Raw genomic sequence first — 71,320 nt, 5'->3', positions numbered from 1 at the left:
ACCAGACTTCCAGGTACTGAGTTTTTTGGAAGGTGCTTTGTGTTGGGTAGTTAGTCCAGAAGTCCATCCTGCCTGAAGTCAGCAAGCATGGGCTGTTATGTTGCTGTGTTGTTTTGGTGTAAGCAGGACATGAGTTTGAAAGCTTGTCTGGTGCCACACAGAAACTCTGAAGATTTATTCTCACTCTCAGTCTGTTCTCTGCCACCTTCCTCAGGCTTGAAAGATACGATGGTTAAACCTGGGGGTTGTGTCTCTATAGATTATTGTGGCTGTTTAGGAGTGGCTGGAAATATCAGGGGAAAGTTTTAATTGGTATAGGTTATTTTTTCAACTATTTATCCTTTGTAATACATAGAACAGCTTGGTCAGCAGGTGGAAAACTCCCTGACTCTTGTGCCAACACCATTAAATGAGGAGAAGTAGTGAATTTCATGTACTTTACTTCTTGCCAGGGCTTGCTTGTTACAGGAGAGTTTAAGCATGTGTTTGTTTGGTAGCTGTGCTCCTGTTCACACCCACAGGAATCTCATGTGATATTTTGCATGCTGGCCTGGACCTGGAAAGTCACAAAGCCTGAATGTCACCAACAGCAGCTGTATCTTTGCTGCAAAGGGATTAACTTGAAGTGCTTCCCCTCCATCTCGCATGCAACATTGTTCTACCAAGCAGGAGCTGTGAGATCAAGCTGCTCCTTCTCTCTGTTTAGTTCAGACCACTTCTGAAACAGCTCTGTTTCTCCCAAAGCCATTATAATTACAGGTGTCTGAGGAGCAGTGCTGTGCTCAGCCATTCCCAGGCTTCCTGGGATCCTCTCCATGGTGGCCAGGCCTTGCAGTCATGTGGAACTTTGGAAAATGTGTTGTTACTGAGGTTGGTTCTGTGGGCTCAGACTGCCCAGGTGGCATCTTGCATGCTCTGTAGAGTATGAGATGAGCCAGGCAGCTCACCAGGTGAACTGTCCCATGGTCAAGGGGGGGTTTGGATTCAGACACTGCCCTGCAGGCAGTATGGCTCAGAAGCTATGCCAATGCAAGGCAGTTTCACATTGCTCTATCCCTGTCTGAAGTGGCAGCGTTGTAAGTTCTTGCATAAAATTAAGAAGCCTCAAATGGTGCATTTTGAACTGCAGCATTTGGCAGCTGCAGAAAGATTTGGCCCAGCCTGTCTTGACTCTTCTTTCCTGGCCTTGGGCTCCCTCCTATCCTGTCAGCATAAGCACTGGTGCAGTTGCCGTGAGCCACATCAGAGACACGATATGGTTTAAAATTGCTTACATATGGTGAAGTGTAGTTTGAGCTTGGGTACATTCATCATTCAGTTCAGCAGGCAGCTGCACTGATATTTGTGCTGACAACAGGGGGAGGAGACAGTGTGAAAGTGGAAAGAAGGATCAAAGTACAACAAAGGACTTTCAGCAGTGGGGCTAAAAGTGCCCAGGGCACTCAACTGCCCTGCTCTGCACAGGGATTGGCCTAGACAAACTCCAGAGGAGCTTTCCAGTGCTCTGTGATCCTCTAAAAAAGATACATGTAGCCAAATTCTCTCTGCATTCAAAAAATGGTGATCCTCAGCTGTGGTACTCAAAGCTACAGACTCCTCAGCTTTTGCCACTGGAGTTTCCAGCTACCTCTACCCTCCTCCTATGTGCAGAAACCCTTTATTCTGCATAGGATGGCATGTGCACCCCGTTGCCTGCCACATGTAAGAGCCCTGCTGAGTGTTCACAGGCATGACAGAGTGTTCCCAGGGCACCCTGCTCCGGTCAGTGCCGGGACAGAGCGCGCTGGCAGCAGTTGCCACTTTCTCTTTAAGACTTAAAGGAGATGGTAGTTGATAATGCTGATGTTGTCATCAACTATGAGCTTGCAAAAAAATGTATGCAGTTATTTCATGTGACTCTGAAGTAATCCCGAGTCTCTCCCTAAGGCATCTTGTAGAGCATCCATGTGGGCAAAGCACCTTTGGCTCCAGCAGCCATGCAGGTGGGTGACTGGCACTGCAGTTCCCTCTGCAGGCTGCAGCTCTCCTGTGTTACTGACAAAATCCAGGTGGGTCAAACACAAACAAAGGGAAAGAACTTCAATCTCAAATCCAGGAGCACGTGGAAGGTAAAGGAGGAAATCATTACTTAAAAGGAAGCCACACAATCTTTCTCTGTAACTCAATGCCACATTTGAAGATTGCTTGTTAAAATCTGCAGGCTGGAGACCCAGCTCACTGGGTTTTAACAGCACTGTTAACATAGCATAGCTGCAACTTCAGTGTCATGCATTCCAGTTCATTTCTATTCCTCACATGACTTTCATTGTTGGGATAGATTAAAAATCTCACGTAATTTATTTTGCATGGCTTGCTTTTGCAATACAGTGCAGGCTGCATTAACGCTCAGGAGGCAGCTAGACGTGAGCTGACACTGAATATGCAAAAATATTTACAATGAGCTCTATGTACCATGTTCTTTATGAATAATTTGCCTGCTACAAAGTAAATGACATTAACTACAATTATCACAACATAAGCCATGAAAGTCTGGGCTGGCAAAAACATAATAATGGGATTACTGCTGTTTGCATTAACACTGGGTCACTTCTGCAGTTTACCTTTTCTGAGTATCTAACTTGACAATGTCTTCTCTCTGTCCTCATGACTGAGTCATTATTAATGCAATAAGAATTTGCTGTCCTTACAGAGAAACTGTGTTCCCTTCACAAATGTTTTTCTGACCTTTTTCCTCTTATCAGAAGTCAAACTTTTCCATAAACTCCAATAGTCCTGCTTCTGAGGTTAACAGAAAAGAAGGTGGACATTCTAATAAATCTTACATCATGCACTAACATGGAGATGAACTGCATGGAAGCCTTGCAGGACTCCTCAAAGGAGTGAGTTGCTGAAACTGGGAAAGGGAGCACTAACACACCAAATCCTGTCCTATGACAGACAAAAAAGTTTCACACTTTAAAATCCATAATTCCATAGTTTTTATACATGTTTTTATAATTTAAATCAGGAACTAGGCATTTCTCTATGAAGGGGTGTGCTTAGAAGTAGCTAGGCTAGTTTCAAACCTTAGAGCAAAATTTTAGAAGATTAACTCTCTCTCTTTAACAGTGAGCATTGCCTGTCATAATCCCTGCACATGCAAAGCATTGGTCTGGAGCAGTTTTGCCCTGGATTAGCTTCAAGCAGTCCCAAGCCATGGACACCATGGCTGGCTGCCATCCGGGGTGGTCCTAGTCCCAGGGGTGAACCAGAGCTCAGGGGGGACTTCTGTTCTCTGCCTCTCCCCCCGATCAAAATCTTGGCCTTTTGTGAGAAGTGTGAATTGCCAGTTCCAAGCTCTTGGTCCCTCTCCCTGGACTATGTGCTGCAGGAGGCTGGGGAGGTGGGGGGTTACTTTCCTAGTAACATAGCAAATGTCCTACATTGTCAAATTTCTGGGGATTGAATTTTGGTGGTTTTTTTTTTTTCTTAAAGAAAGAGGAATCATTTATCATCTCTCAGTGCTCTATTTCAGTGACCAGTGCTAGTGTCTGATGGCTGTTTGTCATTCTAGGGCCTCTGCTTTGGCTTCAGTACAACAAGCTAATGGGGATGGATTAAATGAGCTTCGGTAGGCTTTTACTGGGGTCAGTTTGATGTGTGTGTATACAGTTCCTACTATGCCAGCAGAATGATCTGTCAGCAGAAAGGTAGGTAGGTAGGTAGGTAGGTAGGTAAGTAGGTAGGTATAAAATATTTGGAGACATGTAAGAAAGAAATTAGGAGACATCAGAAGGGTGCAGTGGGCTCCTCTTCCACCCACATCCAGGGGACACTGGTGGTATGGGCCAGAAAGGGACCCTGGAGGGTTTTGAATGCCTTGTGACGTCAGAGTTTCCTGCAAAAGTGAGGGTTTTCACCTTTCCCAGACTCCCTGACTACTGCTGTAAATGGACGGAAAACTCATATTTTGCTTTTTTTACCTTGAGTAGCAGGATAATTGCTGACACAGCATGGAGCTTCAGGGGACCAAGGGGAAAATGAGATTCAGAACCACCTTCCCTGCCTCCTAGGAGTCAGAATCCACTCAGGATCAACTCCACTGATCCTTTTAGTTGGAAAGTAAGCCTGACTATTACTTGACCTAAGACAATGCTATTACTTTTCATAAAAGGCATTGTACACAAGTAAATTGTTGTCCTCTTGTATTACACTAAAAAGCCATGTTTTGGCATGTCAGTGAGTTGCCTGGAGGAGGGAAATGTATGGAAGAGGATGAAGGATGTGTCCCACACCGAGAGCAGTGTCAGTCCCTGAATGCTCTGGCTGGGCACTGTGCTTCCATGCGGAAGAATAAGGATTAGGTTTGTCCTGCTGTGAGGTGATTCATGTGTGGGGAATGTGCGTGCTCAGAAACAGAGAGATTTCAAGAGGGCATCACTGAAGAGAGGCTTGTGATAGGAATCAGCAATAAAACAATAGCTGAGCAGGGAAAAATGGATTTAATAAAAGGAATTTACCGTTGAAATCTTAAGCTGTTAGGATTGCTTGTCTGACCATTTCTGCTAAAGTTCCTGTTCTTCATTCTATTTTTGAAATGTCTTTAGATATACTGTTTATTATTGGATTTTAGATGTCATATACATATATTACACATTTTATGTGTATATATTTTTAAATTATGCTCTCTCTGAGATGTTTTCCCAATTTGACTACATGACTTTGCTGTAATACCATGTTAATATTTACATAATACTAAAATAGGGCTGGATACTTAATGTAACAGCAACTAGATGTCAAACTATTATTTCCTTTATCTAGAGTGTGAAGGATGTGAGTTAATATTTAACCAAATAAAAGAGTTTTCAAGTTTTGATATTATTCATGCTTTCCTAGAGATGTTAACATAACCCTGTAATTGGCATGAATTCTATCCAGCAATGAGCACTGTAGGAAATACACTTTATGTTTGTTACTTGTTTTTAAGGCACAGTAGAAATTCATAGGAATGCACAAGCCGTGCATTTGAGTGTGGCTGATTTTTTCTCTGTGCAATTAATGTGTTCTGATGGGAAAAATAATATTAAGCTTAACATATTTCTCAGGAGAGAGCTTTCTCTGAAAGATCTTCATTGGGATATATAAGTGCATAATTTCCAAACAGCATGTTATGTTGAACAGACACTTTCAGAAAATCTGCATTTGAGCTCTCCCCTCCAGAAAAAAAAAAAAGAAAAGAAAAAAGAGGAAAAAATAAAGAAAAAAGAAAGGAACAGTTATTTTGCTTAGATTCCAGTTCTTGTCTTCATAGTGAACAACCGAGGCATGACAACATGGTTCTGGTATACAAGCCTTGAAAAATAAGATTTATAAAGCAAAACCACAACTCAGACTGGGGTTGTCTTTAGCTTGTCAGTTTGACTTCTGTCTGAGCAGAGGAAAGGTTCGTGCCACTGGAGAACTGCTTGGAAACCCTGTGTGAAACTTCTTTATGCCACTCACTTCAGTCCCCCTGGCTGGGTAACCTCAGCATGCACTGCAGACCCAGATGTGGCTGCTGCTCAGGGCTGCTGGGCTGGTGGGAACTGGTCATACTGGAACAGTAAGGCAAAAAGACCTCATCATCCTCACCACAGCCAACTGCTGCATGAGAGACAGCCTCACAAGCCTCATGGACCCTGCTGATGCTTTCCTGCTGGCCACTTTCCCCTCTTTACCTTCCTGCCTTTGTCTTTCTCTATTTTTTTTTTCTATTTTCCCTGTCAAGCAATTTCATTGCTAGAGCCAACATATGCCATAACTTATAGATGCTGCTGCTGAAGCTCTGTGCCTCTAAACTTGTGCAGCAAGAGCCCTTTTGTTTCTTTTTTGTTTCTGCTGGGGCACAATTTGGGTAGGCAGTGAATCTATGGGAGATGGGGCTAGAAAAGCACAGCACTTTTTGCCGAGTTCCATGCTGCTGGTTTGGTTTTCTTTTCTTTCCCCGTTTAATTTGTCTGGAATTGAGAAACAAAGAAAGCCAAATCCAAACCATTGTTGCTCAGGCAACAAGATGTAGCTAAGAATGAAAACTGCAGCTTCATTAAAAGCAATGCAAAGGATGTGCTGTGGTTTTCTGTAGAAATTTCTGTCAATCAAACCTGGGTGCATTATGAAAACATCCATTTCCATCAGATTCACTGCATAAGCAGCTCAACCTGCCATGACAAGTTTGCATTTGTTTATATTCATTGGAACTGTTGCTATTTGGAAGTTAAAATGCTTTTGGCAGGCACCAAAGAGAGAAATGTGGTTAATTACTTCTTGCCAATTATCAGTTCTGCTGGATATATCATACTGCTACCTAAGAAATCTGACAGGCTTCATAAAATCAGCCTCAAGCTAATTAGCAATGTTTTTCAAATGACTGTTGATATTATTGCTGTACCTCATCCAGAGACCATCACCCTGTGTGTTCACAAGATATGGCAAAGTGTCACAGCCATGAATCCAAAACTTTCTGAAATATTAATGTATTTCTGTCCTTTTATCTCCTCTGTATGTCTCTATTCCCACTTTGTTTTATCTTAGGGATTTAGTTAATGTTAACTTAATCTATGTAAGTGAAGAGAAAGAAAACACATGGCAAAACTTCCTACATTAATGACTTGACATTATACATTCATGATAATGAAGTGGCACCTACAACTATGAAGAAAGTGCTAGATTCTGCAGTCTTACTGTATCTCATGATACTTGACTTCATTTCCCTTTAGTCCTGAACTACAGGAATTAATTAATGAAAGGGAAATTTGGGGGTGAAATACTTGATTAAGAATAACAGAACAATCATGCAAAAGTAAAACAATCCCATAGAACCCAAAAAACACCCCACAGTATTTTATATACAAAAACACACCTCACATACATATTAACACATGCATTGCTGTTAACCTTCATGGTATAGTTAGTAAACAGGAATGTAGTAAGGGAAAAATCCAAAAACGTTCTTCTTTCAGGTGTTAACTTTGTTAAAGTATTAAACACACTTACTCTTATCACTAGCAAATAATATTGCTATTTTTGTGGTAGGCTTGAGTCCAATGTTCTGACCCAGACTGGCCTCACTGTGTTAGACACTACAGGCAAACAGTAAGAAACCTGTCCTACCACACAGATCTTGTAAACTAAGTAATAAATACAACTAAATGCTAATGAGAGGTGAGGGAGTGGGCAGATGGTTGTCTTTATTTTACAGAGGGGGAACCAAGTCAGCAATTAGTTCAGAGATATATCACAGATCAACGAGAGGCCCTGCAATAGAAAGAGAATCCCAATCCAGGCTTCCTGTATCAAAGTCCAGAGCATTCACCAGGTCAGAATTCTTCCAGCAACAAGAGTTGTGGGAGCAAAAGAGAAAGCATACCTAGGCATTAGTTGGAGAGGTTGACAGAATTGTGAGTCATTAGGTAGAAAGAGGAAATGGGAAGCTGGAGGATAGGATTATGGAAAAGCTAAAAGCAAAGCTTTTAATCTATGAACCTTCCCTTCACAGATAGTTGAGGTATGAGTGCCAAAATATGATGTTTATTTTAGGTTTATTCCCAGTAGGAGACTTCATAAAAATGTGTGGATCATTTTTTTTTTTTTTTTAGTTTTATTTCATCAGCTGTTGGAACGTCTGTGCTGTCTCTTAGTTTCTGGAGATCAAAGTGTAGGCAGTGAAAAATAATCTGCCACTTTGGAATAATTTGCCACAGCAGGCATTCCTGGTGCAAATCAGAGTACAAATGAGATGGTGAATCAGTGATCTCAAAAGAGGATTACTTTGGATTAGTTGTCCAGTGAAGCAGGCACTTTGTACAATGCAGCAGACAGCTCCAATATGAGCCAATTCATTACTTTTCATTTAGTTTTTTTTTATTTTTTAAAGGAACGTTAGTTTACCAATGGATTCTCATACACTAATTAACAGTATTTTGACAGTGTTTGTGTCTAGAAGACAGATTATGTGACAATACCACTAAGCAAACTTAAGTGCCAGATTTTCAGGAGAGGGAGGAGGCTTGGTAGGAAGCAGCCCAAGCTGCATTTTGGTTGACAGCAGGTGCAGATTTAAACACTGGTCTAAGGTTCAGTCTTGAATGTCCATTTCAGCTTAGAGCTTGATTTGTGAGACAGGGAGGAGACAATTCTGTCTGGCCATGGTTCAGTTCTTCTGCTTCTCTAGTTTAAGGATGTGATGTTTTAGTGATGCTTGAATTATAGAATCATAGAATGGCCTGAGTTGGAAGAGACCTTAAAGATCATCTGGTTCCAACCCCCTGCCAAGGGCAGGGACACCTTACACTAGACCAGGTTGCTCAGAGCCCCATTCAGCCTGGCCTTGAACACTCCCAGGGATGGGGCAGTCACAGCTTCTCTGGGCAACCTGTGCCAGGGCCTCACCACCCTCAGAGTAAATAATTTCATCCTAATCTCATCTAAACCTACTCTGTCTCAGTTTGAAGCCATTTCCTCTTGACCTGTCACTCCAGGCCCTTGTAAATAGTCTCTCTCCATCTTTCTTATGGGCTCCTTCAGGCTCTGGAAGGCCCCAATTAGGTCATCCCAAGGCCTTCTCTTTTCCATGCTGAACAATCCCAGTTCTCCCAGCCTTTCCTCCCAGCAGAGCTGCTCCATCCCTGTGATCCCCTTGGTGCCTGCTCTGGCCTGGCTCCAGCAGGTCCCTGTCCTTGCTGTGCTGGAGCCCAGAGCTGATGCAGCCCTGCAGGTGGGGTCTCAGCAGAGGGGGCAGAGGGGCAGAATCCCCTCCCTGCCCTGCTGCCCACGGGGTCTGGATGAGCCCAGCACACGGGGGGCTCTGGGCTCCCAATGGCCAGGGCATGGCCAGCCTCTCACCCACCAGCACCCCCAGCTCCTCCTCCCAGGGCTGCTCTTGAAGAAAAGCTTTAATACCATTTTACTGATGGTATACATTGCTAAATTAATCTGATTTTCAGTTTCACAGGACTGGTATAAGGTGAATATATACACCACTTAAGCATTTACAAACACAATGCCCCGTTTCCTCAGGCTAATGTTTAACTCCATCATGCTGTAACTGTGAGTTTGCTGTTAATCAACCATTAATCAACCAGTAATCAAACATTTTGCTGCCTCCCTATTTACCCAGGTTCTGGTCATTTATTAATAAAGATAAAGCCATTCTTGGCTGCATTTCCCATGTCACAAAGCTGGCTTGTTGGCTTAAGAAGCACCATCTATCCAGAACCAGTCTCTGGGGTGGCTCTAAAGGGCTTGGAAGAGAAGTGAAGGACAAGAACTCACTTAGATATCATGCACAAAAAAGAGGGAAATTGTGCATATTCTGTGTGTGAAATGGTATCTGTTTCTGTATGCATGGAAAGCAGTCTTTGATGAAAAGCTCAAATTTCCTGGACAACATAAAACCCCTGTTGTGGGGGGATAGAATGTAAGAAAATAAAGACAGTGCAGAAGGTAGTCTCACACCTGAGGAGTTGCAGCTGTACTAATCACCAAAGATGGGGAACAGGCCTGCCCTTAACAGGCCACAGCTGTGTCCAATAAGAAGAAGAGTGCTACAAAAGAGTGGGTTAGCTGGGTGAGGAGAGAGATGGAGTTTGTTGGTTGTGCTGTGAAGAAGAAGGAGTCAGTGCTGCGAGGAGCTGCCCATGAGAAATCACCAAGAAGATATGGGACTTTTGCAATAAGATGACAATACCCTGTGGAAGAAGAGCAGAAGTAGCCCACTCTTACTGTGATGGCAGCAAAAAACACATGCTAAAGCTTGAGATCCAGGCAGCTTTACTTAAGCCTTTATGAAGATCCAGCAGTACTATTTTCTCCTGTATTTAGACAGTAACAGCTCCAGACCCAGTTCTGTGCCCGCTCCTTGACACACTGGGGAGAAGTGTGAGCTAAAATTTCAGGAGTCACCGGTGAGCAGTGACTTTGCACCACTGTTTCTGTGTTCAGGTCAAGCCTGAACAAGTGCTGGGGAGCTTGGTGTCTGCTCCAGACAAAGGTCAGCACATTGCTTCTGATTCAGTGCCAGACTGGTTATTCTGCCAGAGGAGAGGTTTCCTTCCCTGTATCATCACCTTACTCTCTCCTCTGGACTCTGCAGCAGGCTAGAAGTAAGCCAGAAGAAGAAAATATTGCAATTACTCTTGAATCTTCTTTGGAATGGATGAAAATGTTGTTTCCCCGGTGCCCGCTGTCCTAGGTGCGACACCAGCTTCAGCAATGAACAAAGTACTATGAAAAGTGACAGGGAGATTTAGACCTCTAAACTGCTGGGATGGAATGAGGTCAAGTTTGGCACAGTGCATTACATCAGCTGGAGGAATCTTCATTTAAAAAACAGCCCTTGCCAGCCATGCCAGACACATGTTCTAGCCTGCCAGTGTAAAACCACCACTGAAAGCCTCTTTGTCCACCAGGGCTGTGACAAAGACGTTCAGGTATGTTTCTGCAAGAAGCAGTATAAATGCCTACTGTCTTTTATGTATCCTTGTAACACAGCTCTGTGTGCTCAGTCATCTGCAGTGTGCTGCCCCTGGAGCACACAAATGATCCTCTGCCATAAAGCAAACATCATAACCTATCCTTTAAATAAAGAAAGAATTCTTCAAACACATGAAAATTCAGGCTTGCAGGAATTGTTAGGACAATGATACAGGACACGAGTTTCTTGGTTGATTTAGGGTGTTTTAAGTCCACCTGTGTGGACCATTGTTATTTAACAGGAATGTCAAACTTTAGAAGGATAACAAATAAGACTGGATGAGTTTTCCTCATGTGGCAGACTGGAAACCTGTCTATGTGTCTATGACAGAGACAGAATCAACACCAGATTCTTATCAAATATCTTTGTTTGTCTTCAAATTCTTCCAAAACATGACAAAGTGCTAAAGGCTCTTTAATCTTGGCATGTTCAACTATTTCTTATGAAATAAAAAGTTTTCTTATGAAATAAAAGGTTTTCTTATGAAATCTTCCTGTCCCTGCACACCATTCCAAGTTGCCTAGGTGCCAGTATAAACCTAACCTTAAGCTTAGCCAAGTACCTCAGCAAATGTTTCATTTTTACCTATGAGCAGTTCTACTGAAGTCACAGGTCTGAAATTCTGCATGTGATTTTCCAAGTCACATGTTAGTTCATGATACAGAAAGCAAAAATCCAATCTACATACACACATTATATGTACATACATGTACATAAATATGTATCTCCCTGTACAAAAGACAATGATGTATACAGCAGCCTACTAGCAATCAGATGAATTTTTGAGCATTACCCAGTTGTTTTTGACTCCAGGCTCCCCTGACTTCCTTTGATGTGTGTGCCAAAAGGTACAAATAGGTCATTGGAATTGGAAGGCAATCCATTGAAATCCATCATTCACACAATATGGTGAATAGCAAACCTGTGCTGAATACACACAAATGCCTGATAAGGAGACAGCCATAATATGACTGTCTGTGTGACATCTGATTTTTTCCAGTGTTCAAATGTAAGTGGGCTGTTGTTGACAGATGTGAATATTATATGCATGTAAAGAAACAACACGTCTTGGCCTTAGCTTTTGACTTGGAGACTGAAGGATTCCTTGGTATCAAGCATTTTTGATCTTGTAGAAGTTATTTTTTCATTTAGGACACATTCCCCCCCAAATGTGCCTAATGACATTATGTGAAAGGATAGGAAGGCATATTGCCTTATAATTTATTGCTAGCTGCACTAACATTATCCATATTAAACATAAATCTTCTACTTTTGTGAACTGTAGTCAGAGAAATCAGCAGCAAATTATATAAGCAATGGCTATTCTACCTCTGTTCATTCTCAGAGCATTAACTTGTTATGTTTCCATCTTAGAAGAGGCAAGAGAATTTAGAGTGATAGCTGCTCAGCAGTCAGTGCTATGCACAGAAATTGTATTTGAATGTAAGCGTATCTGCTGCTCCAAGCTCTCTCCTGGGACTAAAAAGGCAGACAGATTATATTTTGCTCTGGTAAGAAATTGTACCTGTAAAAATAAAAATAACAATAAAATCATTAGAGCCTCAGGTACATTGTTTCCTGAGCTCCTGGATGTGTTTGGACATGTATGAAGGACTCATAAATGCCAATACATGGGAATTTTCTGACCTCACAGCTTTAGATATAGTTTCCAGCTCACCCTCTGTACAGTCTTGTCTAATCCCAGGCGTGTTCAGCTCTGTGCAAGCAGGACAATGTCCGAGTCCCTGTGTGCTCCAGTGCCGTCACTAATCCTGGTACAGCTTGGCGTGGGCTCGTCAGGAAAGGGAGGGACAGCACCGAGCTGCTGGGCCTGCTTGGCATGGAAGGGAAAGGAACCTGCACCGACTGAAATGCACCACCAGAGAGAGCTTTTGTCTTGCTGACTTTATCAGGGATGCTGCACAGGCCTGCACTGCAGCTCTCAGCTTGCAATGGAAGGTTTTGTAACTAAGTGTGGAATTACCAGGCGGAGAGTAAGAATCGAAATTCACAGCACTGATAGCACTTTAACCGCACACTTGATCCTTTTAAGCAATCAGGACAGCTGGTAGAACTGCTGTCAGCCAGGGGAAAGCTGACACAAGATTGATGTCTCCTATCAACAGGGCCCTGGTCTGACACTGGTTCCTCTGATTTTGGCTGGTACAATCTAGACAGCATGGGGGTACTCTGAGAGTGATGGGAGTGCTCCTCAAATTGAGTGGGGACCTGTGCTGCACATCTCTCCTTTGCCATGAAATCATGGATTCATAGCATCAGAGAATCACATTGGTTGAAAAAGAGCTCCAAGACCAGCAAATCCAACATTTGACCAATCAAGCTCAGGCATAATCTTGCTCTGGGAATATCTCTTTTGATTTCCACACCCGACACATTACACAGTTAAAAAATATTCGTTGAATGTATGTGATCACACATTCTTTGAACTTTGAAATACTCTTTTTGATTGCTCTGGATTTCTTAGGTGGAGAAAAACAGCTTCCATGAAATGGATACAACTTCACACAAAGTTTTGTTTCACTCTTCATTCGTCTGTGTGGTAGAGCTTGGAATGTAATTTATCTGGCATTGTTTGTGGCAAAATACCAGTATTGGCTCAGAACAGAATCAGGTAGGTCAAAGCTCTGAAGCTGTTTCTGGGAAGTGTCAGGACATGTTTACAGGTGTCCTGGCTTCTTTCCTGGGCATTCAGTGTTGCAAGGAGGATACCAGGCAAAACAGATGATAACTGGGATCCAGCATCTCCACCAGCCTTGTGGTTTGAGAGGAAGCACCCCTCTCTCTGCTCTCCCCACCTCCAATACCCCTTCTCCACTTTTATTGCAGAAGTGTGTTTGCAGTTTTAAAGGTGAGCAACACCATCATCATGTGAGCCTCCTGAGACCTGAGGGAAAGCACATGGAAACCTTCACTGAGGCAACCATGTCCTCCGTTCTCACAGGAAGATGATTGTTATCATTCAGATCCTTCACTTTACAGGGCCACACCACTCCTTCCCACACTAAAACTTCAGGGACTGCTGGGGAACAGGCACGTTCAGGCCTGTGAGGAAGCAGTTCTCACTGCAGGTAGAATAATTGCAGCTGGCTCTGCTCTCTTCCAGAAACCATCTAGTCCTAGGAATGCCTGACCTAGGAATTTCTTAGTGTCTTAAATGCTCCTGATTGAAATGTCTCAGTGTACTCTCTACATATTTTTTTCTTTTATTTTTTTTTTTTTTTTGGAAAGAGATCGAACAGCATGTTAAATAGCCACCAAAGCAACACATACCCTCTAAGTGAGCCAGACACATGACCAAACTCCACACAATCTAATTGTGTGTAGACATGAAGAGCAAGAAGCCCTGGAGAAAAAGACCATACCACAGGTCATGTGGTTTATTCTGGCATGTTATGTCAAGCCAACTTAATTATAGATTATCTTTAATGCCGTGTTCCAGGCTTTTATTTTGTGTGTGTGTGTGTGTGTGTGTGATTAAATAAATAAAAACACTTACAGCCTAAAACTTTTGTGAAGTCCTAGAAAAGCTAAGTTATTCATGTTGGCTTGGGATTCATATAGACAAGGTTTCAGACTTTGGTGGTTCTGGCTAGGAATGTATCCTGGTACAGAAGCAGGCTCTAGTTTATTTGTGTGCTCAAAAAAACCATTGTGGTAGTAGACATATTCCAATGCAGCTTTCAAAAATTTATTTTAACAGAAATGGACCTCTTAAATTTATTCTACCTTAATTTTCACTCCAGAGTGAGGTCTTTATTTGTGATCATTGCACTAGCTGCTTGCTGAGAATCCTGTGGTATTCCAGGACCAATAAGGACAGACACATTTCTGCAACACTTGCTTGACCAGGCGCAGTCAGAGCTCATCATATTAAAAATTTATCAGCTCCAAGTGAGATTTTAGAGTTGCTGGAGTTTGAGACTGTGCTTGAAAGGAAAGGTGAAAAGTTGTCATAAAGAATAAAGGATTTGACCCTGCAAGACATTGTGCTCTTTGGTAATATGCGAAACTCTCCTCTTAGCCACCTTCATCATTCAGAGTTAATGATGATAAAATAAAGCTTTGGACAGGCTGGACTGATGGGCTGAGGCTCAACAAGGCCAAGTGCTGGGTCCTGCCCTCAGGTCATTGTAAGGGGATAGAACATAAGTAAATAAAGGTAGTATAGAAAGTAATCTTGCCCCCTAAAGAGTTGCAGTTGGGTTCATTATTAAAGAGCAGGAGCAGGCCTGATTTTAACAGGCCACAGCTGTAGCCAATAAGAAGAGTGTTATAAAAGAGTGGATTGGTTGGTTGAGGGGGAACTGGAGTTGGTTGGCTGCTGTGAGGACAAGGAAGAGTCAGTGCCATGAGGAGCTGCCTACAAGAAACATCAAGGAAGTACAAAACTCTGCCAATATGGAACCCTTGGAATGTAATGCCAATAGAACTCTTGCATTATGACAACCAATGGTGACCCAAACATGATTCAGGAAAAAGGACTCAAACACTATATGACCCTGTGGATTTGGGAAAAATGGACTCGAATGCTAAACTATATGACCCTGCAGTGATTTGGAAAAAGGACTTAGGTATTGACCAATGTGATCCTGTGGTGATTCAGGAAAGAAGACTTAAACATTAAGCAATGTAATCCCCTGGTGATCTGGGTAGAGAACTGAAAGAGGAAAAGCAACAAAACTGAAAGAGGAAGGAGAGAATTTGCTAAAGCAACTGTAAGAACGGGAAAAAAATAGTTCTATTATTTGGTATAATGTGTTTATTGATTGGTAAAATATATCAATTGCAGCTATTAAAGTTTGTTAAATATGAGTACAAAAGATTTTGAAGATAAGTACTTTGTAAACTGAGAAAAGCTGCAAAACTGAACCAACACTCAGAAATATATATATGTAGGGGGATAGAACATAAGTAAATAAAGGTAGTATAGAAAGTAATCTTACTCCCTAAAAAGTTGCAGCTGTGTTCATTATTAAAGATTAGGAGCAGGCCTGACTTTAACAGGCCACAGCTGTAACCAATAAGAAGAGTGTTATAAAAGAGTGGATTGGTTGGTTGAGGGGGAACTGGAGTTGGTTGGCTGCCGCGAGAACAAGGAAGAGTCAGTGCCATGAGGAGCTGCCTACAAGAAACATCAAGGAAGTACAAAACTCTGCCAATATGGAACCCTTGTAATATAATGACAATAGAACTCTTGCATTATAATGACAACAGGTCATGGTAGTGCTACAGGCTGGGGCAGAATGGCTGGAAAGCTGCCTGGCAGAAAAGGACCTGGGGGTGCTGGTCAGCAGTGACTGAACATGAGCCAGCTGTGCCCAGGTGGCCAAGAGAGCCAATGGCACCTGGCCTGGATCAGCAGTGGTGTGGCAGCAGGACCAGGGCAGTGACTGTGCCCTGTGCTGAGGTCACACCTCAATCCTGTGCTCAGGTTTAGGCTCATCACTGCAAGCAGGACATTGAAGTGCTGGAGTGTGTCCAGAGAAGGGCAATGGAGCTGGGGAAGGGTCTGGAGCACAAGTGTGATGAGGGGGAGCTGAGGGTGTTTGATCTGAAGGAGGCTCAGGGGGGACATTACCACTCTCTACAACTGCCTGAAAGGAGGGTGCAGCCCGGTGGGGTCAGGCTCCTCTCCCAGGTAATAAGTGACGGGACAAGAGAAGATGGCCTGAGGCTGCGCAAGGAAAAGTCTAGATTGTACATTAGGGAAAAATTCTTTTTAAAGGCATCAGAACAGACTGCCCAGGGAATTGGTTGAGTCACCATCTCTGGAGGTATTTAAAAGTTGTATATATGTGGCACTGAGGGTCATGATTTAGTGATGTGCTTGGCAATGTTGGGTTAATGGTTGGACTAGATGATCTCAAAGGTCTTTTCCATCTGAAATGATTCTGTGATTCTGATTTTAAACCTTGAAACTGAGTGCCTGGCTGTGTCTGTGGATGCAGTTTGGCTCTTTTGCAGCTGCTCTACTATCAATTCCCACACAGGAAGGGTGGAGTGTGATACTGGATCTGGGCATTGCCTGGAGCAGCGGCTCTCCCTCTGCCCAGCAGTGTAAATTCCCAGGACCAGCCCTGCCATGGCCTGTGAAACACACCAACTCAACCATTTCTCAGACCACAGTATGAATCAGCTCAGGGAACTGATTTGGGTGAAAATAAACCAGCAAAACACAGTGCACAGGCACCTGTGCCTGCCCACCTGCAAAAGCAGAGGAGGCTGTATAAGGAAAGGGATATAGAGAAACTTGGGAAGGCACAAAGCCAGCGAGAGCACTCTGACCCTCTGGTTACAATGTGCCTCAGTATGAATGAGGTTATGGTTCTTTTTTCCTCAAAGGGTGGGCAAGGGTGTGAGCTGGCAGCACAAACCTCCTCAGCCTCCCTCATGCCAACCAGCTGCACCAACACACCCACACATCACTGTCCTGCCTGACCTTCATCCCTGCCCAGCTGCGGGTGCTCCTTTGTGAGCCAGTCAGAGCCAGCAAAGACTGCAGCTGGGTTTGTGCCTCTTCAAGGACCAGCTCCCAGAAGGGTCTGGAAAAGTCCAGGGCTGGTTCAGGGGTTGCAGTGGAGAGCCAGAACACCCTGGTGCTGAGGGAGGGGAGATGGGGCAGTGGGGATGCCTTTGCTGGGCTCAGCTGGCTGGGAAAGCACTGCACCAGCACAAGGCAGTCCACTTCAAAAGGTGCTGCACCTGGAGGCTCCTGGTCTGTCCAGAGAGCAGAACTTCCAAGGAGTTCTATCACTGCTGACTGAAGGCTTCTGGACTTGGACAAAAACTGGAGAATGGCCTGCTCCCATGAGACTGTCAGCATCCCATGTGCTCCACTCCTCCAGGGAAAGGCTGAGGTACTGCTGAGTAGGAGGAGCCAGCAGGTCTCAGGTAGCCCTACTCCTGGAGTTTAAGGGCACTGTTTTGTAGCTGAGCACATCTGGGTTGTGCAGCTGTGGCTGGGCAGCTTTGGCAGCACAAACAGGAGGAAAAGCCAGAGTCCAGCACTTGCCTTTCTGTCCAGTTATGAGTGAGCCTTGGGTCTTCAAAGAGAAAGCACTGGAGCACACAAGGCACCATGACTAGCACAACTATTATGATGACTAAAATGTATAGACCCATTTTTAAAAGCTTTTTCACCCATGATGTTACTCTCCATCTATCAAACAGGCCATCTAACCAAGTTCCTTCATCAGCTCTAATCTTTGATACACCTTCCTTGAGCTGTTGTATGCTTTTGTGGATAGACTCTGAGTGATCAAATAGATCAATACAAAATATTCCTTCAAATCTTTGCATCCATGTCCATGTGCTAATAAGAGAAAATCAATTGCAGCCCTGTTTTGCCAAGTTGCATGTCTAACACTGCTGACACCTGTTAGCATATCACTCAATGGAAGGGAGGTAGAAATGAACCCCTTTTGCCAATACCCTAGTCCACCTAATTGCTTTAGTGCCACTGCTGAGCTAAGAGTGGCACTAAAGCATCTAAAAAAGAGATGCTGGGAGCCTTTTTCCAAAACTCCAAGGTTCAAAATCATCTTCTAGTCTGGCTTATATTGATTGATAGGCCTTTTACCTCTATGTTTCATAGACGTTTTACCACTGGGTGTTAGCAAAATAAGTTTCCTGATGCTACATGGTCCACCTATGATGTGTGCTGGGATAGCAGGCCAAACTCCATCTCCACAAATGAAAAACATTGAAAAGAGATATCATTAAATGCAGACTGAGCTAAAGAAGTATGAATACACCAAAAAGGTCTGATTTTTATATGTAGCGTGATAAGGAGAAATATCTTTAACTAAAGCTTCATTTTTCCCTGTATAATCAAATATGGCACAAAAGGCCATTTTTACAGAGCCAAGGATCTCCAATTCTTGAGGTTCCAGAGATGCCTTGGGAAGGTGAGGAACCCACCAATCCCACACATCTACTGAGAACCAAAGATCTCATATGGATGATCCTGTTAATGTACCTTGTATGGCTTTATCAATTTCTTTTGGAATTGGCCAAGCATCCACTGGCCCACCAACCACTCTCTACAACTTCCTGAATGGTGTTTGTAGTGAGGTGGGGGTTGATCCCTTTCACTAGGCAGCTACTGGCAGAACCAGAGGACACGGTCTCAGGATGCATCAAGAGAATAATAGGCTAGATATTAGGTAAAAGTTTTTTACAGAAAGGGTGATAAAGTACTGGAATTGTCTGCCCAGGGAGGTGGTGGAGTCATCATCCCTGGAGGTGTTTAAGAAAAGACTGGATGTGGCACTCGCTGCTGTGGTTTAGTTGAGGTGTTAGGGCATGGGTTGGACTCGATGATCTTTAAGGTCTCTTCCAACCCAGTGGTTCTGTGAATCTGCCAGGTCTCCCCATATTTACATTTGGACCACTGCCCACCATACCATAGGGGCTTCACCCTCTTGGCCTGTTTGATGGCAGCACACGTCTCACAGTCATGGATAACCTGAGAAACACTGTCCATGGTTAAATCCACTCCTCAGTCTCATGCCCGCTTATAGGTGGCATCCCTGTCCTGATGGCCTGAGGCATCATGGGCCCATCGAGCTAGGAATAACTCCCCCTTATGTTGCCAATCTAAGTGTATCTTTGACACCCCTATCTTTGCAGCCTGGTCGACCTGCTTATTGTTTCAGTGAACTTGGGGACATGGGCAACTACATGGCAAACTTTCACAGGTAGCTTCTCCACCCGAGTGGCAATGTCTTTGTAGAGATTATGGAGGCCTTCATATGGCAGGGACTCGGTGCTGGTGGTGATCTCAGCCTCTGAATCCTCTGTGGGCTGTGAGGGCCCTTGTTTCTTATGCTTATTATCTGAGTGCTTTGATGTCATCTTAGACTTCCTTGATTCTACAGGGGCAACTGCTACTCGCTGTGACTGCCCTTGCAGCTCAGCTGGAACCTGGATGGTTGTAACATCTGTGGGTTCAGCGGCTGCACCATCAGGCTCCCCCTCTTCCAGGCAGGGGGGGAAGAGTTTTCCACCAGCTGGGGAGATGTACTCCTTCAGCATCTAGCCCATCTCATGGATTTCCTTTGCCAGAACTCCCACCCAACCTGGGTGGCTCATTTCTGAGGTGGGTTGCCGAGCAGTGTCAGGCTCTAGGGCAGCCTCCCTAGTCTCTGGGACAAGGTCAGGCTGTGTGGCAGCATCCCTAGTTTCTGGGGCACTGTCAGGCTCTGGGGCAGGTATCAGGGTAGTTATCCAAGTCAATCTTCCCTTAGAATAACTCACAGAATGCCAACAGATCAAAAATCCACTTCCAGTGTTGCTCCCCATTGGGACAGCAGCTCTCTTCCCCATATTGTGATGGGTTTCTCCACGATGAAGGGACAAATAGTTGCTGTCTTCCCTTCAGGTCCTTTAACTGCAATCATGCATCTACTTTGTAGACATACAGTGGCTCCCCTGATACTTGTGAGAGGGTCTAAAGGTGTCACTAAAGTCCAGTTCTTCGTCCAGAACATAAATCACTGTAACATCTGCACCGGCGTCCAGAAGACCTGTAATTATGATTGTTTTGTTGTTGTGCATTAAACTGCAGGTCAATTTTGGTCAATTGCAATCTATATGTTGTACCCAAAAGATGTTTGGTGCTACACTTGAGCTCTCAGGTGGTATCTGCTGGCATTCTGTGAGTTATTCTACTATTCTGGCTGGCAAAGCAATAGCTGTGGCTGTTGGAGTTTTTGCTGGAATGACAAGCAGGGGGGGCCCATGCTTTTACTAGAACTGTTAATTCTTCATTGCAATTCACTGAAACAATAGATGAGAAAACTACTAGTCCCAAAATGTGGTTTCTTTCTTTGCCTGTAATCAGAAAATCCTGTCTCTTTTGTGATGTTCCTGTCACACCTGTGGATACCACAGCATGGCAATCATGTAGAAAGTGGAGTAATTTGGAAGTTGCCAGTTCACATTGTGCCCCTGGGGACAGCAGTTTGGGGTCACTTGGCAGGTGGTTGGCAATCTGGTGAATAGGATTTGGCCTGAGCAATTCACACATCTGCCCCTTGAAAGCTCTCTGGCTGCTGGAATGCCACTATGGTGAGGTGGGTTTGTGCCTCCTGCTGGCTCTGGAAAATTCTTTCTGTCCAGGCTTTCCACATTGATGGCATAATCTTTTGGAAGTCTCATTTTGCAATGCCTTATTGTTCTGCTGAAATGTCAAGGTGAGGGCATTGAGGGTTTTTGCAAGTTTCTCAGCCCTCGCTTCTGTCTGATTTGTAAAAGCTTTTCCAAGTCTCTCTCCCAGAGTATTTGCTAGAATGGTCACTATGTGCTGAGGGCTGTCAATTTTACTGCAAGCCTCTATCATTTGGGGCAAGGCAGGTTTGGGATCAGTCAAGCTTCAGATAACCTTTTTGCATCCTTCACTGGCGTTTGCATAAGGCAAAGTTGTGAAGCAGAAGGGATGCTTCACACTGTCTCTCTAGAGCTTGTGTCAATAAATGCTGAATAGGGCTCTACTGGCCCCTGTCTTATTTCTGTGTAAGTCCCTCCTGGATTCCCCACTGGCTGAGTCAGCAGCAGGGCTTTGCAAGCAGTGTTTTTGATATCATTACTCTAGGCAGGTAAGCTGCTTGATCTTCAGACCTGTCACGTGGAGGGTCTCCTGCTCAATCTGCCAGTATCAATCCAGCATAAGTTTCAAGTAATCTATTCAAGAATTTCTCCACTTCAGGTCCCATAAGATGCATTGTGATTCTGTCAATATTATGGAGGAGATAGAGTGACAGCCATAGGGTGTTAAACCTACATTACAATATATTCCTTTCAGCAATTGCTTGAATATGGTGAGCCTAATCCATTTTCCCTTACCGCTTGTGTCAAATCTTTAATATCATCATAATTTAATGGTTCCCATCTTGGATTAGCATCTTCTCTAACTGGCTTGGCTATGAGCAGTTCTTTAGCTAGATCAAAATATTTTTCTTTTATTGCTTTGTGTCTTACTGCTGCCCAGTCCATTATGGAGAATTGTTGAGTCTTTTTCAGAGGATCTCCTGACTTGGGCAGAGGCAGGGGGTGTTCTGAATCGGGGGAAGATAGGACTCTTTCCCAATTTGAGTCTGCTGGGCTTGTGACTGATGAATCTGATTCTTCCTCAGAAACAAAACAATCATCGTCTCCCCCTCTGTCCACAGCAGTCCAGTGGTTGCCTTCTTCAATATCATATTCAGTCACTTGGTCCTGGCCTCTCTCCTGTCCACGAGTGTCTGCAGTGAATTGTACCTGCAGTGCTCTGCAACACAAAGCAGAATTCCCAGTCATACGGGAGCCACTGGGCACACTGCCTCCCCTGAGGTGGCACTCATGGCCAGGAGGGCACTGTAATGCATCCCCAGGGAGAAGGGACATGGGGCAGGATGGGCTCCAGAGCTGAGATCCCAGTGGTCAGCCTTGGCCATTAGCTCTGACCAACTTTCATTCCTCTCCTTGGGACCCCAATCTAAATCCCAGTCTTGCCTCCAACATCAGCACAGAGAGTTCCATCTCTGGAGGGGGTATATGAGGTGGGATATGGTGTCTTCCCTTGAGGAAAGGCTGAGAAAGAGTATGAGATACTTCCCATTTCCCCTCCCAGGATTTCTGCTCAGGTAAAGGCTTTTCCACCGGGATTTGAAGAACTTTTCCAGCTAGGAAAACTGCTCCAGGCAGCATCACCAGAGCAGCCACTGGCACCCTGCCCTTCACACCCAGGACCCTCCTTTGCTCTGAACCCAGGCTCTGGCAAGGATTTCCATCTGGAAGTTTCCCCTTCCACAGGCTGCTGCAGGAAAGCTGCTGGCACCTCACAAAGATGCTGATGTGGGGTGAGGGGGTCACTTTGTGGAGAGGGAAGCTGCAGACAGCAGACCACCCTCTCTCAGAGGTCAGGGGCACCGAGCAGGGGCAGTCGCTTTCCCCAGCACCAGCGGAGGGTCTTACTCTGCAGGAAACCATGGATGAAGGAGATCCTCTCTGGCAGTGGCTGCTCCAGCACAGACTCCCCCTCCTTGCTCCCGTGGCTGGAAGAGTGCAAGGTGTGCATTAACTCCTTCTGGAGGGATTAGACCAACGCTGAGGTTTGTGCAGCAGGGTTTGCTGAGCCAGGGCTGCCTCTGGGGCGCTGCTCTGCCTTCTGCCCTCACACCAGGGCCAGCAGAGCCAGTAGCAACCACACGGAGCGGATCCCTCGGAATCCCCCTGCTGGAGCCAGGCAGCAAACACCCCCCTGGCACTGCTTCCTATTCTGCCTGCCAGCCCCAGCATCCAGCACAGCACAGGGAGCTCGTGGTGGCCCCACTGACTGGAAGCACCACAGGGGCCAGTCCGTGCATGCAGCCTCGGGCTTTTCTTGCTGGATTTTGGGGAGGCTAAGGCTTCCTCTTGCACTTATTTGTGACTACACTCTTCCTGAGCAGCCACTAGTTCATGGAATATCCTGAGTTGGAGGAGACCCACAAAGGTTATTAAACCCAAGTGCTGCTCAGAAATGGCACACCCAAAACCCACACCAATCATGCTTGACCAGCACTGTTTCAGTACTGTCTCTTACTCCCAAGGTGCCAAAAACAAGAACCTGGCCTGGGACAGGGGCTGCCACGAGGATTTGCTCCTCCTCACGGACTTTCTCTTGTGTCACCAGGAGCTCTCAGATCAGCCAGCTGCCGTGGCAGCTGCCCTGCTGCCACCCCACTTTATCAAGCAATGGCCAGGCCTCTTTAGAGAGCACACGCCACCAGGATCCCTACTAATCCCAGCTGGAGCACAGACCCAGGAGATTAACCAGGTCTGACTAAATATATCTGTGGTGCAGGCAGCTCCTTCCTCCCCACCCACTGCAGGCAGATCCCTGCTCCAGGCAGGCTCTCCTTACCCTGTGCAGGAGGTAATTACAGCAGACAGGCTCCCAGTGAGCCTCCCACTGCAAGGGTTTGAAAGCAATGCATGGCAGCCTCACACCCTCTCAATTTGTTTTTGTCAGCTCCTTAGCCACCTGGCTTTGTCCCACCTCTGATGTCCATTATGGCCTGTAGATTTTAGTTGCCCCTTGCTCCCAGGGAACAAACACAATTCCTAAAGGAGGCATTCCTCCCACCCCTGCCCAGCCACCTCAGGTCCCAGGGCAGAGCACACAGGCTCCATCCTGACCACACTACACTCAGCAGCAGCCTGACATCCCCAGGCTGCAGCACCTCATGAGGCAGAAACTGCCATTCTTTACACTGCTTTCCAGATACAAGGCTTCTCCTCAGGATCCCAAGGCAGCCACTCAGGAAAACTTGCTGGGTGTTCCCTCACCAGAGCAGCATCAAGAGAAATGGATAATCACCTATGCAGCTGCAGGAACCCTTGTGCCACTGGCAGCAGCACTCAGGTCTTTTCTACAATGCCAGGAGTGAACCCAGATGTTAAGTGCCAGATGTGAAAACAAGTCTCAAACGACAGGAACTCTGACCAAAACATTCCCTGGGCAGCTCTGTGGGACCCAACAGCTCTGCAGGCAGACCCCAGCTGTGCAGTGCCATAGAGGAGATGGAGATCTCAGTATCTCATAGGCCAGAGGAGGAATAAACACCCCAAGACCCCCACTCCCACCCTGCCCAAGACAGGAGCCTCTTAGCTCCTGGGGGCTGGGGCCACGGCTCCAGGGACAGCACAGACCCAGCTGTGTGGTCTGAAATGTGCACACAGCTCCCCATACTCACATTTTGTGGATAATTCTGATGAAGACACTACAGTCCTGGAGCTGGGACAGATCATTGAGGAGATCAGGACAAACCTTTGTGCTGTTCACCTAGAAATGGGGTGGGACAGTCAGAAGGCAGAAACCAAGACAACACTGTGCTGTGCCACCTCCAGTCCTGGCAGGGGACAGCAAGACTGGTCTGGGGGTGAAAGTAAATCCACCCCTTTAAACCACCCCTTCCCAGGGAACAGATGAACATGATCCCCCACAGCTCCACATCTGGGAGTCTGGCACAGGTCCCATTTATCACACTGCTGGAGCCCCTCTTCTCTGGAGAGGCTGAGACACCTGGGGGTGTTCAGCCTGGAGAAAAGAAGGCTCCAGGGAGACATTAGAGCCCCTGCCAGTGCCTAAAAGGGGTTCAAAAGAGCAGGAAAGGGACTTTGGACAAAGGCCTGGAGTGACAGGACAAGAGGGAATGGCTTCCCACTGACAGGGGACAGGGTAAGATGGGATATTGGGAAGAAATTCTTCCCTGTGAGGGTTGCCCACAGAAGCCATGGCTGCCCTGTCCCTTGAAGTGTTCAAAGCTAGGCTGGATGTGGCTTGGAGCAAGCTGGTCCAGTGGGAGGTCTCCCTGCCCATAGCAGAGCACTCCAGTTGAATGAGCTTAAAAGTCCCTTCTAACCTAAACCATTCTATGAATTTTTGCTTGGGCACAGCAGTGCTTCGTAAGACAGATCCAACAACCCCTTTGCAGTACAGCTGCTGCCTGCTTCTGGCTCAGCTCCATCTCCCAGGCAGCTTCCATGACCAGACCAAGCCATTCCAGCATTTCTGGTTGCTCAACAGGAAGGGTGAGCAAGGCCTCTCCTGCAAACACCCACCTGCCCAGGAACAGTAGGAACTTGGCTACCCTAGGACCTGCCCCAGCCACAATCCCTCCTGTGACAAGCCCCAGCACTGAGCCTCGAAGCTGCCAGAGCTGGCAGCAGCACCCATGCAGTGAGCTCTGGCACAGGAGGGGGAACTTTCCTAATCAAGGGACTCTTCACCTTGAAGAGACATCACCGCCAGCCTATCAGGTCCCTGCCCACACCTAAAAACAACAAAAAAGGTAAAGTATAGTAACTATGTTACTAAATGCCTTAGGCCCAGCACCAGGCATTTGTGCCCGCCAAGGAAGGACGTGTCCCTGCATCTGGCCAGCTGTGCAGGAGCAGCCAGCATCCTCCTGCTTCCCCACAGGCTCAGAGTGGGGAGCAATGATGAGCAGCAGTCTGGTCCACTCCCACAGATTAGGATCCTGACAAGGGGTCAATGGAAAACTGCTGCTCAGGCTCCTCATTCTCCTGCTGTGCCTTCCTCCCTCCCTCACCTCCAAATGTCACTAACATTTCTTGCCCAGCAAGGCAGTGGCCAAGCCGTTGAAGCTCTGCCAGCTCCCCTTCCACTGCTGTTAGTGAAAGAACCACCTGCTGGGGGCACAGGGAGCCCACAGCTGCACTGGGTGGGAGCAGGGATGAGCTGCCCTGACGGGATCTGGGATCACTGCCACGTCCCCTTCACAGCGACCTTTGCCTCCACGCTGGCTGCCCCCGGCGCCACCCTGGCAGTCTTCCAGGGGAGGGGACCGCTGGGAGCCAAAAAGTCACCCAGATACGGAGGGGGCTCCTCAGCCGGTATTGCACTTGGACACCCGCACCATGACGGGCCAGGAGCCTGGCTGGGATCTGCAGCTGCTCGGCACAGCACAGCCAACCAGTCACGGTGGCTCTGGGGACTACAGAGCTCCCGCTGCCGTCAGTCCAGCTGGGACACATGGGATCCTCAGCAGGACAGGTCCTCCCTCCAATTTGGCTAAAACCCAGCTCCCTGTCCCACGGCTGGGTCACTCAGCAACTACTGTCCCTCCCCCCGGTGGCACAGCCAAGACCTCTCTCTAAAAATCCACCCAAAGGCACCGGGCAAAGCACTCGTGCAGCGCCGGATGCAGACAGATCCTGGGTGAAAACCGTGTCCCACCAGCGTCGAGCTGGGTTTTACCAGAACCAGTCTGCGAACACACTGGTGCCTGGTGTGAGATCGGGACGGGCAGGCAGGGCTACCCGCTGCTGCCGCGGTCCCAGCCTGGCCTGTCACTGGTGACACGGGCCACCCTGAGCGCCTGAGACAACTCCATGACCCTCCGTGAGGACGTGCCATTCGTGATGGCAGGCGGGAAGCGGTCGGGAGCCCGCCAGCGGCCGTGAGCGCCTTCCAGCCGCATCCCCGCCGAGAGCAGCTGCAGGGGGGCGGCGGGGACCGGGGAACGAGCTCCGGAGGTGGCGGCGGCCGCGGCGGCGGCATTGTCCTTCCCCTCCTTCCCCGCGCCGCTCCGGTCACAACACGGCGTTACGCAAGCCCGCGCTCCGGAGCTCCCGACGGGCCAACGCGCCGGGGGACGCAAAGCCCGCGGGCCCCGGGCTGTTCTGGGCCAGGGTCCGGCTGCGGGAAGCACCCGGGCGGGGTGAGCGAGCCACGGCAGCCCCCGGCACGGACGGGCCCGCAGCAGGCCGCGGGGCAGAGGGGGAGAGCAGCCGCCGACCCGAGCGCTGGGTGTTGGCGAGCCCGGCGCGGCCACCCGCGGCCCAGGGAGCCGTACGCCGCGGCGAGGCGGCGGAGCTGGGGTTAGCCCGCCATCAGCGCGGCAAGCCGGGAAGGGCCGGGGAGCCAGCGGCCACGCACAAAAGAAAAGTTGTTGAGCTTCTCTTCGGCGGGGCTGGCAGGCGGCGGTTCCCCTTCCTGGCCCTGCGCCACCCCACGTCACCGCGGCGGGGCCGCGCTCGTTAAAGGCGCACGGCACAGAAACCTCCGGCGCCTCGCCACGGGGGGGGGGGGGAATAGTCCGAGCCTGGACGCGCTCACTGCCGTCACCCTGCCCAGGCCGAGTGACACAATAATGCCAGTGGGGCCGGCACAGACTCGCTCCCGGCCCCAGCGCAGCTCTGGGAAGCCGGGGCTCGGCAGAGAACGGCCCCCGATGCTCCATCTCTCTCTAACCTGACTGGAGTCACATGCAGCTGTGAAAATCTACCCCCGATACGCACGCACCCTGCAGCCACAGATTCAACCTATGGGTCACCAGCTAGATCAGGGAGGAGTCGGGCGGGGAAGGGACGCTCACCCCTCGCTGCTGTTCCGGAGACTCTCGGAAGTCATCTCCGCAGCGCCCGGGCTGCCTGAGGAGGCTCAGGGCCGCAGGATGGGGCTGTCCCGAGCACGGCACAGGAAGGGCACAAGGAGAAGGTTCTTTCAAACCGGCGCTGGGGATTGCAAAGGAACTCGCAAGGAACGCGGCCGCCGAATGCCGCTGGCGAATGCTCCGACTCTGCCAAGCCCCGGGAAAAGAAGAACCACACGCCCGCCCTTAGGGAAGGGGATCCGCCGAGGGAACCAGCGGGGCCGCCTCGTGTCAGCTTTACCCGTACCGTGTCCGGGGAATCGTGTCCGTCTTCATCTCCTGCTTGGTTGCCGAGGCTCCAGCTCTAGCCGGGCTCCGGCCCTGGGCCGGGCCGCTGTTATTCGAAGGCCGCGCCAGCCCGGCCCTCCCGCGGCCCATTGGGCACCGCCGGACCGGGGGAGGAGCGGGGGCGGGACCCGGCGCACAGGGCGGACTGCAGGGGGCAGCGCTGCCTGCCACCGCGACACACCGAGCATCCCGTTCCCAGAGCACCGGACCTAACGAGTATGTCTCAAACACAGATAGTCTAGCTTTTGAGTCTAGCCAGGCTGCTGGTAATAAACAACTGTGGGGCGGCACTGGAAAAACATCCTTGTTGTAGTTCCTGCGCTGTGAGCGTAGAATGAGATTAAGACCAAGTGTGTAATTAACTAATAAAACTTTCTGATTATTTGGAAACCCTCTGACTTTGTACATTCCTTTTGACCATGAGCATTTATGAATCTTAGCTGCTTCCTTCCCCTTAGCTGGGTCATCATACCTTCTCTGTCCCCTTGTCCTCTTGGCCCTATGGGACATGATCAAAGAGGTGACAAGGGACAGAGAGATGTGTGTACCCCCCTCACCAGAGCATGGCGCCCCCATCACGTCCATGCTGTGTCCAGCAGAGAACAGTGGAGACAAGCACTGGATAAACGTGGCTTTATCTACTGTGGCAAAAATAATAGTAATTAAAAAAAAAAACCAACCAACCAACCAAACAAAAACAAACAACCAAAATAAAGGTCTAAACATGTAAAAAGGAGAAGGTATGGTGTTGGAGCAACCAGGCCCCATGCAGAGCATCACATCTACCTGGCTCCAGCCCACCCATCCTGGTGACCTGGCTTATGGTGCTGACCCACACTGGGGCCTCCTTGCACCGGCTGTTCCCTTTGTGCTTGTCCCTGTGCCAGGCAGCATCCAGCTGACACAGCCTCTTCCCCACGCACACCCACCCACCCACCCACGAGGAGGAGAAAGCCTCAAGCAATGCAGGTGGGCTCAATGTGCCAATGATGGGCGCCTTGGCATTTAGGAGGAAACAGGGTATCTGTCCAAGTTCTGTGGCAGCAGCATGGGGAGGGAAGGGATATAAAGAGAGAAAAAAATCAGGAAAAAACCGAAAACAACCTAAAGCGCTGAAGCAGCAGTGGTGGAGGCAGGTTCAAGGGATGCCAAACTGTACAACCAGTTCTTCTTTGGCGTCGACACGGATCTGTGAGAGCGCACTGAAGGCATAGGCAGCTATCCGGGACACCTGCAGGCATGAAGACATGGCTGTGTCACTGGTGGCTACTGAAACCCCCAGTTATCCCAAAGAAACTGTGCAGGAGGTCAGCCTCCATCCCTAACAAGTCCCTAAGCCTGTCTTGGGCTTTGCCCCCACCTCTAGCAAGGCCTTAAACCTGACCTAGGCTTTGCCCTCAGCTCTAACAAGTTGTGTTAGGGCTCTGGGCAAGCCAGGAGGGCATTACTGCTCCTCCAGGACGAGGATGTGTCTCTGGGGAGCATGGCAAGGGCTCAGGGCTCAGCCCAGCCCCGCTCACCTGCTGCAGGTCTGCAAAGGGGACAGGGTCGCTGGCGAGCACTTGGTGCGGCTGGTTAGTCAGGGATGGCAGCAGTGGGAGCTTCTTCCAGTGCGTCAGGTTGTTGCTGAGCATGGCCAGGCGTGTGCTGTGAGGAGAGAGCAACCAACATCAGTGCCATGCCAAGACATGGGGACATCCAGAAGATGGGTGCTGCACCCCCAGGGGGAGAAAGGGAGAGCAGTGGTGCTGCACTCCCAGCATCCAGCCCTCTTCACTCCCTGCAGCAGGAGGATGAGGGAGCTTCCAGCTCTCCCACACAGGCACCTGTCAAGCAGAAGCAGTCACATCCAGTCCCCCCACCATCTGTCCCAAGGGCTGGGTGAACACAGGAGCCCTTTGTCCTGGGCTCTGCTGCCTGCACTGCCATCAGCCTTCCTCTTGGGGCCTTTCTGGGTTGCTGTGACCCCGGGATTGTTAAAAGTCTCTTTTCCCAGCCCAGGCACTTGAAGAATGAGTCGAAGTTCTTCATTTCTTGGTCTCAAGGTTGTTTATTGTTCCTTATCTATAAAAAATTTTCTCCTGCCCTGCCAAGGTCCACTCAGCAGGACAGTTGCAGGCACTCTGCCTGCCCCTGGGGTGGTGTTATGTCTTTATACTAAAAACTACATGTACAATGTTTACAATTACTTTCCAACACCTATCACCTATGTTAGACAGTGAGCTTCTACTCTAGACCAATCTGTAAGTTGGTCTAGAGCAGAAGATGGAGGCCAAGAAGAAGAAGAAGAAAGGCAGGACACGCCCAGATTCCTCCATTTTGCCTCCTGAACCCCCATTCTAAAAACTCCAAAATCTACTTTTCCACCCTGTGATAACTTCACTAATATTCTACTTAGACTGTTGTGGCTTGCTGATCTTCATATAAGGTTGGTAATTTGCTCCATGGGTCATAATCAAAACCACAGGTGTTTTGGGCTCCATGCCAGGCCTTCTGAGCCCCCTGGCAGGGGTCTTGGCCATCCTGGACAGCCAGAGGGATGTTCTGGGTTCCCACACCTTCCCTGAGCAGGCTGCACCCTGCTCTCTGAGATGAGGCAGCCCTTCTCCATGCCGAGTTCAGTCCCCCAGGCCAAAACCCCTGGGGCCTGCCCAGGGACACACACACACAGCTGCAAAGGACTGTGGGCACCCCAGGGGAGAAGTGCAGCTCCCACCTGCACTGCCTGGCTCTGTCCATGTACTCATGCTGCTCCATGCCCTGGGAATCTGCTGCCAACATGTAGGGGGATAGAATATAAGAAAATAAAGATAATGTAGAAAGTAATCTCACCCCAAAGGAGTTGCAGCTGGGCCAATTATCAAAGATTAGGAACAGGCCTGACTTTACCAGGCCACAGCTGTAACCAGTGAGAAGAAGAGTGCTATAAAAGAGTGAGGTGGCCTTGAGAAGGGAACTGGAGTCACTTGGTTGCTTTGTGAAGGAGAAAGAGTCAGTGCTCTGAGCAGCTGCCCATGAGAAACACCAAGGAGGTATGGAACTTTTGTGATAGGAGACAACAGTATGGAACCCCTGCAAAGATGACAACACCAACACATTGATGATGTTGCTGCAGAGACACAAGACTGTGGCTCCCACCTGGAGGCTCATTGCTCTCCCTGAGTTCCTTCCCCATCTCAGAGCATCCTCTGACCAGGCAGACAAAGTCCAGCACCCCAAAACAAACATCTCAAGGCCAAACTTGCCCAGTGAATGCTGCCAGCTGGCCACAAGTGTGCCAGGCTGGACTGGCTGCTTGCCAGGAAGGAAATGCCAGGGACTGTTTGCCCACAGCTGCCCTGGGGCAGAGGGAGGCAGGCAGAGGCTGCAGGAAGCTGGGGGCTGGTCTGGGCTCTAGGGAGCTTGGCATGCAGCTACCTGGAGAAAAAAGGAACCACTGGGAGGACAATGTCCTTGGCAGATACCCTGAGAGCCCCTGTACCAGGCCCTGGGCTCACAGAGGACTTGGGCCCTGCCCAGGGCCCTGCTGAGCCCCAGTGTGTACACCCCACAGCAAAGCAGTGCTCAGAGCTGCTGTGGCCCTGCATGCTGGACACAAACCAGTGGTCACTAGCTCTGCAGTGTCAGGCAGGGGAGCAGAGGGGCCTACGAGTATCCCAAAGCCCTCCCAGCCAGGCTGGACACAGCCCTGTCCCCACATTGCCCCTGTGCATTTGAGGAAAAGCCTCCTCAGAAGGGGATGCAGTGCTGCTGCCCCTCCAGCCACCCTCTCCACATCCCCACGGATTCACTTTCTTACCCAAACCCTGGCCTCAGGTTGTGCCAGGGAGGTTTAGGATGGCCCCAGCTCCCTCCTTTCCCCATAAGAGAGATGCTCCATCCCTTCATCATCTCAGTAACCTCCACTGGAGCTGCTCCAGGAGCTCCATGTCTCTCTTGCCCTGAGGAGGAGCCCAGGACTGAACACAGCACTCCAGATGTGCCTCACCAGGGCTGAGCAGAGGGGCAGGATCGCTCCCTGACCTGCTGGCCAAGCTCCTCCTAATGCATCCCAGGATCCCCATTGGCCACAAGGACACTGCTGGCTCAGGGACAGTCTGTTCTGCACCAGGACCCTCTGATCCTTCTCAGAGATGCTTCTCTCACCTGAGCCTTGCCTTGGTACTGAATCAACAAGGTTTACCAACAGACTTGCAGGTGGAGATGAATCCATCTTCTGAAAACTAGAATCAGGGATTTTTTGCTGCCCACTTACTCATAGGCTCACCTGCATACACAAGCAATGATACTGATTTTTTCCCCTCCTGAACCATAAAATACTCAGATAAGCTCAAGTCCCTACTCATGCATTTGTAGAGGGGGTTTGGAACAGCTGGAGGATATGGAAGAAAATAATAAAAATTAATAAAAACACAAATAAAACCAACCTGTCCTATGACACCCAGTTATCACTACACATAGGCCATTTAATAAACCTACTCTGAACTTTGGCTTATTTCTCAGCTTGAGTTTAAAATCAAACCTAAACCTTTCTTCACACTGGGCAGCCTTCAGCTCAGCTATAGAAGTTACTCAATTTTCACTTCAAGAGCTAAAAGCACATAGACTTTTAACTTTTGTCTGTATCTTCCACTCATCCCATCCTCCCTCAGATTTTTTCAGTGCAACTCAGCAACTTTCAGCTACTCACATACAGCCCTGCAGTATTTTTGGCAGAGACAAAGATTTCTTGTCATGGTAGACTGATATAAGTTTAAAAAATACAAAGGCTGTTCTGATTTATTATGTATAATTATTACTTGCATTTCAGAATTAAAACCCTTTATCAGTCTGATCCAGCGTTATAAAGAAATCATAACAAGGCAGTGTAGTATTACAAATTTATTGAGTTTCGTCAAAGTAATTTTTCAGCATTGAAAATTTCACACATATAAAACAACTTCTATGCATTAAAACCAAAGTATGGATTCTTTTTTAAATTTAAAGCAAATGCTGTGCTTTTTTAAACATCTCATGAACCAAATTCTTCAGTTATAAAGCTGATAAAAATAATTGATACACCACTAGAGTTTTTTTTCTTCAACATGTGAAATTCATCTCTTTGGGAAACAATACTTTTTAAAATTGTATCATGAAAGATACAGACCTGAAAAAGGATAAACAATCATACACAAGGCATAAATGTTACACAGAGTAACTCAGACATTTTATAAAGAGATCTGGAAAAGTACCTAAAATAGTGATATTTATTTAGTATAAAATTTCAATAATAAAATATTGCTCATAATAAATAAGAAAACATGAGTTTTATTAATACTGTTCTCCCCTTAAAGCTCTCTTGGATGTAACAGGATCAGACCTGATCAAAAGTCAAATTTTTATTTTGTCCTCTGTATGAAGGAGGCAGGTTTACAGGCTTCAGGTCATTCTTTGCTAGAAACAATTTTATTATAAACAAAACACAGAATTCATTTCAAGGCTCATGCGTAGTTATGGGAAAAAAATAATAATCCCCAAATGTGAATAAACCTTATTACAGCAGATTTTAATACCCAAAATATTTGCCCTTTTTGTTAAACCCAAAGTGGAATAAGACTTCCCAGGGATTATGAATACAAAGAGAAAGCTGCCCAAGTTTTCTCAAAAGCTTCTAAATACGGGTGAAGCTGTACTTAAAGGTTATCAATGCTGTTAGGGACAGTTTGCTCTAGGGGGATGGAAGTTGTTTCCCTTTAGATGGGGACGTTGGCTTTCGTCCCTGCTCTTCCCATCTGCAGGCAGGGCAGCTTGGAGCAGTTCTTGAGCAGCTGCTCGATGGCGATGTGGCGCACGTTGAGCTCGGAGGCCAGGGAGTCCTTCTCCTGCACCTGCTGGGCCAGCTCCTCAAACACATCTGCAACAACAGCACTGGGTCAGTGCACTTGGGCCCTGCACTGACACAGCCTTAGGAAGCTGTGACAAACACCACTGGGGAAGAGGCACAGACATTTATTTAAGTGGGATCATGCACAGGAGCTCTGCTTTTCGTGGTCCAGCACAGCTTTGTATGCATGGCAAACTGAACAGCATCACTTTGTTTCTAGTTATAGACAACCTGAGCCAAGGTGGATGTGTACAGAATTGAAAACAAAGCTGACTCTGGCCTGTATCAGCAGCAGTGTGGCAGCAGGACCAGGGCAGGGATCATCCCCCTGTGGGATGGGCACTGGTGAGGCCACACCTCAATACTGTGTTCGGTTTTGGGCCCCTCACAGGAAAGACAGTGAGGGGCTGGAGTGTGTCCAGAGAAGGGCAAAAGAGATGGGGAAGGGTCTGGAGCACAAGTGTGATGAGGTGCAGTGAGGGGGCTCAGCCTGGGGAAAAGGAGGCTCAGGGGGGACATTATCATTCTCTACAACTTCCTGACAGGAGGGTGAAGCCAGGCAGGATCAGGCTCTTCTCCCAGGAAACAAGTGACAGGATGAGAGGAAATGGCCTTAGCTTACACCAGGCAAAGTTAGATGGGATATTAGGAAACATTTCTTCATGGAAAGGGCTGTCATGCACTGAAAACAGGCTGCCCAGGAAGTGGTGGAGTCACCATCCCTGGAGGGATTTAACAGACATGGAGATGTGGGATTTAGGAACCACTTGGTTTTGGGGGGGACTTAGCTGTGCTGGGTTAATGGTTGCACTTGATGATCTTAAGGGTCATTTTTCAACCTTACCAATTCTATGGTTCTAGTAAAATTCTTGAAGAGAATACTGTGCCAATTTGCAGCACCAAAGCAGATTACATAATGAAATCACTCTATATCACACATTCCCATGCAAAACAAGAGACTTCTGTTAAAAATTTAACTGGCAGAAAGGCAATCAAAATTTCTTCTTTAAAACCAGACCTTTTTTTATGACAAAGCACCACAAACCCAAAACAAAGAGTATTGAAAAATTCTCACCCTGGATTTGCTTGAGCAGTTTTTCATTAAGTTGCTTTAACTCTCCTAGAGTCATTGTAGTCACTGCAACAATAAAATCTGTTATTACTACTACCAAAGTCACACAAGCATCCCTAAGCAGACTCCTATTTTCTCAAGATTTCTCCTATTTGCATCCTAATAAATCAACAGATGAGTGGCAGTAAGTCAGAGGCAACAGTACTTATCAGTGATTTGGGGAAAATTTGAAAATTCTCTTTTTAATGTTGACACAGACAAGGATTTGCTTACTCCATTAGAAAACCCTCTCTTCAATGTTAAAAAGGTGGAAAATCAAGCCCTGAAAACAACAGCATCCAGAATCAGAACTGCTTGGCACATTTAAATACTATACCCTCCTCTGACTGCAAAACACAATTTCCCCAGTGTAAGCCATGAAAGCACATCTTTTAAATGGTGGACAATTAAAAGGGGACAATTCTGAGCTAACTCCTGCTATGTTTCCCAGCCTGCAAGAAGCAGCTTCCTGACAGAATTTTCAGCATGTGGCTCCCTGTTTTGGTCATCAAGGTTTGTGCTTTATGCATACAGGAATAACTTGCACAGTTTCCACTGAGTATCTCAGTGACAAATTATGAAGGACAATCCTGGCTTGATGAAGGCCAGCATATAAAAATAGGTTTCCTTCTGTGCTCCTGGTGAGAACTATAAGATCCTCTGTATCATTCAAAAACCCTTTTGTATCTCAGGTTGTGTGCATTGATCACCCTCACAGAAAATACACATTAAGCCTCAGAGGAGGGAACTGTGGAAGTGTTCTTCACTGCCCTTGATCAACAGCAGGGAATCACTGGCCTGCTTCCTAGGGTTCCCTCAACCCTGCAGTGGGCACACATGGTGCCATGGCTGCTGCTGAGATGCCCTTGTCACCACGGTGAAGAAAAGTGACAATCTGAACACCACAGGGGGTACTGGGCACTGGCACAAGCTTTAAGACCTTGCAATTCTAAAATACAATTTTTAAACTTCAGCAAAGCTGTTTCTGCTGCAGCTTAGCAAAGCTCTCATCGCGTACTTGAGAGAAAAAACGATGCTGCAGCTTTTTTCCAGAGATTTCTCTGTGCAAAAGGTTTCTACATGGCAAATTTAAAGTCCTGAATTCTGAAAAGATGGGTTTTAGCTACCCACTGGATTATTTGATTATCCTAAGCCTTCCCTTTCAAACTTTCTCAGAGCTGGCAGTTGTGGGATGTTAAATTGCTGACAGTACTGCCAAACCAAAGAAGCTGGCAACAGCTAAGACTTGGTACTTGAGACATAATCCCAGCTAAGAATAAAACAGATTCACCTTTCTCCTCCATCAGTCAGGTAAAATGGTGCTCCTGCCTACCTTCAACTATCAATAAACCTGAAAAGTCCCTTCTCACACTTTACCACTCTTCAAGCACCATAAAAACCCTGACTAAATTTAATATAGTAATTAAGAGCTAAAAATGTCAAGATTTCCCCCCCCTTTTATGCCCAGTGGTAGGATGCTAATTCCCCATTCTTCAGTATTTTCATTAACATTTTGTCATCTGGCAGGCAGACTGGTTCACATGTTTCATGTGAGTGTTTTGGGACAGGACTGTTTCATGGCACATTATTCTGATACAGAAGGGAAAGGGAGAAGGAACACTGAATTTAAATGGTAAAATATTATTCTATCCACAGCTGAGGCAAACTCTGAAAAAATACTGGCCAAGCTATTTACATTTCCATTAATACTGTTTTTCAGTAGACAGCTATGTTGTTAAGACTGAAAGTATTGCAGTAAGAAAGTACCTAATTCTGGCAGTCTAAGTTTACATATAACATACAGACTTAATCATAGAGATTCCAAATGAATGTCTTTTAAAGGTAAATACTGCAAAATACAAGCAAAAATGCCTCAAAGCTGCATCATGTAGTCAGAAGAAAAAAACTGTTATTGTGCTCAATGCAGATTTAGGTTCCCATCCTGAAATCAAAGACTGGAGATAAATTCCAAGTCACTAACTTCAGTTAGACAACCCCATAAACCAGGTCAAGCTTCCTTAATTCCTCTGTTATATGCTGTCCTGATTTATGTAATCCCAATTTATGACTCCAGTGGACAGGTGGTCAAACAGCCCAGCGTATCTGTTTTGATTTATGGCTTTAAGGCTACTAATTCACTACAAATGCAGCATGACACATCATGCAGCAGTTAAGTAAAATCCTCTCAAAAAGAATGAGAAATGACTCAGCTTTGCAAGGACAGAGTTGTCAGTTTGTTAAAAAAAAGGGAGGCTAAAGAAGCCAATTCCAACTTTTTACAGTACCTCCTTCTCTGACTCTTCTGACATTCTGATTCCATTATTACTTTGTTTTTCATCACCTGTTTTTTCCTGGAATATTTTATCAGTGCTTTGTTTTCTTTCTCAGGTCTTTTGAAATTCAGAAACCCTCTCCAATTACTTCTCTCATTTACAAATGTAAGAGTGGACATACACCAGTTCAGGACCAAGTACTGCCTAAAAAGCAGGATGGTAACAGCACATACCTCCAGGAATCTATTCCTAACACATTTCATGCAGCCTGATTCCAGAGACACTAAAATATCCTAGCTTTTTCTAAAGATTTCTTCTAGGAAATTCGTTTCTAGGAAACTAATTTTCTGTTATTTTCACCATCACCACAGTCATCAAAAGAGAGTTCAGGTCTTCTGCTACAGCCTTTAAGAGGACATGGTGGCAGAAGGGCTTTCCCAGTTTCTTAAGCTCAACAAACACAAGGAAAAAACAAATCCTGTAAAATGCACTGGAAAGTCTGCTACTATTATTTCCCAAGTTTGTTCTGCTACATGAACCTCTAATTTCCCCTGCTGTTTAGGGCAGGTCTCTGTGAAATGGAATTCAGGGCACTGTGCAAGTTCAATAAGAGAGAGATTTGCAGGAGCTGAGTAACCTCCACCTCCACAGGCAGGGCTGTGCAACTCCCAGGAATGACGTATGAAAATTAAATGTTCTGCATACATTAGACATGTCCTGTGTTAGACTGGGCTACAGCTAAGAGTAAAATAAAATAAAAATAAAAATAAAATAATAACAAAACAAAAACCACCAGCCAAACCACCCTATTTGTTCAGCCAGGTAGCTCTTTTCTCCCCACAGATTTTACATGCTGGACTTCAGGATGAGAACTAATGCCCTGTGGAGACATGAAGTGGTCAATAGGTATTTGAAAGAATGCCCTAGCTTGCTAGGCTGTGTGTAAATGGATGCATACTCACGTTCCTCCCTGCTGTGCTGAGGATGTCTCCTATGAACACTGGCAAGTGAATCCCCTTCAGCTTTTTCAGCTTTCTGGACCTGGCTGCGGTTGGGCCACAAAACGCTGCTGCAGCAGAAGGTAGCACCGAGTCTGAAATCAGTGGATTCTCTTGGTTCCAGTAGAGTCTGTGAGCAGCTTGAGATGCCTCCAGATTTCCCATCTATCCATTTTGCAGAGTATCTAGGTACTGGGGAGTCAAACTGTGGGAGTAGCTTTCTATCAGTCTGATGTCTGAAGCTAAAAAGCTGGTGTTGGGATGGTTTTGAGCTTTCAGAATCAGAGTCTAAATCCTTGTTTTGTGCATATTGTATGATCCAGTTAATTTTTTTGCTCAAGATATTTTTTACTTCTGCATAAGGACTTTTAGAGAGCTTTGATCGTGGACAGTCCTGATTTGCTATTAAGTGGAATTTTTCAAAGCAGTCTCTGTGCCCCCTTAAAGATCTTGTATGTAGAAGATCTGACTTTGGTACTCCTGTAAAGACACAACAGAAAGAAGTTCACTTACTGCTAATTTTTTAATATCTTTACTCACAAGCAACCAAGAAAACAAAAACTTTAGTGATCAGTCTTATCACTGAAGCAAACAAGGGCACCTCACAGTCCAAAATTTGTGAAGTTTCCCTCAGGCTAGAGCCCTTCTCACACAAAGTGTTGTGCACACCACAATCTCTGGAGCAGGATTTCAGCATGTGCCTCTTGCACGGTGACAGAGATGAAGCAAACTGACAACTCCATACATGCTGCATCCCCCCTACACACAAGTGTATAAGCTGCAGAAGTAAAATAAACCCAACTGTGTACCAGCAAGTTCTACAGAACAATCCTGAAGAGCAGTCTGACAGCACTCATACAAGCTTCCATCTTCTATGCATAATGTTATGAGCCATCTGCTCAAATACTGCAGGGTGCAGGCTTGTCTCATTCAAGTGGTCAAACATAACTAGGTCTCAGTCATAGTTTATTATTTTGCACTGGTACAAGCCTGGAGCCTAGCTAGGGAGGCAAGCTCTAATACTGTCAATGCTTGCCAACATTAAACTGTCCTGAAATTCATTTAAGGTGCGCTGGTTTTGGCTGGGATAGAGTTAATTTTTATCACAGTGTAATATGGGGCTGTGTTTTGGATTTGCACTGCAGTGTTTTCATTATCACTGAGCAGGGCTTACACACACAATCAAGGCCCTTTCTGCCTCTCTCACCACCCTGACAGCGAGTGGGCTGGGGGTTGCAAGGAGCTGGGAAAGGACACAGGTGGAACAGCTGATCCCAACTGACCCAAGGGATATCCCACACCAGATGGCATCATGCTCACTGTATAAAGCTGGGGGAAGAAGGTGGAAGGGAGGAATGTTGGAGTGATGGTGTTTGTCATCCCAAGTCACCGTGATGCATGACAGGGCCCTGCTCTCCTGGGGATGGCTGAACACCTGCACAACCATGGGAAGCAATGAATGAATTCCTTATTTTGCTTTGCTTGTACAGGCAGCTTTTGCTCTCTCTTTGAAACTGTCTTTGTCTCAGCCCACAAGCTGAAATTCTCTCCCCATCCCACTGAGGTTAAACCATGACATCACACAAGATGGATGTTTATTCTCCTCTTTGCTCATCCTCCCTCAAAGGCTGTTCAAATAGCTACAGCAGGTAACTTAAACCTCTAAGTAACAGCTAGTGATTGACAGGTTAAAAAGGAACACAATCTGTGAAGATCTGCACTTGGTGAGTGAACACAGATGGTATGAGAAATGACTATTCCAGAAAGTTAATAGTGCCCCACTACAAAATTACTTTCTGCTACTTCACTGGATATTTATTTTTCTTTACATACACAGTAGATTCAGAATCCAAGTCCAGAATAATAAACAGTTTGTCATTTATCTCAGTACCCCATATATTACTTGGGAGGGTCTCAATACAATGAAAACCAATTCTGTCTAACAAGTTTATCACTGCAAATAACAATAACATACCTGTGAATCAGAGGTTGAAAGTGCTTAATGTTGAAGTATTTAAAACAACAAACAATGTAACTGTATCTCTGAATCTAGGCAACATGAACCAACCTGCAGCAATCCTATCTTTAGCCATTAAAAGTGACTAAAATAAAAGAAAATCCATGAAATGCAACAGGCAACAAAATCTGATAACAGAGACATTTACAGACAGTCAGAACAAAGCTACATGTTACAACAAGTCTAAGTTCTAGTCTGATTTACCCTCTTAAATTCTTGTGGTACAGTGTAATCTCCCCACCCCATACAATTAACAAATGATACAACGTTTTTGTTAAGTTACTGATTCCCACATAATCCCACACTAGTCTCAAAACTAATCTGAAAAGGTAAAATTTTTAACATGAAACTGAAAACAAACCCAAGCACCTCATTTTGATTATCTCACTTGCTGGTATCTGCTGTTTGAAGTTGGGGAGTTCAAACATCTAGAGTAGCCATCACAAATTGCTGATTTTCCACTCTTTGGGCAGCACTGAAATTTAAGCGCAGTTATTTTCTGGCTGAGTTCCTGAGAGTGCACACAATTTATGGGGCAAAAATATCTAAAAAACTGGAAAATAAAAGAAAAAATCAGTGGAATTAATTTTGTTCTTAGCACCAGGGGAAAAAGGTAAAGTCATGAAAACAGATGTTCCTTCTGTTCATGAGGTAACTATTAGAAGAAACAAAACTCAGATACTAACTAGAGGCAACTTTTAAGAAGGAAGTTCTGGAGTAAAGTACACTCTTTACTCCAGAAGTAAGAGTAAGAGGGCCCCTTTCAGTGGGGCAGTCAACATTCTCATCCACACCTCAAAATACTTTCTGACCTCTTTCAGCAAACAAATACTCACCAACTTCTCTTAAACTCTGCATAATCTGCTGCCTACTAGCAATGCTATTTTACCTCTCTTTCTTTACACAGACTTAAAAAACCCCAACAAACATTTCTATTGAAAACAAGAAAGACAAGTTATTTGTTTTCATGACTTATCAGCACCACTTAAATAGAGCAAGCCTGCTTAACTGAAGTAGCATGATGGGAACCTTAAGTCTTTAAGCCATCAAGGGAAAGCAAACACTGTCAAGTGAAATTATAAGGCAAATATATTCACAACACTACAAACCCTAGAAAACTTCAGAGTGATTTGTTGAATGTTACTTGCTTTACCCAAGTGATTCTTCAACATTCTACCTTGCTGCTGCTCCTAGTGCTTTCTTTTACTTGCAGAAAATAATCAATGGGCTGAAAAACATGCTTTGCACAATTTTCCATACAATAATGCTCAGGAACCCACCTAACAAACACACCCGCACAACAAATGACGGAATACTGATGGTATCACTTAAAAAAAAAAAATTCCTTTGAAGCTGCTTCATTATTTCAATGGGAATAAATGTTACTTGTCCAGTAGGAGAGGAGCATAAGACCACACAAAATAGCCAACACACAAATTGTTACACAAAGAAAGAACAAGTGCAGCATGACCTCATGAAGCCCCAACTGAATTATGTCCAAGTCTTAAGCTCAAGGTTATTCAAGTGCTTCCTTCTGATGAGTTTATCTTTTAAGAGTTCTGAACATTGCTAACTTCCCCCTTCTAAAGGCATGCTGCTGAAAGAGATCTGTTTTATCCGAACTCAGTAATAGAGTGCCTGAAATGAGCAATTATTACAGAAGAAAAAAAACCCATGCTACTTCAAGAGTTTAAACTTTGCTATTTATATGCCACACATTAGCCACAATGTCCCTCTTTCTGAGCACAGGGCAGGTTATTGCAAAACACTTCCAGTATAGATCAGAATTTACATCCTACCCCTTCTCCTATTCCACTGCAAAACCCTCAAAGGGGTCCTATCTAAGGAATCTTGAATAAAGTAAGGAACTGAAAATGTGCAAATCCAAACCAGTTTTGCAGAGAACTGCTAACAGACCTGCTTCAGCTTTCACAGAACTGGTTTGGATTTTTACTGTAACAATCACACACAAAACTAAAACAAGCATCCACCTCTCCTTTGTCCTAAGGTGACAATTAGTCCTTTCCTATGCAGAGAACATCAGCCATAACCTTCTGGAAGAGCTGAGCAGGGACAGCAGCTGCTGTGCCAGCACAAACTAACAACCACACACCAGAATTACAGCAAGTTAGGGTATGGTTCTCTGGAACAAATCCTTCTGTTGTGGGCAATACCATCAGCCTTATGAGGCAGAAAAGATGTCCATTTCTTTTTGGGAAGATTTCATACTCCACTCAGACTACTTCATATTTTTCCCTTCATCACAACTGCAGAAAAAGCCACAATCTGGTGAGCTGGCATGGACTAAGTGATATATAAAAATCATTCCATTTTATTGCTTTATTCAACACTATACACCAACAGATGAATAAAGCATGGCAAGATTTCTGTACAAAACAAGAAGCAATACTGCAATTTTGATAAACAGCTATGGTGAGTTTCGGGGACTTTCACAGGGTTTCAGTTCTGTCTTCACATTTCTGTTTGCTAACATCAACCTCAATCTTTCTTACTTTTTGTCTGTTTCTTCAAGTCTGCAATCATGAAACCATCAACTTCCCCGCTCCCCCATTTGCAGGTATGTACATTTGCTCCTTGTCTCTTACTTTCCAAGAACAGGACTGCAGACTATGTCCAAGTACACTCTAAGTTTCACGTTTACTTTTTCAGAGAAGGAAAAAACCCCTCAAAAAGCAACAAAAATCCCACCCAACAACCACCCAGAGAAGAAAAGTTTAATCTGCAGGGAAAAAAAAAAATCCCACAAAATTCACTGATGTCTAGAAGACCATATCTAACAAACTTAAGACAGCACAGATGCTATTAGGAAACAAGCTCATGCCAGAGATCATTCCTCAAGTGCACATGATTCACAGGCTGATGTCTGCCAAACCTCCAGACAAATCATAAAACAACCTAAGTGCTTACAATCCATTATTTGTTTCTGATTCTAGTACCTCATGTGTCCTAGATGAAATATGAACATATCACTTAACAATATCTTTGTATATTGACTTGACAGGACATCCTACATAAGTGCCTAATTCTTAGGCACAAAAAAAAAACCTCAACCCAAACCCTGACTTTCAATTAATAAGCTATGCAAGGCAGCCAGTCAACATGACTCTTAATTCACTCCTACAAAGTAATTTTGTAAATGCATGACTAGCAATCAGGCAGTTTAATACACATTTTTTTAACTTCTATTTATTCATAACTGTAAAGAAGCTGAGAGCAGGGAGAATATTTACAAGATAACCAGGTGAGCAATAACATCTCAACAATTCTACCCCATTTTAAGGCATTTGTACTTGAAAGTAAATTAGTTTTCATCATATTAAAGTTTTTTGCTTTCTGGCTCTTTTGACAGTAAGAAATCTACAAAGACTATTTCTGCCTTTGCAACTGATTCACTGAGAACTATGTATAACTCTTCTTCATGATAAAGACACAGAACTAAAATTGAAATGTTTGCTCACGTTTATATAAAGCTGGCTAGAAGAGCTGTCCTATTTGGAGATTATAATAGTAATCAACAAGTCCAATTCTAAAAGGAATGTTCTTGAATACCAAGATTATTCCACAACCCTTCACAAATGTTTCCATAGAAAAAAATAAATCAGTGATCATTAGCCTGCTTATCTTCAACACTGTGGGTTTTTTCATTTGTTTGCTATTCTCCAAAGAAACACAAACCCAATAAAACTTCTTATTTGGTCTTTCAGATCCATCAGTTGGAAATAACATTAAAGAAAGCTAATATTCCCTCTTAGCATTTTCTAATCTACTGCTGTAAACTAATTTATTTTTTGCAATGGTGAATAGCAGCTGAAGTAGAAAATCCCCCCTGAATCTAAGATGAACTAAAATTAACAGGAATATTTGTAGACATATGAATAGTCAATGATAAGTTTGTACTATGCCATTAGTTACTCAAAGCCTCCCTAAAGAATTTACAAATACTTATGGGTAAAGATTTATACCTGACCATCTCTTCTGCCTCCAGTCTGAGTTAGCTGTGGAGACCTAACAGGCAACAGGTCATTCCTTCCTTCTCAGACACAATTCACCTCACCTGAAACACTGAACTCCAGAGGGATTTGTGACAGACACCTCTGCTCTTCTCCTTTAATCCCAGAGTAAGCAAGAACCCTTGCCTGTGGCTGCCCACTTTCAGAGCCCTGATCTTCACTGCGTGCTCCCAGATGTTCCAGCTGCTGCTCCCCTCAGCTGTGCACATCAGGAGCACTCTGTAAACAGGGATGTTCAGCCAGCTCATGGAACAGCTCCTGGACATCTGTGAGTGTCCACTGGGAGCACAAAGGTCAGATGAGCTCAGTGTGGTTTACCTCGTGTGCAGGCAGAAAGGCTCCACAAGACATTCAGTGTTCATGTCTGTTTATTTCAAGCCACTGCTGCATAGGCTGCTTACCAAGAGTGCTGAAAGAGGGGGGGTCCCAGAAAAGCAGATCCCAAGACCGGTTCAAAATGCATGAGACAAAAGCAGCCCATGATAACCTAAGACAACAAGTTATCCACGTGTCTAAATGACAAAAACCTGATACTCTTCAGCTGTACAATTCTGCCAACATTGAAAAGCAGGATCATTAGAGATGTGTATCTCCAGTACATCTGCTTGACAAGATGTAAAGCCAACTGCTACTTTTAAGGGTTTACATGCAATGTCATTTGAGAGTTAAATCCTATGATTTATTAGACTGGCTAGAAGGAAGATGCCAGTGCCATTCATTAACTTCTAAAACCAGACACTTTGCAAATACTAGATATTATCTTGTTCATAAATTAAAGTTCTCTCCTCGCTTTCATATGATAATGCCAGTACTTTCCATATATCAAGTGTGCACACAAATCACCTCCCACTACATTCCTATCAGCTCATTTGTATTTTAGCACAGAGCAAAGATATCAGACAGAAGAGAAATCCAGCTGGCCCCTTAAATATATTTTCAAAAATCATGTTCCTTATAAACTACTTTACTAAGAAGAATTTGCTACTGTATTAAACAAAGCAATGACTGATGAAAACTTCACTACTGAAAATATTATATACTTTGTAAGAAAAATCAGTTAAACAGACAACCAGAAGAGAGTGGAAGTCATAAGCTGGAATTTCTGCAGTCTGGATGATGCCAGGTAACATAAATACTCAATTATCCTGTTTGCATGGACAAACCTCCCAAATCTGCACATTAAGAATGCAAAAATGTTTTTATTGAACCAGCTCCACATCTTAGCATTACTCAGTGGCACTTGTATAGCATTCAGATCCAGAGCAGCATCTCCAATCATGCTCAGACCTGAATTTGTAGTTAAGAGCTTTCATGAAAACTGCAGCTAAGTTCACATGTCCATTCAACTTTGCAGAAATGAGTCATACCCCTGGTCTGCAAATGCTACCTTGAAATGAGTTCTCACCTGTCTAGTCTAAAGGGCAACGATGGAAATTTTTAGCTTTTATTGCCAGAATTATCTATTTTATTGTTTATCACTTTATTAACACTGTAAAAATAAGAATGTGTAATATTCTGGAACAGAATTAAATCAAACAGTGATTTCCACTTGTTTCAACTATACCTTACAAAACATTTTATTTCAGTGAGATATTCTTCTGTAGGGTGTAAAAAGGAAAAAAAACCTGAAATTCCAATGCTTACACGTTTGCAACAACTAAACCCACCCCCTCCTTTTTTTTTTTTTTTAAATGAACACAGAATATTATACAAGATTTTACAGACCTTAACAGGAAAAAAGCTATGCGGTAAGACAGATTTATTTATAACATAATATCCTTGCCTCAGCCTGGAGACTCAGATGCACTAACCTGATGCTGAAATTGCCTCAAAGCTGAGTCTATCAGCACTTTAAAGGACCATGGAAACCTAACTACTTTGACATAAATCAGGGGAATGGATGCCCAGTACTTACACTGTCTCTTATGTTACAGGACCTGGGATGGGAACTGTCATTTGCTATTCAGCTGTTCAGCTCTAAACAGAAATGGAAGTGAGCCAGTTTGCTTGTCAGCTAGCATTCTCCAAGATGTTATTGTAGTTAGCAGCACTGGACAAGCAAAAGAGTAAAAAATCATCTCAAACAATCACATTTTCCACTTCTATTACCATTTGCCACCATTACAACTCTTGAATGTAAGGAAACACAGGTTTAAGAAATACCAGTATAAACCCAATTAAGACAGACACACTATGTAAAGTAATGTAAAGAGAAGTCATAATTGTTATAGACTTCCAAGTTTGATGTTCAAACAAAAACATTCAAGTCTTAAGATCCTGAAGCTGGTATTTCCACAGGTGTCCAGAGGATGCCAGGACACAGCTGCCTTGTGCAATGCCTTCCTGTGGGAAGGAACCTGAGCACCTCTAAGCAGCACCACAGGCAGGAGCCTCTGGCTGCTGCTGTGTGAGGGGTGGCACACGGGATAAATGATCACACAGAGCCACAGACTGGCTTGGGCAGGAAGGAACCCTAAAGATCATCTCATTCCAGCCCCCTGCCATGGGCAGGGACACCTTCCACTAGAGCAGGGTGCTCAGAGCTCCATTCCACCTGTCCTTAAAACACTTCGAGGGATGGAGCATCCAGAACTTGGAAATGCTACAGCTGGAGTTTCAAAACACCATATTCAGGCAGAGGATTTTGTTTTGTTGATGTATACATTTACAGACAGTTTTAATACATACACAAGTGTGTATTTTTCAGTTTTCAGGCATTTCTTCCCACCCCTGGTATCATAGCAGATTTGTTAGTACTGTGTCTCTGCTAGCAGAGTTCAGTTAATCATTTTCTCATATTCTAATGAAATTAAAAAGAAGAACTTTGTTTCCACTAACACACACAACACGTGATTTCCTGGCTTATGCAAACCAGCTACAGATGAATTTAAAACATTTCCTGTTTCAATCCACTGATTACTACTGTGACACCTACTCAGAAAAGCAAACAATGCACCATCTCTGATGCTCGCTTCATCCGCACAAGGCAAACAAAGCCCAGCATTAAAGTCCAGCAGATCCTGCCCACCAGGATATTCTAAAACCCATGTACAACTTTAAAAACGCTGTCCACAATCAGCTTCATTTTTCAAAATGTTTAGTATTTCACATGTAAGTGCTTTGCATATTTTGAACTTTAAGAAGCACATTAATATTCTGTTGTATTACCTGACTATGAACCTTCAGATACAAAAGCTAGTTGGGCAACAGAAGGATTTAGGTGTAGCTGAGTACACTCAGCTTCCCTGAGTGTGAATCCTCAAACTAAGTGAGCTGGGTGAGCCAGTGCAACTGGAAAAAAAATCCTGCCCTTTGCAGAGACAACACTGCTCTCACCCCTTCTAGACTGAAGACCAGAACCACTAAACTCTGCTGAGCATGTTGCTCTTTCCTTGTTTAAGAAAGACAGAAGACATTTAACAGGGTTAAGTTCAAACCTGCATGTTGGCTTTAGTTATTCCAATGCCCACGTTCTCTTTTCTTCTCTCCTTGCTATAACTCTTTCAGTCAGCTTCAGAAAAATAGATCCTATAATCCATATGTATCCCTCCTGAATAAATTCTGGGACAGACACTACAGCTGATCTCCCAGTTACACTCAAACCAGCAGTTTCTGTGAATTAACTGAACTTAGTAAGAAGCATAATCACAGTTTATTTCACTAAAATACTAAAAATCTATTATTAGAAAAATTATGATGGAGACCTGATATCTGATTAAAATGAAAGGCTTTATGGCACAGTAACTGACTTCCTCAAATAGAAATTCAATCAAGACAGAAGACAGATTAAGCTTTCTGTATAGCAGTATTCTCTATAAAGGACTATAAAAGAAACACAATTTCCCCCCCAGTTATGTAACATTACCAAGATACCATCCAAACATAACAAAGGTTACAAATAAACACTCCAATGTCAGGAAAGTAAGGGCTGAGCCATGTCATAACACTAATCCAGACACCAGTCATTACTGGACATGGGGATGGTTTCCAAGTCCCCCATTTTTAATTCCTCCTCTTACTGACCCAAGCCAATCAACATCACCATTGAGACACAGGCAAACCTGTACAGCTGCTGAATTCACAGATGCCAGGAGCTGCAGAGATTCATCATCACTAGATTACACTGTAATTAAGTAAATTATATTTCTGTAGTATTTTATTCACAGACACTTGAGAAAGTCTGTTTTGAGGGTTCAGCTGCACCAGTTCCCAGCACAGGGACTTGCCATGCCCAGGTTTAAGCAGTCACATGCTGCTGGCATGAGGGGAAACAGAATTGTCCTCAGCAGTTTTGTTAATATGATGCCCTGCTAAAAAAAGAAAGCTGGGAAGCCTACTTCCAGAATTTCATGCCTAGACTCACAAACCACAAGTATATGTAGGTCAGAAAAGACCTTCAAGAGTCCAACTGCAAACCTAAGACAGCCAAGCCCACTGCCAGCCCTTGCACATCATCTGTAATTCTCCTTTCTATCCCAACCCAGCTCCTGGTGCACACTGCATGGTCAGGAAAGATGGAAGAGGTGCCACACATTCCAATTAAGTCAGACAGCACTTAACACATGGAAGTTAACAGGGTGCTGCAAACAGTGGGAGTACTCAAGCATCCTGCAAGATGCTGAGCTGTGACTAATAGCCTGCCTGCTCTCCAACAGCAGCTATTTCCTGCTTCTCTGAGGGAGCAGTTCCACACCAAAAATGAGCAAGCCTGTCTTAGCTGTTGCATGAGTATCTTTTTTAGAATTGCCTACTTCACTTCCTGAAATACTTAATTTATGTATGGGTTTTAATTGCTGACAGTTTTAAATATGATGCTACATAAAAAGACAAACTATCAGCAAGATCAACACTCATTTGTAAGTGTGGGATAACACATCTACAGGAGTTGATGCAACTTGCAGCTGATTCTGTTCAACAAGTTTTAATGTATCTGAACTCCATTAAAACATAACCAGGAGGTCAGTATGAAAACATCCAGCATAACATTGTGCTTTAGTGAATCACCCAGTTCATGCTGTACCCAGGGCTGCCAAAAGACTTTTTTGAGACACATAAAAATCAGTCTTTGTCACAAAAAAAAAAAAATAATACAGGAATGTAGAGATATGTCAAAAGTAGGAAAAGTGTGACCAGAGGTATGGTAAAGAGCTGACTCATGCAGTAGCTCAGCTAAAAAGCCTTATAATGACTCTATATAAAAAGTCACTGACACAGCCTCTGCCACTTTTAAGCCTCTCCTCCCTATGAGCAGTAACAGTACATCTTTTCAAAGTGGCACACAAAAGCTAGACTATCAGAAATTGAGGCATTTTGATGTTAACATGATCAAAGATATGTATACTTTTATTATGCAAAATAAAAGAATGGCCTATAACTTCAGGGAAGCTTTTATCACTATTCTATTCCATGCAGCCTCCTTTTAAAATTAACTGGAAATTTAGAAGATTATGTAAAGGTTTCCACAGATTAAGTCTTTCCTACCACCAAGGCTATTTAGAGCAAAAAATCCCAAACCTATTCCACTTAAAACACATGATCACTTTGTAAAGTCACAGCCATAACAAGCAGCTTTAACAAATCCACAGCTTATCTCAAACAACAGAGCACAGAAACCATCCAGCAATTTTTTAATGTGTTCTATCACTTTCAACACTTTCAAAACAAAACTAGATTAGTAGTGTAATGGAAGCACTTAATTCTCAGTGTGCTGGTATGTTTTCAAAGCCTAGAGAGAGAAACATCCTCTCTCCATATTGAGAAGTCTAAACCTAATATTCTAAAGCAGTAAGAAAACTCAAAGAGACTGACTTAGGTTAGACAGCTGCTCTTGAGTTTCAACAAAAACTGCAAGTACACAGGCATGTTTATGTCTCTTCTAAACAAAAGCAAAAAAAATGGCAATTACTTCTGAAGTATCAAAGTAGTGTTCAGATTGAAATACACTGCCTCTACTAGCAACAAAAGTCTACTATCTGTTATCAAGAAATGATAACAGAAATGATGGGACTAATCACATAATACTGTTGAGATCCTCATATTCAATTGCCTCACAGCAACATAAATTACTCTGGGTAGTTATACCTACATACAACTGGGGAAGACCACTCTATGAAAGGGGAAGAAGTTACTTTGCTGCTCCAAAGACAAGCAATTTGACTTAAAAAGGGACAAACATAATCTACTGTTCATTCATGCATGAAGAAAAGCAACAAGGAGGGGAAATTCTTTACCGAAACTGGTTTAAAATTTTAAAAATACTATTCTGGAGGCCAAAATGGTTCTACAAGATTAGTCTTTTAAAAGATGGCAAGAACTCCTACTTTACAACCTGCTGACTTTAGGAAGCTTTGATAATGAACCCTGTTTTATCACATTACACATACCAACATTTTATGAAAACAAAAAGAAATTTTGAAATTTCTTTCATAATTTCAGAAAGAAAATACGAAAACAAGAATTCCTTTCCCCATTGCAGATCTAGTGAAAGCAAAGCGATCTGCTTCCAAAAACCCCGAATATCATGCTATAAAAATTGCAATTTAAGCTTGCTTTATACATAGACCCCCTCTAATTATTGAGCTAATAAAGGCAGAACGGGATTCAGACCGCAAGTCCAACATCAGCGGTCTAATGCCAGGAGATGGAATAAACACCAGGGCATTCCAGAGGCTCTGGAAAGAGAGGGCTCACCTTCACGTCTGGAGGAGCAGCACCCACCTTTAGAGCTAAAAAACAAACTGATTTAAAACTTTATCTACAGACAGGCGTTTCCAAACCCGACGGAAGGTTTGGAGGAGCTCTCTGTGCGCCCAGCCCCGGCCGGGCTGGCCCAGGAAGGCTCCAGCTCCCATGGAACCTCACCTTCGATGTTCAGCTCGAAACAGACGTGGCAGAAGGAGAGCGTTTCCTTCTCGGTGCCCAGCTTGCAGACGCTGCAGATGTTGTCATCGTCCAAGTCGATGCTCACGAACTGCTCCTCGTTCATAGTGCCCTGCGGAGGGGGACAAGGCACGGCAGGGTCACTGCAGGAGCCACCGGGGCCGCGCCGCCGAGGGGGAGGGCCCGCAACGGGGGCGGGAGCGTCCCGGCAAAGTTTTCCCTACAGAGAAACTGAGGCCAGGCCGCACGTACCGAGATTTCCCCTTCCCTCACCCGAAGGGTGCCCCGTCCCATCCCGTCCTGCTCCCCAGCAACTCCATCACCAGCTCCATCAGCGCTGCCCCCCTCCCGCCCTTCCTTCCTCCCTCCCTCCGCGCACCAGCGGCGCGGACGCCCCTCCACCGCCCGTACCGCGATATCCCCGGCTCTGTCCTATCCCCTCCCGCTAATCCTACCCCGATCCCGAATGCCAACCCCGATCCCGAATGCCAGCCCCGTCCCCTCTCACCGCCGCCCGCCCCGGCCGCGCTCCGCTTTGTCCGCCCTCCCGCGCCGCCGCCGCCGCTCTCGGCGCCGGGCACCGCCCGCCGCTTCGTGCCGGCACCACGGCCCGGCGGCACGGGGGGACACAGGGGGGCTCGGACCGCGGCCCGCAGCACCGAGCGGCTGAAGTCGCCTCGGAGCTGGGCAGCGAAGCGTGAGGAGCCAGGAGCTCCGGTTCTCCCCGGGCCTGCGGGCGGGCAGAGCGGCGCAGAGCGGCCGCGCTCCCCCCGCAGCAGTTGGTCTGGTCTGCGCCGCGCGGGCGGTGGGCGGGCGGGGCTCCTGTCGCGACTGGCGCTGCCCGGCGTGACTCACCCGGAGCGCCCCTGCACCGCTGGCACGTGTGAAAAACGCCGATCGCTTGTTGTTAAAATTTAAAAAATTTAATAGTAATAAAATGGTTATAAAATTAGTAATACAATTAGAGTAATAATAATTTGGGCAATTTGAATTAGGACAATATGAGACAATAGAAACAAAGTGTTACGGACAGTCCGGGTACCTCTTTCTGGGCAGCACTAACCCGAAAAAGATACTCGTTAACAGAGGATTAACCCTTAAAAGCAATAGCCTGTTGCATATTCATACACCTCATACGTGATGCATAAATTCCACTCAAATACAGGATTCTGTCTGGTCATCGTCAACTTCTTCCGAATCCTAACAGCGCCTTCGAGGCGAGTTCGTTTCTTCTGATAAGAGAGCAATAAATTCTTTTTCTCTGAAAGATTTAGGTGTCTTGTGGCTGCTATCTCTCTGTGAGTCTTTTCTTTAAAAAAAGTATCTTACATAGCATAGTTTCTATTTCTAACATTTTGTTATAACCTAAAACTATATTTAACACACTACTTAAGAGAATTAATACAGCATTACTTTCTAACACAGCACATATAATATTCATTTTAATATTTCTGAAAAGCCAATCATAAAATACATGCATTTTTCACACACTGATGCTGAGCACACCTGGCAGCCGCGGCGAGTAGGTTTTGTTAAAGATGGGGGCTAAAAACAAGAAAGGAGCAGTGATGGAATATCGATTCCAATCAGGAAACAATATTAAAACCCGGCCAGGGCTCTGCTGGCTCTCCAAAGAAAGCCACAACCAGTCACAGAATCGCAGATTCTGGATATGGTTGAAAGGGAGCCCAGAGGGTCATTGGTCCCAGCTCCCTGCCCAAGCAGAGTCATCCCAGAGCACATGGCGCAGCATTGCATCCAGACACTTCTGGAATATCTCCAGTGAGGGAGACTCTACACCCTCTCTGGGCAACCTGTTTCAGCATGTGTTCACTTGTGCATTAAAGTTCTTCCTCAAGTTTAGGTGGAACTTCCTGTGCACCAGTTTTTGCCTGTTCCTTCTTTTTGTGTTGGTTGGCAACACCGGGAAGAGGCCGATCCTTTCGTCTGGGGAATTTCCACAATTGACGGAAATGACATACAGCGTGTTCCTACATGTCAAAGTAGGATTATTTATGGGAGAACTAAGTAATCTTCCAGAGGCTCCTGTGTTGAAACACATCTCTGCAGTTTGGATTGTTTCTTTCATTGTGTTTTCTTGGGGTGTTTTCTCTAATTTTATAAAAAAAAGACAAATGCATGTGATGCCATCCAGAGGGACCTGGACAAGCTCAAGAAGTGGCCCTTGGGAATCTCATGAGGGTTAACAGACCAAGTCCAAGGTGCTGCACCTGGGTCAGGGCAGCCCCAGCACCAATGCAGGCTGGGCATGAGCAGACCCAGAGCAGCCCTGGGGGAAGGAGCTGGGGGTGCTGGTGGGTGAGAGGCTGGCCATGCCCTGGCCATTGGGAGCCCAGAGCCCCCCGTGTGCTGGGCTCATCCAGAGCCCCGTGGGCAGCAGGGCAGGGAGGGGATTCTGCCCCTCTGCCCCCTCTGCTGAGACCCCACCTGCAGGGCTGCATCAGCTCTGGGCTCCAGCACAGCAAGGACAGGGACCTGCTGGAGCCAGGCCAGAGCAGGCACCAAGGGGATCACAGGGATGGAGCAGCTCTGCTGGGAGGAAAGGCTGGGAGAACTGGGATTGTTCAGCATGGAAAAGAGAAGGCTTTGGGATGAGCTAATTGCAGCTTTCCCAAAGGAAGCCTACAAGAAAGATGGAGAGAGACTATTTACAAGGGTCTGGAGTGACAGGTCAAGAAGGATTGGCTTCAAACTGACCGAGACTAGGTTTAGATTAGATATTAGGAGAAATCCTTTACTGTGAGAGTGGTGCAGCACTGGAACAGGTTTCCTGGAGAAGCTGTGCATGCACCATCCCTGGAATGTTTAAGGCCAGGTTGGATGGGGGTTCGAGCAACCTGGTCTAGTGTGGGGTGTCCCTGCATGGCTGGAACTAGAATATCATTAAGGTCCCTTCCAAGCCAGGCCATTCTATGCTTTTATGGTTTCCTGAAAAAAAAAGAAGTCCTACACTGTGCTGAGGTTCCATCTTTTACTGCTCTTAGGCAGCAAGTTGACTTTAGATTTCCTTCTGTTGGATGATGATGGAGCATGTTTCATCACAGAGCTCGCTGGAATCTTCCTCAAATTGTTTCTACCACAAGCTGAGAACTGGATCTGGGAGAGGGGATGCATTTCCTTCTCTCCCTGTCATCTGCTCTTTTGATGAAGGGTAGGAAAGAAGCAGCTCCTTGGCTTCAGTGCATAAGAAAAATTACGACAGAAAAAAGCACATCAGCTTGGGTTGGAAGGTTAGGAAAAAGAAAGGGAGACTGGACAAGTGATGGTGGAGCCTTGTAAAATCTATAATTATTGAAGTATTTTCCCCTCCAGATTCTGATGTCTATTGAGTCTTAACAGCTCATTGCCACAGTGCAGTGGCAGCTGCTGTGAAATCCAAGGGCAAAAAAGTCATGAATCTTGTTAATAAATGACATGTGGGAGACCGTATGGCTCTCGGTAACTGAGCTGCTTTTCTTGTCAAATATTGCTCTAAAATATAGAGGTCATTGCAGTAAAAATAGTGAAGGAGAACTAATGTTTCAGGCTCAAATTTCTGAAAAAAGCTAGCAAATACCAAGATGAAGATTGTGAAATCGTAGCTGCTGCTCGTGGTGTGGTTTATATTTGTTCATACACATTTGTATTTCCTCCCTTGGTTTATCAGTGCATGTGATTCTAGCTAACAGTTTACTTACACTGGAAAATTATTTTAGTAGGAAACAAATCTGTTCTGTCTTTCTATGTTTCTTTTTCCCTACTGAGTTTGCATTTTCTTAACAGGGAGGCTTTGGCATTGATGGTGTTCCAGTAATTCCCACTGCTTCACCTTCCCCCAGCTGCTTGGTCATATTCCCACACTGTTTTCTCTTGGTGTTTCTGTGTTTGTGAGGTGACACAAGGGACTGGATCGCTGGTTTAAAGGAAGAGAGTTAATTCTGCCTCAGGATGATTCACTGTGGTTCACAGTGCAGCCCTACAAGCACTGGGGGAAGGCAGCTGAAGGGGTAATGCATAGAGACAATGAGTACTCTGGACACTGAATCATAAAATCATGGCTTGAGCTCCATCAGGGTCTTCCCTCCAAATACCAAAATTTTGGAAAGGAAAGCTTTTGGCAGTGTTTTATAAGGCATACTGAGATCCAGTTTTGTGAGCAAAGATTTAGGAGTTCTAAACCTAAATGGCATTTTAACTGAAAAATAAAGTGTTAAACAGGAATCCAGGAGGAGGTGGGGCGAAATACTGCAGTGGAGATTCCCGGTGGAGACCACAAATAATATTGACACTGCCCAAATGAAAGTATCTGTGTAGGTTTGCGTATTAAAAGAGAAAAGTTTGTCAAAAATCTGAATGTTAATCTCAGACTAGGTGAAGTAGGTCTGCCTCCCTGAAAATTAAGAAGTGACATATTGAAATCAGCCTGACTTCTTTGTCTGCCCTCTCTGCTTTCTCCCTTCTGCTCTCCCCTGGGCTTGGGGATATTTTTCCCCTCGGTAGGTCAGGCAACTGTGGCTTTTTCAGGGACTCTGGCAGATCTCCATGTTCTTCAGGCATTTCTGTCTGCAGTTAATAAACACATGAATTTTCTCCAACTCATCTGTTTAGCTTTTTTTTTTTTTTTTTCCTTTTTGCATTCTGGTAGATTTTTTCCTAGTTTCTTTTACTTGTTGCTGTCCATTTTTTTACAGATCTTTTGTTCTTGTGTTCTCTGACCTTTCCTAGTTTACTTTATCTTTCACCCCTGGAAGACAAGTATAGATAGGAATGATTTGCTGTACCCCCCACTCGTCTATTTTGTGACCTGTTATATCTTCTTATTCTCCCAGTCCTCTTTCAACTTTATTCAGAGTGCAACCTTTACTATAATGTCCTATTTAAAATCTTTATTGACTGGTCTTTGCCCCCTTAGTGTGAGGCATAAAACCTAATTGAAAAGGGGTAGCTCCACATTCCCTATCCCTGCAGTTTCCTTTGTGTTGGATCTGATGAACCCATGGCTGCTGCAGGGTGAAATGAGTCACTGAGGAGGTACGAAAGAGAAGAAAACAAAATTAAAGAGAAGAATCAAAGCCTTTTTTCACCAGCTCATTGAAATGTCTCTGTGTTCAGCTATGTCAGTGCTAGATGCGGTGTAAGGGTTTTCGGGGTGGGAATGCAACTGACCTTTCAGCAGCTTGAAATTTCATCAGACTTGATGTAACCACCAGTTTGATCTCTTGCTTCTAGTCCTTCTGTTCCTTCATCCACTCCCTTTGCTTCGTCTTCCCCCAGGCCTTGATCTCATGATCCTCTTTTTTGGCAGCAGTGCTGGCTGAAGTATTTATTCACTGCTTCTACCCATTTTCCACCCTGGATTTTTTAGGGTTTTTCAGGAATATGTGCTGAAAGGTAACCAGCACCTGTCAGATTCCTCTCCAGTTTCCTGCATGACTGCCCAGACCCTCAAGAGAGGGATAGTAGAGTCAATTTATGCCAACTGCCTGAATACCTGGGTAAATACACCCAGAGAAAGACCAGAGTCTTTCTTCTCCTGCCTTGTTCTGGTTTTTCCTTCTTCCCCTTGTGACTGTTTTTCTCCTGTCCCTTTCCTCCATGTCCCTCTGGTTCTGCCATATGAAACCACACTATTTTTCCTCTCCTCTTTCTGTAAAACACCCCTGTCTGTGCTTTAGCACACCACCAGACTTTATCTCTTATCTCTTCTTTTTCTTCCTGAACTCACTGAACGTTCATTAAGGTCTCCTCCTGCGCAAGTTTTGTTCTGTTCATTAATCAGTGGCAGAAGATACAGGGCTGTTCAGAATGCTCAGTAAATTCAGCAAAGGGAAATTTCAAAAGCTTACCATAATACCACTGGTCTGATTCACAGATGTCATCTCAGCAAGGCAGTGAGAAAAGGACGGGTTATTACTCATTGGTTTTTGGCTTCATGATTGGCCTCTGAAATTAAATACCAACCTAGTGTGGAAAAGTATTCCTTGGAAAGTCATGTCCTGTACTTTTGAGGTTAGAAAAACAAATCTGCGACTCATCTAATAGGCCACAAAATGAAGGAAGCTGAGCCAACCTAAAATTACATGAAAGTCACAGCAAACAAGGGTGGAGCAACAGTTTGTGTCTTATAAACAAAAGCTTGTAGCAGGTTGCTGGCTACAGTGGATCAGAAACGTGATTGATGAGTGTGTGTGTATTCAAATAAGTCATGAATGAGAAACAGAGGAGGGGAGTGACTTCTATGCCTTCACACTCTGGTAAAAGGCTTTCTAGTAACTAGTTTATCCTGATTTTCTAGTCAGATGAACACACACAAGATTTCCTAATCCTGGCAAGATCTCATTGATTAATTGTAATGATGAAATAGCGCTTAATTTCTAAGTGTTTATACATTCCTTTTTCATCCATAGATTTAGATATCCTTTACAATGCCTCTTGCCCCTTTAATGATCAACTGTGCTCTTTAAAGCTCTTTTGACTTTTTTTTTTCCAAAGTTAATGGAATGTACTGTCCACTGCCACAGCCTTGTTTCTGGCACAGCTTCATTTTCCTTCTTGATCATCACAACAATCCACAAAGTTGTGGATGTCTGCAAGTCACAGAAAGTGCTGTCCCACGCTGAACATGCCTTCCTCCTGCCCAGATCTCAGCCCTCCAATTCCACCTGAATCTCCCTTGGCCTCTCAGTGTCATCTGACAACTCAAGTCATTCCATCACTTCCAAAATCAAGACTTCATATTGGCTTTTGTGTTTTGTCCAGTGTGCCTTCTAATTCTTGGCTATTTCCCTTAAAGCAGCTGATTCTTGTTAATCAGCTTTTAATCAGGATCTGTAATACATCCCCTGAAGTCCTCATGGCTGTGAGCCTGTCTCTAGGTCTCTTATCCATCAAATTGGCATTGGCTCATATCTTACTGGGCTGATTCACAGCTCTTCCCCTCTATTGTTGACCTCTCTTTTCATGCCCAGTTAAAATCAGTACCTTTTTGCCACCTTCTTGAGGGCAGCTACCACAGCTTATACTCGGCACAGTACATTCAACCAATCCTGGTTTTCTGCTGTCACAAACCTCTCTTTCTCCATCTTTGTACTGTAAATGCCTCACTGCCCTTCCAGCCAATTCTTCAAATTGAATAGAATGATGCCTTAAGTTTTAGCTTTCATATTTTCCAGATTCTGTACTGCAGTAGTATATAACTCTGAATTTCATATGAAGTGTTAACAAGTTCTCTTCATAGTCTAGTTAGACAAAACAATACTTTTCCAGCCTGAGAACCAAGGACACTGTTGCAGATTCAGGCCCAAAAAGTATAAAAACCAGCAAATTCAGGAGAGCAATCTGGGAGGATGGGACTTCATAACCTGAAGCTGCAATTGGACAATTAATCCCAATGTGTAAATGGACCAAAACTGACAAAAGTGTGAAAACATGTGACCTGTCATCCATTTTGGGTATAGCTTTGGCCAGGCTCTTGTACCGTCCAGGATGTGTCCTTTGAAGTCTTTTAATAAATTCCTCCTTTATTCCTTTAACGCTGTCTAGGCAGTCTCTCAAGGCATCAGATCTTGCAGTCTCTCTGGAGCTATACATGAACAATGTACCCATAGTATTTTATTTTTTCCTACATGTCAACTAAGAGATTCATCCCTGTTGACTGTCCCAGTGTTCCTGTCACTTCACACCTCAGCTGTTCCCAACTCCTCTGTGCGTCTCCTGCGACTTCCACTCAGTTCTGCGAAAGCTCATTCAGAATTGCCCTGTGGGGATTACCTTCCTTGCTGACATAATGTCTGTGGCTCTCTTCTGGCTTTCTGGTTCATCAGCATGAAAGGCAAGCTCATTGTCCTCTTCAAAGTTTCTGGACAATTGACTCTGCAATGGCTCAGCATTATTGTCACACTGAGCACAGCTCTCTGTCAGTAACACTTGTCCTCACTGTCTTGTTAGTTGTTTCTCACACAGCCACCTCTGGCCTTTTTACAAAGTGCCTCCTCCTTGGCTGGAAGTTCCTCAAAAACTTCAAAGGAATTAGTTTGTGCTGTTATCTCACCCAAGACTTATTTCTGCATCGTTGCCCAGGCCTGAATGTGTAAAATGCACTCATTGTGCTCTGTACCCCCCATTCTCTTTGCCAGTTTTACTCCTCCTATTTTTGCAACCTACAAGTTCTAGTCTTCTTTTTATTACAAATACTAATGCATTTCCTAACAATCCTTGCAGCCCCCAAACTGTGGCCTTCTGAAAATCATCTAAGGTAGTCTGCTAGTCTACTCTTGCTTGAGTAAAAGTTTTGTGAAAGTTTTGGCTAATTGTTGAATACTATTACGTGAGAAATTTTGGGAAGAGCCAAAGTGACTCCTTAAATATGAGGCCCACTGAGTAGCACAGAAAGCCCTGATTTTTGATAAGGAGAATCTTTGTAATAATATGTTGTAACAACATCAATACAGCATTATGAAACCTCCATATACACCTACAGCATGATGAAAGTTCTGTGGTCTTTAATGGCTTTCCACATGTTGAAATGTCAACAAGAAAAGGACACAATAAGGTATTTACCTGTCTGAGAGAGCAGAGACAAGTGTATCACTACCTAATATACAGATTGAGGAGTGGCTTCTGAAGCATGTTGGTGTTTCAGTATCTTGGCAAATGCTCTGTACTTTCCTAGAGATCTGGCAGCATCACCTCTGCTATTGGAATACTGAGTGTGCTGTCCTCACACTGCAGTCTTCTGTAGCAGCAAATGCAAGGAAAACAGCATCCTCATACTACTGTCCTCACAATTTCTTTCTAATCCTAAACTGTTCTTTAACAGGATATCAGAACGGGCTGATCTGTTACATGCTTCCTTCCTCTATTCATTTCCCAGTGTGAAATTTCAATAGATTAAAAAAAAAAAAAAAAAAAGGAAAAATCAGATGCCTATGTAAAATTGTACAAACTGTGACAAACTAAAAACATTTAGTGAAGGTTGTAAAAAATGAGTACCACCTTCTCTTTCAATGATGTTGTTTGTATTACTTCTTCTCTGTCCTCTGTATTTTGGGGATAGTGATCCTCCAAGTGGTAGGATTCCTCTGTGATGGTAAGGCTTGCCTCAAGAAACACATAGCTGCTTGAAGTGTGTGACTTTTTCACTACAAAGCCAACTCCAGTTATGCTGCAGCACAATCATCCTCTTTGGAAACTCATTTAACCAGTGACACTGCTGCTACTTTTGCCTCTTGTTGCTGTCACTGTTTATGTATTTATGCACACACACACATTTAAGGAAATGACTCAATAGGGCATCAGAGGGGATGCACTTGCAGAAGCAAGCAGCAATATGAATTTGCACTTGTGGGGATGCTGAACCCACCATAATCCTCTGGCCACTGAGTTTCCCTGTTGGAAATGCTTTTCCTGTGTGTTTATGTGGAGACAGTTTCTCTGTAAGCATGGACGTTGTGTGCAGGTTATTGGCTTAGCCCTGCCTTCCAGCTCTGGTGGGTGTGTTGGGTGTATTTGCACTGACTGTACATCCAGAAACTGCCCACATCAGCAAAAGGAAGAGTTAGTGCCATACCAAGGAGTTAAAAGAGACCATTACTAATCCAGCCTGGATGCCTAAGCACTGGAGAAAATGAAAAACGAGGCAGAAGGTAGGCTGTCAATCTTAGAATCACCTGGGCATGACACACTGCAATATTTGCAATCACACACTCAGTGGGGCTGAGGGTACCTCAGGAGATTGCTGCTCTGAGCAGGTCAGCCAGAGCAGCTTGCTCAGGGCTGTGTCTGCCTGGATTTTCAATACCTTCAAGGCTGCAGGCTGCTTGGGCACCCTGTGCCAGTGTCCAACCACCCTCACAGTAAAAAGGTTTCAGTGAAATTTCTCATATTTCACTTAGTACCTATCATCTCTTGTCTTGCTCCTGGATACCACTATGAGCAGCCTGGCTCCCTCCTCTTCAATCCCTTCATCGGGTCTTTTTTACACACTGAAGAGATCCCTCTGAGCCTTCTCTGCTCCAGGCAGGCACTCTCAGCTCTCTGTGTCTCCCTGTGGGACAAATGCCTTCTGTGGTGGTGTTCACGGGGGTCTTAGGGCGAGGGAAGAGATGAGGGTCTGACTCCATGTTTCAGAAGACTTGATTTATTATTTTATGATATATGTTATATTAAAACTATACTAAAAGAAGAAAGGATTTCATCAGAAGGCTAGCTAAGAATAGAAAAAGAAAGAATGAATAACAAAAGCTTGTGTCTCAGACAGAGAGTCCAAGCCAGCTGACTGTGATTGGCCATGAATTACAAACAACCAATATGGCCAATCACAGATGCACCTGTTGCATTCCACAGCAGCAGACAATTATTGTTTACATTTTGTTCCTGAGGCCTCTCAGCTTCTCAGGGGGAAAAATCCTAAGGAAAGGATTTTTCATAAAATGTGTCTGTGACAGCCTTCAGTCCCTGAGGACTTCCGGGCTGCCTGAAGTGACACTACACCTCTCCCAGTGCCTGACCCAGCCCTCCAGAGTGTGGATATTCTCACCAGGGCTAAGGAAAGGGAAAGGATTACCTTCCTTGACCTGCTGGCAATACTGCTTAATCCAGCTCAGGAGGCTGTTGGCCTTCTGTACATCAAGGCACTTTTCTGGATTATGTCCCACTTGCCCACCAGAGACCTCAGCTCCTTTTCCAACCAGATGGTTCCAGCTTCTCCTGGTGCATGGGGTTATTCCTCCTGGGGTTCAGGATTTTGCAATTCTGTGTCAAGCTTTGAACACCAGCTCATTTCTCCAGCCTGTCAGGGGCCATCTGAAGGGCAGCACACCCCTCCCAGTTTCATGCCAATAGCAGACTGGCTGAAGACACACTGTCCCATCATCCAGGCTGTTGTAAATGTTAAACAGCCTTGGCTCTGCATCAGCCCCTGGGCTGCACCTTTAGGGACTGGTTTCCAGCTGAACTAACAGCTGCTGATCACAACTTTTTGAGGCCAGTTGCATCAGTTTTTAGTCCACCTCCTGTACTTTTATCTAGTCCATATACCACCAGTTTCTCTACAAGGGTGTTACCAGACACAGTGTTGAAAGCCTTGTGAAAGTCAAGATAAAGAACACCACTGCTTGTGCCTCATCCTCTCAACTACTTATTTTATGGAAGAAGGCTTTCAGGCCATGAGGCATGTTTCTCCTTTCATAAATCCTTGCTGGTCCTAGTAACTTTCTTGTCATTCCTGTGTTGGGAAATGATTTCCAGGATTATAGGTCTCATCCTCTCCCCAGATATCAAGGCAAGGCTGACCAGCCTGCAGCTCTCCTTCATGCGCCTGATGGCCCTTCTTGAAGATAGGGGTGCTGTTTGCTTTGTTCCAGTCCTCAGAAACCCCTCCTGAATGCCATGGCCTTTCAAAGATGATGGAGAGTGGCCTCACAGTGACATTGTCCAGCTCCATCAGCAGTCCTGGGTGGGTCCCATCAGGTATCAGGGCTTTGGGTATGTCCAGGTTGTTTATATACTCCCCAAATGATTCTCCCCCAGTGAGGGTTAAGCCCTCATTGCTCCAGACTTTTCCATTAGGTCCCAGCTCTCGTGGGCCTGTGATTTCTGCAGGCTGGTTTTTACTGGTAGTCAAAGGCATTCCATACCACGGCCTTTTCCATGTCCTGTGTCACCAGATCCCTTGTCCTGTTAAGTAGTGAGCTCACATTTTTCCTGAAGAAGCTCTTGTTGCCCTTCACATCCCTCACTAGATTCAACAACCTGTTGTTTGTTGGGTTTCCTGACCCTATCCCTGGACATACCAGATTCCTGACTACCTTGGTTCCATTTATCAGCCTCTGGAAAATGCAGGAGGTGCTCCATGCAGCTCCCCAACACACATGTTGCCTCCAATAAACTTAATGAGAAGCAAAGGCCGTGTTTAGCTGTGTCTTTTTACTCAATTAAAATTAAAATGACATGCCACTCTATGTGCTGGCCGAGCCTTCATCTCCAAAGACCAAAGAGTGCCAGTTAGTATTAGGCTCACTATTGACAGTGGCCTAGTTTCCATTGATGGAGTCATTAAAAGTTTTAGTCAGCAAAGTCAGGAAAAAGTGGTGGCTGATAGTCCTGATCTGAAATAAGGGGGGAAGAAAAAAAGCTCAAACCCAACCCGTTTTGTTAATCCATCCATGTACATGAAAACAGCACAGCAGGATTGGGGAGCTAATCCCATTTCAAATCAGATGCCTGCTGGTTCTATTTAATGAGCATTATGTCTGTTTCTTTTTTAACCCTAAAATATCTTAATTCATATAACAGCATTCTGCTTTTTAAAAAAAAAAATTTATATTTTTTATCAATTCTGTTAAGGTATTTGCTTCTATAGCTGGACCAAAGATGGATTGCTAACTAGCATCTTTACTGCCAAACCACACGCTGAACTTCATTCATATGGAAATACCCAGAAAATAGAATTGGCACAGGGGCCTGTGAGCATTAGTGTTAATGACATTTCCTACAGATTTGTACCTTTTGAGTAAACTCTGGTCTGTGGGAAGAGATAAAGTTATGGGAGATTGTCTTTGAGCTGAGATACTAAAAACATCTTTCTCTTCACATATCTTTAGTACTCAATAAATATTTTATACTCTCACACTGTACTCTTTCCCTGTGTAGATGCTCTGTCAAGATCTCTTCACCCTACATGCCCACTTTCATTAAATTTGCAAAAAAACATTGGGACTTTTGTCTCACTCCCAAATAAGCCTAAAATTGGAGAAAGATCCAAAACCTATTAGCAGAGGTTAAGGAGGGGCATTTTTCATTCCCCTCTACCAAGGGCCATATCAGCAGAATGAGTGAATTTGTCATGTACCATTTTAATTCAGCAATGTTTATATCCCTTGATAACAATACTTGCACAGAGTTCAGGATAATGAAGAAATAATGGTCCAGTTCTGTCAATATTAGCTTGATATTATTATAATAGCTATAAAGTGATATTAGGGGAAATAAAAGTATCTTTATGTAAATTTTATTATTCAGTGTAGACATCAGCTATTATCCTAGTACTGTTTATTCTCTCAGCATCTACTATATTAATTTTTTGTCTGCTTCATAATTCCTGGGGAAAAAAAAATCCTCATTCCCCAAAATATCTTTATCTTGGATGATGTCTAGAAATGTGTTAAAATAATATAGAACATGTTAAAATGGGCCAAGATTTAATTAAAAAGTACATATACGTATACATATGCATATACAGGTGTCTATGTAAGGGAAGTAATAATTTGTTCAGTTCTCTTCAGCCTAGACTTCATCATCCTCTGTTGGTTTATTTGTTTGGTTTTCAAGCCAGGGCAGCCTATTCATGTATACAAGCAGCCTAAAGAGTTCCCTCAATAGCAAAATACCTGGAGTAGCACAGTTGCAAAATACCTGATGTCATGAATAGGAGACTTGTGACATCAAAGATAAGGTAAAAAGGCCAGCATTCAGTCACTTTACCACACAATTGTCAGCTGACCAATTTTTATATCTTTCATGCATTTCAGATTTTGCATCTTGGGATCAGTGACTTGCATACAGGTATTTATTATCATCCCAAATCTTTGCTAATTTTCCATGTAGTTTGAATGATTCTTCCTCCTTCTGTGCAGCAGCTTAAAGGGCAAAATGTATTTTTGGATGGAAGAAACAAAAGCTTAGCAATTCTTCCTTTTTGCTATGATACTTGTCATGACATTGTGAAAAGAACACAAGTTTTCAAATGATGGGCTGTCATGGTTATCAGAAGCCTTAGAAGTGGCTGGAACTAGAGGAGATTTCCACCTGTAAATGTATGTGAAAAACGCCAATCACTTGTTTTTAAAAATTTGAAAGTTTAATAGTAATAAAATGGTTATAAAAATAGCAATATAATTAGAGGAATAATAAATTGGACAATTTGAATTAGGACAATATGAGACAATAGAAACAAAGAGTTACGGACAGTCCAGGTACCTCTTTCTGGGCAGCACGAGCCCGAAAAAGGACACACGTTAACAGAGGATTAACCCTTAAAAGCAACAGCCTGTTGCATATTCATACACCTCATACATGATGCATAAATTCCATTCAAACACAGGATTCTGTCTGGTCAGTGTCAGCGTCTTCCTCTGAATCCTAACGGTTTCTTCAGGGCTGAGCGAGGCAGGAAGAAGTTAATTTCTTCTGATAATGGAGCAATAAATTCTCTTTCTCTGAAAGATTTAGGTGTCCTGTGGCTGCTATCTCAGTGTGAGTCCTTTCTTTAAAAAAGTATCTTACATAGCATAGTTTCTATGTCAGTATTTTGTTATAACCTAAAACTATATTTACCACTCTACTTAAGAAAATTCATACAGCATAACTTTTTAACATAACACATATAATATTCATTTTAATATTTGTGAAAAGCCAATCATAAAATATGCATTTTTCACATGTATAAAGTCCTGTTTCAGTACAGAAGTGCTCCACTCCATGGAGCAGAGCAGCGAGAGGACAGACACACTGCAGTGGCAGCACGACGGTGCTGACCTACTTGAGCAGGCTGTGCAGCAACCAGCATGCAGCTCTGGCTCTATTTCAGCAAAACAGTGTGTGACCTCCCAAACTGGAATGTAATTTGAAACATTAAATGACTAGACATATCTTTTGGCGATGCGCTTATTAACTTTTGACTTTATCTCCAGCCCACAAGGCCTCCTTTTACATCACAGTGATGCAATGCCTACTAATTGAAAGTCAATTTTCTGCCAGCCAAGGACACAGCCAAGGCTACAAAAAGCGGACACAAATGTGTGCAGAGGTGAGATATTATCATTATTTCTTCCTCTGACTCCCTCACTCCACCTGCCATCTCTTTGCCAGTCTTTCTCTCTCCCATCTGCCCACACATAAAAAACCCTTAAAGCACAGATTCTTTGGGAAGGAAAAAAATGGAATGAAGTATTCTGGCCATAAGGAATGGTCTTACTATGAGAAACTGTTAGAAATTCATTCCTTAGGATGTTTCTTGGCAAAGTGAACTAGTGAACAGGTGTGTTAAATAACAGTGCTACTTGTTTTTTGAAGGAAAAGGTAACAACTATCTTGATGAAATCTTGAGCAAAGTCTGAATGAAACTTCTCTTGCTTTTCAGTGCAAGTTTGCTTAGATCCTGTTTATATTCAGAAGACATACAGGATTTAGAGCTAACATTTCACAAGTCTGCCAAATGCTCTGTCAGCTTTTAATAGTTTGGTTAGTGTTTTTAAAAAAACTGGTTCACTCACTCTTTATCTTCCCTGATATATATATCAAAGGCACATTTTTGTGCCAACTATAAAAATCCTAGCAGACAAAGATTGTTGACCTAGAGGTTTTCTGGATCATAAGCATTTAGAAATCTCTTTCATAAGTAGAATTAAATTATTGCTGAGTGTAGGAGATGCCAAGGTAGCATGTTTCTCTTTTGAATTGCAGCAGGTTTTGTACATAGCATGATCCTGAATGCAGCTGCCTCTGACTGCTCACATTGGGAAAAGCACCCAAGAGACATTAATGAATGCCAAAATCTGGAGGGAGCTGCCTGGCTGAATAGAGGCAGAAGCAACCAAAATAATTGGAACATGGTTGGAGGGACTAGTAAGATACAGCTGGAAGAAAGTGCAAATCACAGTCTGCTATTGGGAAGCGATCTCTCTCATGAGTGTCCCAAATTTTGGTGCTACCATGTAGTTATAGAACTCACTCACATAAAACTTCATTAATTCAACAAATTAATTTCAGTGGGTTTTGGCTCAAAGGGTAGTTGTCCATTCAGTTGTTGTCCTTCTCAGTTTTCCATAAGGTCTCTCACTTGGATGTATGGAAACTTCCCCTTTCTTGCTGCCAATCAGTTGGATACTCAACCAATGTGCTAATGTAGAAAACTTGGCCAAATCCAGAAAGCTGAAAATTGTACAAAATACAATGAATAGTGATATCCAAAGCTGCTTTATAGCTTTAGCAGACACAAACATGATTGATATGTTTTCTGAGTTAGGGAGAGCTCCAGGCCCTCTTCCACACCCAGTTGTGTTATTCTGGCATAACTTTAGATTTAAGAGTGTGAGTGAGGCTTGAGGGTATTTTGTGTTTCATCACTTTCTCATAACTATGTTTTACTCTTTACTGTCTTTAGGCTTGTTACAGAACACCTGATGCTGAAGCTCAGCAAGTGAAGTGTTAACTAATGCAAGGGAACCTGCCTGACTTGCATGCTGATGTAAATGAAGCTGTGAATTGTGTCATATTAGCCTCATTTGCTTCCCATATGCTTACTCTCATTTTCCCCTCAGAAGCTGCAACTTCACTTTTTGTCTTCATTTGTATGCCCAAAATGCAGCAAGCTTAATTACCAATTATAACCTTGCTCATTTAAAGGCTAAATCAACTGGAAACAATGCTAAAAAGTGTTTCCCTTGAGGAGAACTGAAGGCTTTGTGTTAATTTACTTCCCATATTTTGATTGGTATAAAGCACTGTGTAACTTACAAGTTAATCTCCCCAAATGATGTTAATTTTAAATTGAAATGACACGTGCCCACTCGTGGGATGACAGCCTGAGGAGCCTGCCTTGTCTTCCTCCTTCAACTCTGACCTGCCCTGCAAAATTATCTCTCCCTGGGAAGCTCTCAGTGGAGCACCAGAACACCCAGGTCTGCCAGCAGCTTTTTATTTATGGCCACCTTTTCCTGCTTTATTTTTTAACTGCCTGACTTGTGCCATTTCCTTGACTTTTGGAAGTCCCTTGAGAGTTTCTTCTAAATGCAGTTTCTTCCACTGTAGGAAATGAGAACTCCATAAACTTCCAGGTAATTTTCATGGCACCCATGGAAGGGGTAATAGCTGTTTGGGTTGATATAGTAGTGATTGCCACACAGCATCCCTCCAGTCAATACTGCAAAGCTCTCAGGCACTCTTTAGCTCCTGAGTGAATTTACAGTTCCTAGTGACCATCTCCATTACTGCAATAAAGACCAGTAGAACTGGAAGAAAAGAAAACTAGATTTGGAAAACTGCCATAATTATTTATGGAATGATTGCATGCTATAATTCATCAACTACTTGGAGCGTGCCACCCTCTGTTTATGGCAGATGTAAGACATAGTTTTTTAGCTGTTCTTTTTGTTTTGCAAAGCAAAAACTATAAGGTATTGAAAATTGTGTGCTTTTAAAATAAAAATAACAGAAAATAAAGCAAGTATTTGGAACTGGTCATGAGCTCAGTGTATTTACACTGCTTGTTGCTCAAGCTTCAGCAGAACCTAAGACTAATAATGGTTGTTGTGTGCCCCACACTTGTTATCAACCCAAGTTTTCCATACAGAACCACCTGTACTCATCCCTTATCTTCTTTTGAAAATAAAAAAGTTGCAACCCTGCTTCCATCCTGCGAAAATAGTACACAAAGCATTCATAGCCCCCTCAACTTGTGTGGTTCATATGATTTTTTAGCTTCTGACTAAGAGGAAAAGTCCTCTTTCATACACCTAGAAATGACTAAACACAACCTCATAGTAGGACTAGTATGTTACTCTGTGTTTGACATTTGCTCTGGTTTGTCCCTCTTTGATTATGTGACCTAGAAGTGGTTTATGGACCACTGCTCTGACTGTGATGGATAAATAAAAAAGAGTTTTGTCATTTTTCCGGGCAGAATTGTGATTTTTCCCTATGCATCTCTTTTCCTATTAATTATACTGTCCTTTCTCTAAAAGTATGGAGATAAGATATTACTCTTTTGTTCTGTTCAGCTTTGTAGCAGGAAGGCCTGAAGGGATATGATTGTTCTGTTTTAGTACACTGAGCAAATGAATGGGATGGAAAGAGCTCAAACACTGAAGAGTGGTGGGGATATAGAAACAAATGTGTATAAGCTGGCACATTTCATCTTGAAACCTAGCAAAATGATCTAGTAATCAGGAAAAATAAGGTTCTTGAAGCAGTGTGATGAGAAATTTAGACAGCTTTCATATGGGAGTTTCTAAAGTTTAATAGTTTAATTAATATCTATGAGAGCACCATGTTGGACAAAGTGACTGAAATTTTCCATTCTTGTCTTAATTCTGAGGTCCTTTGTCCTTAATATGATCATGGAAGGACATGGACCTGTTGGAGCCAGTCCAGAGGAGGGCACCAACTTGATCAGAGAAATAAAGTAGGTATTTATTAAAAGGCCTTCAAAGGATACACCTTGGGCAGTGCAAGAGCCTGGCCAGGGCTCTGCCCACGATGGACCCAAGCTGGATGACTGGTCATGAGTGAGTTTTCACACTTCTGTAAGTTTTACTAATGGGGTTTCTTGTCTTATTACAGCTTCAGGTTATGAAATTCCATCCTCCCAGTTTGCTCTCCTCAATTTGCTGTTGTTTACACTTTTTGTGCCTGAAGCTGCAGCAGTGTCCTTGGCTCACTCTCTTGGGAAAGGATTGTTTTGTTTAACTAACCTGTGAAAAGAACTTGCTAACACTTTATATAAAGTTCAGAGTCACACACTAAGGCAGTACAGAAAAAGGAAAATATGAAAGCTAAAATTAAGCCATCAGTAATAATAATAATAATTATTATAATGACACAAAGAGCCGCTGGAGCAGCTCTGCTATGAGGAAAAGCTGAGAGAAATTTGGATTGTTCAGCCTGGAACAGAGAAGGCTTTGGGGTGACCTAATTGTGGCCTTCCAGAACCTGAAGGGATCTCACAGGAAGGAAGGACAGAGACTATTTACAAGGGTCTGGAGTGACAGGACAAGGGGGAATAGCTTCAAAAATTCAGAAAGTAGGTTTAGACTAGAGATTAGGAAGAAATTCTTCCCTCTGAGTGTGCTGAGGCCTTGAGAAACTGTGGATTCCCCATCCCTGGGAGTGTTCAAGGCCAGGTTGGATGGGGCTCTGAGCAACCTGGTCCAGTGGAAGATGTCCCTGCCCTTGGCAGGGGGATGGAACCAGGTGATCTTTGAGGTCCCTTTCAGCTCAGGCCATTTGATGTTTCTATGATCATGGTGTACACATATAAAACACACAAATGGAGATGAAGCTACAGTGCAGGCAATATGTGTTTCCCTTTCACCAGTTTTTCACATTTCAGCTTCCCTTTTTTCACGCCACCTGATGTTTTTATTTAATTCCCCTTCCTGGGATATATATGACATTGATTTTTCTTTTAGCGAAAGGGCAGGCTTACAAATCCATGTTAAGAGCAGGAGTGCACTGCACTGGTTGAAAAACTGTCAGGCAAGAAAAAAGATTTGGAACTGCTGAAGGTACCTAGATGGGGATTTTCCTGCAAAGATCTGGACAGTGGCTTAAAATGTTGGTTTTGAGGGAATTTCCTCCCAGGCAGTTACCAAGGGAGCTTACTCTTGGGAAGAGCTGGTGCTTTTGGAAGAGCTGTGTCAGAAATTCGCATTTATGTACCTCTTACATAACACTGGAGATGATGGTGTGGCTCAGTAGTCATCTTCTGGCCTTATATTTTTTAGCATGTATCCATGCCATGAAAATTCCACACACAGTGTTTCAATAAGCTTCCAAATAACAAATTACAGGGGTTTTGCAGCAACAGTGGCATTTCTGTCACCCAAATCCCACTCTGCAGTGGGTGGATCATCTTAATGCCTAGTGATTCCTATAAGCTTTTTTCTTCATGGTACTCAGCACCTTGTGTGAGGATTAAATTCTGAGAGCACAGCAGGTGTGTCTCTAAGTTTAGCTGCTCTATTTATAGTGTTTTCCTGTAAGCACAACACTGCAATTGTCACTCACACTGTCTTCCTCCAGTTCTGCATGGCACCAGGTTAGGGAGGTAATAAACATCCTTTTATGAATATGGCCTTCTTGGAGAAATGAAGATTAATTGCTTAAGTGCCATCACATGTAATTAAACAGAAAAAGCTTATTATGAAGGGAATTTAAAGTAAATGGTCATCAGGAAATTCTGAGCTGAATTTTAATGCAGCAATTCATTTTATTTGTTAATTTCTACTTTACAGTGATAAATTTACATCAAATTACCTGTGAAAATGATACATTATAAATTTATATATATACAAATTCGTATAGACCTATTTTATGCCCATTATTCATATAGACACATTTTTCTCCAGTGCTCTTATTTTTGTTCACTCTGTTCACAACAGACTGGACAAAAATAAGAGCACTGGAGAAGTGATTGTTGCATTTCAAAATCAGTCATTATCTTCCCCTTAGCTGCCCTGTAATTTGTAGCACAAGTTACAAGACTACACACACCAGTGCAAATACATATTTTGTTCTAAAGTTGTTTTGAAGTGAAGACTATAGTAAATAATTTTGGGGCAAAGAACTGCGGCAAGAGACAAGAACATCCGAATCTTATTTCAATTAATGTTTTATGTGTGAGAAATGTTAACAGTGGGGTGGTTAGTGG

At 44.3% G+C, this 71,320-nt stretch overlaps 2 protein-coding genes and 1 long non-coding RNA gene across 3 annotated transcripts; all 3 read right to left on the bottom strand.

The window, feature by feature from the left end:
- Positions 1-18,434: 18,434 nt before the first annotated feature.
- Positions 18,435-24,309, bottom strand: LOC118687735 (uncharacterized). Its single transcript, XR_004980382.2, has 3 exons — positions 24,229-24,309; positions 22,466-22,545; positions 18,435-21,779 (listed from the first exon to the last, which is right to left on the bottom strand). It is a non-coding gene; the product is annotated as an uncharacterized LOC118687735 (long non-coding RNA).
- Positions 24,310-28,561: 4,252 nt separating this feature from the next.
- LOC118685456 (ragulator complex protein LAMTOR1-like) lies at positions 28,562-30,501 on the bottom strand. The gene is made up of 3 exons (XM_054518606.1): positions 30,437-30,501; positions 29,241-29,367; positions 28,562-28,951 (listed from the first exon to the last, which is right to left on the bottom strand). Exons 1-3 carry the CDS (start codon positions 30,499-30,501, stop codon positions 28,859-28,861), a joined length of 285 nt encoding a protein of 94 aa, XP_054374581.1. The 3' UTR covers positions 28,562-28,858.
- A 2,085-nt stretch (positions 30,502-32,586) lies between these two features.
- On the bottom strand, positions 32,587-51,602 carry C2H21orf91 (chromosome 2 C21orf91 homolog). The gene is made up of 5 exons (XM_036390619.2): positions 51,401-51,602; positions 50,875-51,004; positions 37,930-38,445; positions 34,659-34,721; positions 32,587-33,613 (listed from the first exon to the last, which is right to left on the bottom strand). The coding sequence occupies exons 2-5, from the start codon at positions 50,996-50,998 to the stop codon at positions 33,453-33,455; spliced, it is 864 nt and encodes a 287-aa protein (XP_036246512.1). The 5' UTR covers positions 50,999-51,004; positions 51,401-51,602; the 3' UTR covers positions 32,587-33,452.
- Between the last annotated feature and the right edge of the window lie 19,718 nt (positions 51,603-71,320).

This window comes from Molothrus ater, chromosome 2, assembly GCF_012460135.2.
Source record: "Molothrus ater isolate BHLD 08-10-18 breed brown headed cowbird chromosome 2, BPBGC_Mater_1.1, whole genome shotgun sequence".
NCBI classification, from domain to species: domain Eukaryota; kingdom Metazoa; phylum Chordata; class Aves; order Passeriformes; family Icteridae; genus Molothrus; species Molothrus ater.
This window is presented reverse-complemented; position numbering and strand designations above follow the sequence as displayed.

What these genes read in the sequence shown, in the direction of transcription:
- C2H21orf91 (XM_036390619.2), bottom strand. Translation starts at nt 50,998, where the DNA reads ATGAACGAGGAGCAGTTCGTGAGCATCGACTTGGACGATGACAACATC. An exon ending in TTTCGAGCTGAACATCGAAG is followed by an intron (nt 38,446 to 50,874) that starts GTGAGGTTCCAT and finishes GTGTCTTTACAG; the next exon opens with GAGTACCAAAGTCAGATCTT. An exon ending in ACTGCTCAAGCAAATCCAGG is followed by an intron (nt 33,614 to 34,658) that starts GTGAGAATTTTT and finishes CTGTTGTTGCAG; the next exon opens with ATGTGTTTGAGGAGCTGGCC.
- LOC118685456 (XM_054518606.1), bottom strand. Translation starts at nt 30,501, where the DNA reads ATGTTGGCAGCAGATTCCCAGGGCATGGAGCAGCATGAGTACATGGAC. An exon ending in GACAGAGCCAGGCAGTGCAG is followed by an intron (nt 29,368 to 30,436) that starts GTGGGAGCTGCA and finishes CTCTCCTCACAG; the next exon opens with CACACGCCTGGCCATGCTCA. An exon ending in CCTTTGCAGACCTGCAGCAG is followed by an intron (nt 28,952 to 29,240) that starts GTGAGCGGGGCT and finishes TCATGCCTGCAG; the next exon opens with GTGTCCCGGATAGCTGCCTA.